Genomic DNA, 60,948 nt, shown 5'->3' with positions numbered 1-60,948 from the left:
GTAAGACATAATAATCTAGCAAGAGGTCGATATGCTGCCCTCAGATGACGTGAGTTCCATAGAAAACGAACCACCCAAGTAAGACATAATAATCTAGCACGAGGTTGATATGCTGCATTCAGATTATGTGAGTTCCATAAGGAACTCACCACCTAAGTAAGACATAATAATCTAGCACGAACTCAATACGCTGCACTCAGACAACAAGAGTTCCATAAAGAACTAACCACCCAGAAAATGCTACCCACAGATGACATGAGTTTAATAATCTACCACGAGCTATGCCGTCAGATAATATGAGTTCCATAAGGAACTCACCACCCAAATTAGACATGATAAAGTAGCACGGGATTGATATGCTGCCCGCTGATGACATGAGTTCCATAAGGAACTCACCACCAACGTAAGACAATAATCTAGCACGAGGTCGAAATGTTGCCCTCAGATGACATAAGTTCCAGTAGGAACTCACCACCCAAGTAAAACATAATAATCTAGCACGAGGGTGATAGGATGCCCTCAGATGACATGAGTTTCATAAGGAACACACCACCCCAAATAAGACGTAATAATCTACCACTAGCTCTGCCCGCAGATAATATGAGTTCCATAAGGAACTCACCACCCAAGTTAGACATAAGAACCTCAAACGAGGTTAATATGCTGCCCTCAGATGACATGAGTTCCATAAGAAACTCACCACCCACGTAAGACATAAGAACCTCAAACGAGGTTAATATGCTGTCCTCTGATGACATGAAATTTTATAAGCAACTCACCAGCCAAGTGAGACTAAAGATCTAGCACGAGGTCAATATGCTGCACTCAGACAACAAGAGTTCCATAAGGAGCTCATCACCCAGGTAAGACATAATACTCTAGCACGAAGTTGATATGCTGCCCTCAGATGACATGAGTTCCATAAGGACCTCACCTCCCAAGTACGATATAATCTGAGTTCCATAAGGAACTCACTACCCAAGTTAGACTTGCACGAGGTTAATATGCTGTCTTAATAAAATATGAGTCCTATAAGGAACTCACCACCCATGTAAGACATAATAATCTAGCACGAGGTCAATATGCTGCTCTCAGACAACAAGAGTTCCATAAGGAACTACCACCCAAGTAAGACGTAATAATCTAGCACGAGGTCGATATTTTTTTTTATTATTTTTTTTTATTTTTTTTTATTTTATTTTATTTTTTATTTTTTTTAATACTATATTGACACTCAAAATAATACAAACAGAGTATATAACAGTTTTAAATAACATCAATGTTAGCAAAAATTAACTTAAATACACATAGAACAAGGAAAAAAAAGATACAACATAGGAAACGATTGAAAAGCGGTAATTTTAAATATATCTTAATGTATCGGCTAAAAGGAAAAGGAAAAAAAAAAAAAAAAAAACAAGGAAAAAAAAAAAGAAAACGAGATTCAAGGATATCTAAACGTAAATACTTAAAAGTTAAAGGAAATTCTTCCACTGCTTATTAAATTCTTCGAGTTGTTTATTTTTTATGGCAATTTGCCTAATGGTATCAATCCTGATACCGAAGAAAGGGGGAAAGCTGTCAAAATTTATATTAGTTTCGTCTTGAAAGCAGCAGAATATAAAGTATTTAGCGACAAGTGTAGCGTAATTTAGGAGATCTTTGTACTTAGTGTTGTTGTGCCAACCGTATAGTATATTACGTTCATTGAGTTCGAAAGTCTGATTAGTTTTTTCAAACCACCAAACTTTGAAAGCATTCCAGAAAGCGGAGACTACATTACACAGGAAGAGCATATGCGGAAGCGTTTCTGGCACAGCCTGGCAAGCGCGGCAGAGATCGGACTCAGACAACCTCGCGCGAAACAGGAATATTCTCGTTGGAAGGATGTTTTGTATAATTTTATACTGGAACATTTGTAATTTAACTTCTCGCGTTGTTAAGAAAGGCATCATATAGACATTTTTCAGGCTTTCTTTAGTAAAGCCATAACGTAAAATTTTAGTCTCAGCTGTAGGTGGTTGGAAGAAATGGTCTAGGATGGCTGCGTAAGCAGAGTGAGTAGTGATATTTTGGGTGGGGGGTTCAAGCATGTCAACTGGATTATGGTTGGGGGGAGCACGAGGTCGATATGCTGCCCTTAGATGACATGACTTTTATAAGGAACTACCTCCTTAGTAAAACATAATCTAGCACGAGGTCAATATGCTGCACTTAGGTCCACTTAGACAACAAGAGTTCCATAAGGAACTCACCAGACATAGCAATCTAGCAGGAGTTGTATACGCTGCACTCAGACATAAAGAACTCGCCACCCAAGTAAGAGATAATAATCTAGCACGAGGGCGATGTGCTGCCTTTGGATAACATGAGTTCCATAAGGAACTCACCACCCAAGTAAGACATAATAATCTAGCACGAGGTCAATATGCTGCCCTCAAACAATATGAGTTCCATAAGGAACTCACCACCCAAGTTAGACATAATAATCTAGCACGAGGTCAATATGCTGCCCTCAAACAATATGAGTTCCATAAGGAACTCACCACCCAAGTAAGACATAATAATCTAGCACGAAGTTAATATGCTGCCCTGAGATAACATTAGTTCCATAAGGAACTCACCACCTATGTAAGACATAATAATCTAGCACGAGGTCAATATGCTGCCCTGAGATAACATTAGTTCCATAAGGAACTCACCACCTATGTAAGACATAATAATCTAGCACGAGGTCAATATGCTGCCCTGAGATAACATAAGTTCCATAAGGAACTCACCACCTATGTAAGACATAATAATCTAGCACGAGGTCAATATGCTGCCTTCAGATGACATAAGTTCCATAAGGAACTCACCACCTATGTAAGACATAATAATCTAGCACGAGGTCGACATAAACTATAAAAGTGCCAAAAAAAAAAACAGGCGCGGTTAATACTTCTTGGCTATTTTTTTTTTGTAACGTGGTTTTCACTGGGCATAAAACGGTTTCCACTTAAGTGTCGAAAGTAATTCGCATTTGCATAGTGATTGGTTTAAAACTCTCCCGCCACTTTCTCAGCCAATCACAACTAAAACAAAAACCAACCGCGACTCGCTCGTGCACGTTTTTCCACGCTTCGTGCCGGCTACGTGTACTTTATTGTTTGGTTTACTGGATTATGTGTCCTTTGTGATTGGCTAGAGTGATTACTTTGGTTTTGGTTTTACGACACTCAATTGAAAACTGCTCTTAGCACAAGCATAACTCTAGCCTTAAGCCCACGAGTAGAACATTCATTCTTCACACACATTCTTATGCTGTCATCACGTGGCATAAGAAGGCGCATCAGTTACGCTGACTCACCAGATAAATCACTATCTAGGACCATCTAGTAGATGGCGTAGTTATAACTATGGTTTTGTGAACACAGCTGAATTGTGATTTATCCGGTGGATAGCTTAGTATATGTTTTGGTTTAAAAATTATAGCAATGATTTAGGAAAGATGCCGCACCCCCACCCCCTTCCACCCGATATTTTGACGAGTAATGGTATCTGTATATGTTATCAGGCTAAAGACCTCATTGCTTACTTTCTTCGCTACTTATGGGAATAAAACTGGTAAACAAATAAAAAGAATCCATTTTGCCATTGTCTGTTTACTTATAGATGCACAGATAATGCCAAAATGTGACACACTTCACGAAGTCAGGTCACTGATGCTCTCACCGGCATGTCTCCGTCATATTAACTAGCTCTCCTATCCCACAGCCGCTGAGGAAAAACGTTTATCCTAAAGGTGGTTTCTACAACTACAGTAACAACCCGGGAGTAAGAACCTAGGGATTTAAGAACCTTCTGGCAGAAATTTGCTTTTTTAATACCCCAAAATATAAGAACCTGTTTAGCCAAACAAATACCAATAGGTTCTTATATGTGGGGTTTGACTATTTAATTATATATATATATTTTTTTACCAAAAAACAATATAAACAGTACTGTATCACTGATCAATTAATGTTGTTGGACTTTTGGCAACATGGGTACATTATGAAAGTGATAAATGATCATCGCAGTGAATTTCCAATTTAAGCAATTGGAATAAAGAAGCCTGAAAAAAATTCAGGGCTTCGACGGGATTCGAACCCGTAGGTAGAGCATCGCACCGGTATCGCGGAGGTCACGGGTTCGAATCCCGTTGAAGCCCTGAATTTTTTTCAGGCTTCTTTATTCCAATTGCTTAAATTGGAAATTCACTGCGATGATCATTTATCACTTTCATGTCCATCCGCAGTTCATATATGAATCATTTCATATACATTACATCATGGGTACATTAATACAACAATGTCTACTCTGTAGAAATTAAGAACAACCTACTTAGCCTAAACTGTCAGTAAGTACCCCATAATACAAGAACCTGTTTTGCCAAACTCTGAAAAAAGTAGGTTCTTACACGCGGGTTTTACCGTACATGTAGGCTAAGAGTTGGCCAGTTATAATTTTACAATGGATAGCAGATGGCTCCGGTTGTTCTTTTTTTAAATCTTTATTATATATACCTTGATCGATTAAATTTATTACACGCTGAAGACCAATTGTAATAAGGGTGGTAAAAAAAGAAAATCATTTATCTACAAGCCGTTTATCATTTCAAAGTTTAAAAGTGGATCACTGAATTACAAAAAATCAACCCCTGCCTAGACCGGGGTCAACCCGAAAAATTATCATACCGATGACGTAGTCGCCATATCTCTGGTTATAACTTGCATTTGAAAATTCAAAACTGAGCGACAACAAAATCAGAGACCTAAGCAGCAGGGCTACGCATCATCACATAATTCTTTTCAGACTAACGATTCTAATTGTAAGACAGCATCTCAAAATCACAGCCTTTAGTTTCCGGATCTGTAAAAGCTTGCTACATGGTATACCAAAGTAACTAATATTCATTTACTCCTCTTTTGAACCTCAGTTTGGCTCTACCTGCGCCAGTATTCACACTCCTGCTAAGAGCAGTACAAAAATGGTTTCTATGGAAACACAGCAAAAGACCTGATAGATCTTTGTTACAAAGCAAAAACCTGCGTACAAATGTATATCATAATATAAGGGTTTGAAATGTGGAACACTGATTCTATAAAGCACCATATTGGAACAAATGTTCAGTCTCGCTCTTTACCACTTCTGTTTGTTCCCACCCATTTCTCAAGGGAGTAATCAGCAAAAAGTAAAAGTGAGGTGCAATCTTTTTTTTATATTCCACATTTCAATGCCATTACGAGCTTCTGGTGATAAATGTATATACCATACAATAATAAATTATGCTTTGCCGAGGAAGACAAGTTGGCAAGAAAAAAAATGATCCCTGAATCAAGAGTATCATATAAAAAATTACGAAAATCTAAATAAGTAAACGTTATTTTAAAATTAGATCATGCAATAATATATCATATTTTGAGTAAAAATCGAGACTGAGGTTAAATTGTTTCTTATTGTGGCATGCAAGCTAAGTAATTCAAACCAACTTAAGATTCAGAACAAAACTATTGGCAAAAAAATCCAGCAACTACCTTTCCCCCTAAATGGATGCAAGCCCATTGCAGGTTTAGACCTAGTGGGGAGGGGGAAGTGCAAGAGTAAATTGTTTTGACAAAGAACAGAACACAAGGACTAGAACCCAGATCTCTGGATGTCGACGTGCCCATATACTGTTTTAAAACTATCAATAAAACTGTTTTTCACACCAGAAAAAAACGAAACTTCTCCAAAGCTGGACAACTGTGTGCAATTTCGAGTAAAGTGGCAAACAAAACCCAAATTTTAAACTACATGCCTTCTATGAAAATATGACCAGCAGTTTCATCGGCAATGCCTATACAGGGAACGGGGATAACTGTGACAAGATATTTACCCTTAAACTATTCACAAATAAATTAATTTGTTGTCAGTGGTAACTAATAATTATGATAAATTTATGTCAATAGTTTCAGTAAAGCTGTACACTAATTTAAATTTATTTACAAAGTTATTCATCTGTTGAGTATATGAGTTTGACAAAACCATCTTCACCCTCCAATGGCTGGGCACAGAAGGGACAAATTGCCTGGAATGCGTCACATCCGTGTGGAATGGGTACCTGCTGCCAGAACCTACATGACCAGAAAAAAATTATAAAATATTGATTCTCTTTATTGACTGGATTGACACACATACTGAAAGTTTTTAATGTTCTGTTAATTTCTCATTCTTGGCAGCTGCTTATTAGCTAAGAAAAACAGACGTTACATTTGGGGTGGCCAACTCCTCCCACCTCTGAGAGACTTCTGAACCATAACATTTCATAGTTTCAAGTGTAAATGATCAACAGTATGTACAGATTGGAATTGGAATGGATATGAATGGATTGTGATTTCAAGATGACCATTTGTATCAGTGTGACAATTTTGGACATGACTGTTTCTACTTTTGCATGAAATTCTTAAACCAATGTGAGACACCTCAGTATGGAAGTTGTTAGGTTAAGTCAAGCTAAGACTGGCTTCACCAAATCTTACCTCACTGTTTCTTCAGAACAAACATGTCCACATGGTACAAAAGCATGTGTTGCTGAAGTTTCTCCTTGGTAGAATGCTGGTTCTCTTCCAAGACTCAATGGAACATAACTGCTAGCCTGACAATGGAAATGATCAATAATTGTTAATGATCAATAATATTTATCACATTCATTGAGATAAATGAGCCACTACAGCATGGCTGTTCTTCTTGACAGTGTTATGCCACAGGCTACCCAGATACATGTAGTTTAGCTGGGTACCGTGTAAGCTAAATATTTTCAAACATTTTCTGTAATGTGTGGAAAAAAATGATGGTAAATGTATTTGTCAAGGTTGGTAGAAAGATGACACAAGGTTAAACTGTGACAAACTTTTTACACACTTCTAGGGCTGTTTCGTACATCAGTTAGGGCATGTTGAAAGAAACCAAACTAGTTATATGGCCTAGCTCCCACAAAGCTTGTAGCTCAGAAGTAGAGCATCTAACTGGTGTGAGGAGGGTCACATAGGGTTCGACATATGTTGGGGGAACTCTGAAACCTCTTAGCTTAATGGTTTTAATAAAAAAATAAAAATAAATGTTGTTATTAGTGGTCATGCACTTAGCTTCATATCTCTAGACAGATAGCTAGTTTACAGGCATGCCACTGAAACAGAGGAAACAAATATTTTAAATGAACGTGACCAAGGATTTAAACACGGGACGACCGAGAAACAAATCCAGCTAGTGGCTAGGACAAGTCTTGAACCGGGGACCTCCGGATTACAACAACAGCGCCCTTAACCACTCGGCCACGCTTGCCTCCGTTTTTTTACTGGCTGAATAACATCTTTTCCCCTTACTATACATGTAAGTTTAATTTGTGAGAAGTCAATCATGTTTTTTATACCTGCAAACACACTGGACATGTTCGTTTATCAGCGGCACTTCTATCTGGTGAATTCCATGAGTGAAGCCCATGTACATGGCCACATTTGAGGTATACATACGGCTGAGTACTGGATGCACTGCTGCCAGGCTGTTGCCAAAGATAAAGACATGTCAGCATAAAAATATTGAATGAGAGTTCGGGTAGAAAATTATTAACAGCCAAAAAACAACCTGCACTTTTCCTACAACTGTAACTGATAAAAATACATTTCATTATGTTGAGCTGCCATGTTCTGTTACTACTCTTCCCAATAGATTGTGACACCTAAGAGTGTTTTTCACCGTCTTCAAAGTGACGCACAGTCAACTCTCGCCTTGCGGACACCCGGCTATTGCGGACACACACTATTACGGACAAAATCCAGATCCCCAGCGCAAGAGGTTTGACTGGAAATGACTCCCACTTTAACGTACTCTCACTATAACAGACACTGAATGACGCCCCGAGCGTGCCGGCTATAATGAGAGTTGACTGTATCACATGATTAACTTTTTTGAATCGTTTATTTGGTAAAAAGCATTCATTTGCCTTCAAACTTTAGCACATGTCAACATGGCTAGCAATTTCCAGCTAAGACTGAATGAAACGCTGTTTGAAAAATCTGAGCTTACAAAGTTAGAATGGTGACAACCTTTTTGATAGCAATGATAACAACTTTTAACAGTAATCTCACCTCTAGCTGGCTTGGAAATTTCAATGTTGTAAGTCCTACAGGACATTGTGGTCTGGAGGCATTTAGGCCCTCCCTCATTTTATCAATGGTTTCTAAAGTCTGTAAACCAGGACAAAGCAAAAAAAGTAGAAAAGTGTCAATAATGTGGGTTACTTGCATATTAATTTGAGGTTTCAGGATTTCTAGGCATTCAAGAACATATTACAAGCTACATGTATCTAAGAGATTTCATTATTAAATATTGCTTTATAATTTCATGTGCTATAATTGTTTGATTTGCAGTTCACTCATGTTACAGACCACAAATCAAACAATCAAAGTTGCAAAAAATTACCGTAAAAACCCGCAGATAAGCCGCACCTTTTTTCCAAAAATTTTCGCTCGAAAGCGGGGGTGCGGCTTATCTGCGGAAACATTCGGAAAAGGTGCCGTAAATTTTTGTTAACTGATGCTAATTTATGGAAAATTATGTAAATAAATATAACATAAAACTACAAGAGAGTACCGGTCATTGCTTTTGCAAGTTTGACAGCTCCTATACTGTTTGCAGTGTCGACAATGGCCTATAACTTTAACAGTAATATTGATACTTTTACGAGCGAGAAAATACCACGAGTATTCACGAGTAAGATGGCCAATTGTTTCTTTCTCATTTTGCACTTTGATGGAAAATTTGTCGAACTGATTACGAAACTCTCTTTATGCAACAAGTTTATCTCCAATAGATGGCTCCCAAATCTCTTTAATTTGTCGATATGATAGCCACGAAACCCGAACGCCTCCATCTTGTTTTGATTTACGTTCCCGCCCAAGTCCCATATTTCGCGTCCGATCAAATGCCTGGTTACTAAGCCACGAACGTTCTGCAAACGCGTGTTCTTGTTGTTGTGACACAAAAATCTATGGAAAAACTGCGTTGAATGAAGAAATACCTGTCAACAAATGTCAGAAAAAGATCACCCATAATATGTCAAAATTGGTTTTCATTATATTAAAGAGCTCAAATTGTGGGTAAGACTGAAGTATTTTCTGTTTCAATGTTCATTGAGTTTACGTTCGATGAAGAAGACTTCCAAAAGACTCAACTTTGGATTTTTGACTCGACTTTGGATTTTCTTTGATTTACTTTCAAAAAACTTTTTTCCAACATTTGAGTTGTTAAACTCGGGGTGCGGCTTATCTGCGGGTGCGGCTTATACGCGGGTGTTTACGGTACTTAAAAGCCATGTAATAATTTATTGTGGCCAGTACACTTTTAATTACATTGGAGCCACAACAAGGGAATACCCACAACAATGTGCATAAACAAACCACAGTTATGTTTAAAAAGAGGTCATTAATTTTAATGCTGAACTGAAGTACAAAAATAACATACAGCCATTTCCTGAAGAGCTTCAGCAGACCGCCATAGTAAAACAGCTCCACAAAGATCAATTAATGATCCATCAAGCAAAACATTGGACTCTCCCTCCACCTAAAGAACAAAAAAATAAATAATAAATTAAATGCCTGAACATTCCATCAGTAATAGCAAATTATAATTCTTTCTTCTTTTACAGCCATCTATGAAAAATTTAACTTTTTTTCAAGTATGGATTATAAGGCTTGGTAAGTTACCCCGGTTTCTCATTGAATTTTGTCAGGGTTGGGATACTAATTCACCCAAACTATTGAAAATGAATGAACAGCTACAATAACTTGAATAACAACACAAAACAAACAAACAACAAGGACAGTCATACACTTACAGTCTTCCCTTTCTCAGTTGTGGACCGTGTTTTACGAAGTCCATATACATTGCCGCATACTGATATTTCACGCCATATTGTTGGTTGACATGATGGGCCACCCTTAGGATTCATTAGAAGGACTCCATTTGTTGTTAAGCCGTCCATCATGTTCTCTTCATTTTGCCACTTTGGTGCTTTTTCCTGACAAGGACAAAATCACAGTTAACTCCTAAAACACTAAACAAATTAATATCTTCTTCAAATTGCTTTTTTTATGTCCAACTCAACCACAGGATGGAAAAAATACCGTAGCTTGGACTTAACATGGTCAAGCCTAGTGGACCAAGAAGCTGGAGCTTATCTCGGTTTTAGTAGCATGAAGCGACTGGGAGTATTGCTTCCCCCCACCTGGGTGGGATGCTAGCCCATCACACTGGGTTACCTGGAGCGGATCCAGATTTCGAGAAGGGGGGTTCGAACAAATGGGCCGCCGAAGGCGGGCCCATCTGGGGGGGTCCGGGGGCATGCTCGCCCGGGAAATTTTGAAATTTAGGTCCTCAGAAATGTGATTTCCAGCGTTTTGAGGGATGATTGTGGACGGTTTAATACCTCAACAAACCATCTATTTTTAAAGCTATTTTATTAAACAAGGACTACGTTTAAGTCTTTACAATAATCAACTGACACCTACAAAATGAAACTAAAATCACTGTAATATATTTATCTTCGCTATTTAATGTGTTCTAAAAAGTCACGCTTAAGATTCCTCAAAAATGGGATTAACGAGTAACATTCTACGAGGTTGTTGTTCGGCTAATTTCGGCACTATAGCATCGTAATCGACAGGCTTTTCATAATGAATACTCATTAAAGTCAGGCCAAGGAGTCTCTCGGTTGTCATCGTGGTCCGAAGGTAGCGCTTGACTAGTTTTAAAGTGCTGTTTGAGCGGAATTATACATGCAATTCGCAACAACAGGTGGATGTTCAGAAAGATTTCTGGATCACGAGCATGTGGATAGACAGAAAGTGTAATAAATAAAGTTGTCATTTGTTAACCTGAGGGAAAATTTGAACAAAAACAAATTGAGTTTCTTCGAAGCTGTAAGGCAGGTTGAAGCGCGTCTGGTTTGTCCATCTCTGATTGCCATTTTCTCATCCAACGATCATATTCAATGTCGAGAGTCTGTGGGCTTGGGATATCTGACATATACATCTCGGAGACTACAGCAATATCCACATTTGTGCTCGCATCAATGGAAGGAAGCACTTATATAAAACAAATTTTAGACTGGCATTTTGTTTCGTTCACTTATGTTTTTTCGTCAGAAACCGCTGGTGTTAGAATGTTTTTTCTTTCAGTTTAGGGGGTTCGACCGAACCACCCGAACCCCCCTGGATCCGCCCCAGGTTACCCCGAGCATTTAATTTGCTGGTACCCATTTATACACCTCCAGGGGTGGAGAGAGGCACTGTAAGAGTTAAGTGTCTTGCCCAAGAACAAAACATAATAACCCTGGCCAGGGCTTGCTATGCTGTGCTCTTAGAATAATAATATTGCAGGGTGCCCAAAGGCTCTTAGGAAGAAATCCTGGGCGCCCAGCTCTTAAGAGCTTTCATGGTAGCATAGATCAACAAGTCACTCAAAGACAAATTAAAGTAAGTAGCCTGTGGCACTTGGGCACTGCTAGAGCACAGCTCTCTCTTGAACAAGGACCGCTCGATCAGGAGTCCAGTGCACTAAACATTAGGCCACTGTGCCTCCACTCATTCACATACTAAGTTTGCTAGGAAGCAAAGCTTAAGATGTTCACTTACCCCTAAAAATATATTACTAGATTTGTCAAACCCAGCAGCAAACACTCTTGCTGTGTAAGGTGGACTTCTATCAACAACAATTCGGCAGGAGTATCTGGAAATGGTGCTTTTTGGCGCATCCTGATTGGCTTCAGAACGCTTATTGCCAGGAACTGTGTCCGATACAACAAAGTCAATTTTAGAATCAGCTGAACGGCCAATCTGTCAAGAAAAAAATACAGCAAAACTATTTAGAATTACCTACATGTAATAACTATCACCCCTCTTAAATCTTGAATGGAGGCAAATGATAAAGCCCCAATCCTCTTTCTGATTCTGATGCAGCCATTTTTTACTATACGTACATGAATGTTGTAAGGGCATAGAAATCTTTCCATTTATATGCACTCCACCTAGTTTGGTCCCATAATTACATATCATTATACAGATGTGTATAATGATGATGATGATGATGTTGCATTTACATAATACATTTCCATAGCTCTAATGCGCTTTACGACACTCTGCAGGGGACTTTAAGTAGACTGAATTAAGCAGTTTACAAAGATTGAGGAAATTTTTGCAGATGCCCCAAATGCAATTTTAAAACAAGGCCAGACCACAACACCGGGAACTCAATCCCTACTCTTTGGGATAAGTGTGTGGAATCTTTTATGCCCCCTGCTGACCATAACAGTGAAGATGCAGGGGATGGGGCCTACAGCTTATCGTCCTTATCTGAGAAGACTAGGATGTCTAACCATTTGCAGATTTCATTGCAAAGGCAGCACATTTTCCTCAATTGATCCTAAGTGTTGGTCCGGTCTGGGGCTTAATTAAACCCTCGACCCTGAGCTAACTGGTCAGCAGTGCAAAGGAATCTTTGAACACCACAGTGAACAGGCTAAAGATCAAATCCTGCATAAAGTTTCATACCTGAAACATATCAGTTGTGGGATCTCTACTGTATTCAACAACAACTGCATTGCCACGGGATAAAGTGTATGATACGCTGTGGGCTTCTGAATTAACAATCTGTTTAACTTAGCCACATATTAGTATCTTAATACAAATTCAAATAAATATCCCCTCTGCCCCATGCAAACTCCTCAAAACAGTCTCATTGTGCATGCTACAACTATGAATAGGGCAGGGCAGGGATAGACCTCTCTGCTAGTGTGCTTGTGGACCATAATGTCAAACAAACATACAAACAAACCAACAAATAAACACATTAATTATTGATAATTATTCTAAAATTATTTTTACATATACTTTCAACACTCTTACAAAATTGGTTGTTACTTAGCTGTGTCACCAATGAAAAAATATCCTAAGAAATTGGCAACCCTGTGGCACCCCTCAGGATATAATTAACATTCGTTTCAATGCTTTACCTGTGACTCCAGAAAATACCCATAACTCCCGCAAAGGGGTCACACAAATACTCCATGGTAGGGAAGTTTTAGAGGCTTAAAATTTCCAGTAGATGAAAATAAGAATAAAAAATAAATAAATTTCCAGTATAGAGAAGGGTACAGTAGAGGGTTCCTGTAAAGACCATATTCCAAAGTAGCAACATTTGTCTGAAATGTCAACTGTTTCTAATCTGATACAGTAAACACCCGCGTGTAAGAACCTAGTGGTTTAAGAACCTGCTGGCAGAAATTTGCCATTTTAATACCCAAAATATAAGAACCTGTTTAGCCAAGCAAATTTCAGCAGGTTCTTATATGTGGATTATAGAAAATTTTTATGAACATTTTTAACAGAACATCCCAAACTGTATTTACAAATAAAGAAAAGACAGATTCACATAGACTGTAATTGTCTTCTTTGGACCTTGCATGAGGCTTGAAGCAATACAGTTATGAATAAATGCTGCATAATGAAGGACCAAACCCATTTTTTTTCTTATCGTACAATCAAAAACTATGGCTCCTCCTTAGAAATTAAGAACCTTATTAAGAACCTACTTAGCCTAAATTACCAATAACTACCCCCAAATACATAAACCTATTTTGCCAAACTTAGAAATTGTAGGTTCTTACACGCGGGTGTTTACTGTAATTTCATGAAACTATGACCTGTGGTGCTACTGCTTCTTGCCTTGAACTGATTTCAGCCAAGCATAATTTAAATGTTGCAGGTCATAATTTTATTGGTTCCAACCTAGGTTAATCTGATTCAAACAGAAAATAATATTTTCCAGTGACATAAAACAGTAGAATTTTATTGTAGTTACATTTCATTGTTAATGTGTCACCTTCAGGCTGAAATAGATAAAAACAAATTTAACCTGAAAACTAATTTGACCTACAACATAAACACTGTACATTACTAAAACTGTTGCATTGACCAGTTGCAAAATAATCATAAAGGGAATGAAAGCATAATTTTCATCTGAGTGGAGGTACCGGGTGAGTCACCGATAAGGAAAAACATGGGAACAGGGAGAGGGGGTGTTGATAATCATGAAATGGAAAACCCTCAGGGGTGGGGAGAGTCAAGTTACCAAAAATCAGCCTCCACGAATGATATGAGATAGGATAATATGCGAGCCAGAAATCCCAAATCCCAATAAAAGGCTAACCGCAAGCTACCTAAACTAACTGTAGGCTAACCAGAGTACTATTTAGGCTAACCGGAGTGCTATGTAGGCTTACCAATGTGTCATTTAGGCTAACCTGAATGGCTCGCATGACTTGCATGACTCCATGCGAGCCAGAAATCCCTAATCCCAATGAAAGGCTAACCGCAAGCTACCTAAACTAACTGTAGGCGAACCAGAGTGCTATTTAGGCTAACTGAAGTGCTATTTAGGCTAACCAATGTGCTATTTAGGCTAACCGAAATGGCTCGCATGGCTTGCTGGCTCGCAGATTATCCGGACCCGATGATACTGGGTATTTTCTGGAATCACACATGTGCGATTAAGCCTAATCTGCACACACCTGCATTCCAGTGTTTGAAGAAGCCAGGTGCAATTTGTAGGGTTGCACTCCTGAGGGGGATCCCTTCTTTCTCAAAATAAATGAGCTTCGGTGACGAGGCTTGAGTTCTCCTCCATCGGGCAGAGAACCATTGTAACTGACCAAGAATTACACAACCACAATTACCACAAAATGTAAACAACACAAGTAAGAAAAACATTTATTTTTAAAACACAAGACAAACATTGAATGATGAATTCCTTTTCTTAGAGACCAGGTTGATCAGACTTACCCAAGAACCACAAGCGCACCGTAAATAGTGTCTTTTTCATCCCTATCACTCGATGTCATACCTACATCTTCTATTGCTTTGCGTCGTTTAACCTTAGGTTGCCCATTTTTCCCATCCTGTATCAGAAATAAAAATGCAAAAAACATAAATTATTTTGGCTGTTTAAGTTTTGCCTGCCTAAATAAATAATTTAGGTAGGCAAAACTTATTGCACCTATCATTTGTACAATACACAGTGCTTCCATTTTAAAACCTATTTCAACAAATGTTGCTGTACAAGCCCATTGCATAAAAATTCTCAATAGAAAATTGAATAAATTAATCTAATTTAGACATGGAATACATAATAATTTAAATCGCTACTAATTTCTCACAGTTAAAGACTACAGTTAAAATATTCAAAATAATGGCAAGTTTGTATAATTTGTATTGGATAGTATGACTCACCAAACAACCAGAAAATAGCAAACTTTATGTCAAATATAATACAAGGAAATTACCTATAGACCTTGCTGATCACAAAAGCTGATAAAAATTTACAGCTTATACATATTAATGATGGGACTTTCTTCAATGGCCAATGGTGCTTGCAAATCTTTGATTAAATAACATACTGCAGATATGATTTTGCTAGTACATTTACCACTGATAACAAAATGTGAAATCATCAAACAATTTGAGTGATGATAATTGCAGATTTAAAATTCCCGAGCTTGGTTGTTTTGAAATGTTACTTTCCCTACTGTAATTTATTTCAGCACGGTGGTCTTGTGTATTTACTAACCTTTGAGAAATGTCTGACTCAGTATTATAACTGTGAGCCTAATAAGTACATTCAATGAGTAAATACACTAAATTCATCTCTTAGTCCAAATTATTGTCAGAAATGTAAGGATTAAAATTAATTTTGATTTCAAAAGAAAGTTCCTGAAACTAAATACATTTTAAATAGATAGAGATGCCAAACAAAGATAACAACATGACTGATAATTTATTTCTAGGGCAGAGGCTTAAAAAAATTGCTGTATGGCCATCCAGGACAAGTAGATTTTCTTGCTGGGCCAGCTACTTTTCATTCGCCTTTCCCAATAAACAAGGGTTCATGCAGATCTGCTGACTAAATCATTAAAAAAGTAAACTAAAAGAAGGATGCAAAATGCAACTGCCCCAGGCAAGCGAAATTTGAGAAATGCTTGTCCGAAGGGCAAACTGGAATTTAAGTTTTATTTCAAGCCCTGTACAAAGGGGTATAAAAATTAAAAAAAATCTTGTTCACATTTTACGATTTCCCACTTATTTTATGAGTTCCCGTTTATGCAAGTTGTAAGATCACCTTAGCCCTGAAGTCAATTTCTCTAAGTTAACTGATATGGGCAAAATTAAAAAAAAGGCTCTAACAGGACTAACAGATTTTTAAAAACTTCTATCCTGTAAAGAAAGTTTCAAGTCCTGGGCTTTTATGATCTAATGTGGGTCCAGAAATTTAAAACAAGAGAATATTACAACAGATAACATTTATCATAATTTGATTACATACTGTACCTAAAACACTCAGATATTAAACCTGTTTGTTTGTTATTGTTGTGATACTCCATCATTAAGTGAATGTTGTAATTTGGTTTTGAATTTTGGAACTCATAAATAAGTATGAAAGTTCAAAAGTATTAGCTACATGTAACTTAAACACAGTGTAAGCTTAATCGCTAATTTACAGCTGTTGTCAGGGTTGTGCTCTGTGCCTGGGTGCCTCAGGCGACTAACTTTTGTCTTAAGACGACCAGATAATCTTATTTCTTTCATATAAGCTTTATGCTGGGCACCCTGGATCTCATAGCTTGGAACCTTTGGGCTCCTTGTAATTTTTCTTAGAGCACAGCCTTGGTTGTTTATACAGTCAGGTAAATGAAACTAAACTGGTAATTGGAGTAAAAATGCTAGCAGAACTTGACAAGTACGGCTTTTCAAACAGTTGTTAATAATTATTGTCACAAATTTTGCAGGAATAAAATTTGCGAGTGCTTATTATTACCAATAATTAAAATCAAAAAAAAAAAAAATCACAAGAGAAGTACAATGCACAGTGCAGGTTACAACTGCATAATCAATAATGGCTAGGCCAATACAACAAGCGCAATAATCAGCTTGTAAACATTTTGGAAAGAGCATCCTTTTGTCCATTTATCATAATTGTCATAATTTGGACAGCAGATGGACTGATGTGATATTGAATAAGATAACAATCACAGGCCAATCATCCATAACAGTTCACACCAAACAATCAACAAACTTATAATTTTGCACTGAACTCTTTAGAGGTGTCTTTAATGTTCCAGCCCTTGTCTGTGGCTACAATTTGTTTTCAAGACCAAGATTAGTATCTTTATATTGCATGCATTGATATCATACACTGTTTTTTAAATCAAACATCGCTTTTTCACTCATCTTTTGTGAGACATTTTTGTTCCATTTTTGTGGTTGTTTTTGTTATCAAGATCAAGATTCTTGTTATCAAGATCAATATGTCAAAGTGCGTAAACTGCCAAATTATAAGGCATTTAACTGCAATCTAAAAATAACATTCTTTGTAGAAAAACACAGATGAAATCCACAGGGTCCTTTCTACATGTTTTCATGCTATCAATGACAGATAAGCTTCTTGGTGATCTAATATACAGCATGACAAACTAATTAAATAGTAGTCTCTTTGATCCTTGACAACACCTTAGCCTGAACTCAGATGATTGAGTGCACATTGGGAACAGTTGAGCCCGTTGAAAGGTAATCAATGACAGATGAGCTTTATCTCTTCCTGAGCTATAATAATCATGTCATCTTAAACATTTACATGAGGGTCATTCAAAATTATGATGGATAATAAATAACTAAGACAACTTAGAAATTGTGTATGCAAACACAACAAACATTGTTTTTTTTTTATACCTAATGTCGCCTTCAGCTTCTAAAACCACAATGGTTACACTGTACTACATTTTTTAACCACAAAGGAAATACAGTCTTTCAGAATGAGGTCAAACCACACGCTTATCTATTTACCATCTCAATAGGCACTTGAGATTCGGCATAAAGATAATTATACACTATCAAATAGTTCAAACCACCTACAACTATACAACAAATAACACATCACATGCTTGCCATTTCACAATAATTTACACAAATCTCATTGGTAAAATTCATGAGAAATAAAGGTGTAGAACACAAAGTGTATCTTAAAGAATTCATGGTATAATATGTTCCATAACTTGTAATAATAATTTATTTATATAACGCTATTTCCAAAAATGCCTTTTAGTCTCTTGAAGGACAAACTATTTAAAGCTAAAAACAAACGTGACAACTATAATATAAAAGCGATGACAAAAACTATTTATACAACAAGAATACAGCAACCGCATAGAAAATCAATTACGACAGTTTACTGACAACATCAGTAAGATATTTGCCAAAAAAAACAATTTCCGGATTAAAGGCAAAGGGAGTATTTTTGTAACTTAAAGTCTTCTTAAAAGTGACAGCTTTGTTTTGCTGAATGCCAGAGGAATTAACATGTCATAATAATATTGTATATACCGTGTGAACTATTGTTAAATACTGTAAAAAAAAAAGGGTCTACTGTGCCGGTCATCAGTGAGAATACTATTCTCGACCAGATTGTGAGAAATGTAAGATTTGTTATACACAAACATATTTGGTACACAGAACTTACATTTTTCTACGAAAGCACAATTGATTGTGAAATTGAAGGACTCTAATTTGCAAAAATGTTCTCTCATGGTGGATGAAAACAGATGTAATAAGAAAGTTTGTGGATGTAATTAAACAGAGTTGAAATTTTTCAACGAACGGGATGTTAGCGATGGTAGCAATGAAGTGAAATTTGTAAAATTTCTAGAAAAATGTCAACAAAAATACCACGTTTTTAGCACCGAGATAGTAAACAAATCAAAGTACATGTAGTGTTTTAGTTGTAAACCACAAAAATTCTACACAACACAAACATAATCCTTGGGCAACAATGCGACACAACTATTGCAGAAAATAATGCCATTGTTACTTGACAAAAGAAAGTAGATTAATACATCAAGCCGTGCGGTTAAAACTCAAATAAATACAGTGGAACCCCGATATAACGATCTTCGATATAACAATATAATTTTACTGCCCCCTTGGCATATCGTTATATCGGGGTTCCACTGTACCCACCAATATCAGCCAATCACAATGTTGCGCTATATGGCGTGGTATATATCATGGGTTCGTAAAAAAGGATGAAACGTTTACCAGTAATGCTATTTAAGTGTTGAACGCAAAGGCGATAACTTATAAGAGTGCACTCGTGTATTATTTGCTATGTGTATGCTTAAATAAAATGACTCGCGGAAAAGCCCCAAACATTTGTGCCAAATTTTCAGATGTCATCTGATTGGCTACGGAAGAATTCTGACGTTACGTGTTAAAGTGTTCAAACTCCTCTGTGTGGATTTTAGGTTTTTTGAACTGAAATATCTTTTAAAATGATTTAATAGTTCTTAATGTGTAAGGTTTGAAGGCTGTTGACATATCTAACATGTTTCCACTTATAAATCACCTTCAACAAATTATAGCTATGATGCAAATATGCATTTTTGAAAGTGATTTTACACACACACTGACAGAAAAAAAAACAATAAATTCTTTTTAATTTTGTGGTGTCCCATGAAAATTCTTGAGTATATCTAACGAAAGAAGAGTTTTAAATAATAACTAAAGTGCATAAAAAGCTTTTAAAATGCTAATTTGTGTCCCGATATGTTTTATGATGAAGGCACCCTGGGGAAAAAGGATTCGACGAATTTCAACTTATTACAGACCGTTTTCCTCGCTATATTACGCTCTAAACAAAATATTCAACAAGGTTACTGCAATTAAAGTAAAATTTCGACTTCAAAGACTACAAACAAAGATTATTCGGACCATTTAAAATTGCTTTTGTGTGAGGTAATTACTTATCTGGCGCAAACAACACACAACAAGCACGTTTTAGCGGCCCAAGAACAACGAAGGTCAGTTATATATATTAAGCTTAACAAATCTAACAGAGAATTCCGGCGAACTGATCCTACATATCAAAATTAAAAAAATGAAATAAAATAAAAGCTTTTACTTTGAATAAAAAACGTGTTGAATAAAAATAAGCTAATGCTGAAATCTTGCGTGTGTAAATCGAAAGCGGTTTGAATAAAAGCGCTCGTTGTGATGTCTTCCGCGTTGTATGTTGAACTAGAATGACACACAAAAAAATAATACATCTTCTTACCCCATCAAGAAACTCTTCTGCAGTTTCTGTCATAGATCCGCCAATTTACAGTCGTGTAAAGGAAATGACATGGTCTTCAACGAGACCCGAATGTATGAAAGGGACTCCCGAGGGATAAGCTTGGGCAAGTCCAGCAAGGAATTAGTTTATGTTCGTGGGGAGGGGAGGGTACAACGAGAAGGAAGTCGGTGGATTTTTACCAGGAAAAAGAATGTTCTTGTCTCTGATAGCTGGTTTATCTAAATTGTTCAACAAATCTGTGCATTGCCTCCGCCATTTTTAGATGGTCGTAAGGCAAATGTTTGATAAGTTTGAAATGTGTTTTCTACAATCCCGTCCCCACCCCACAAAGTGGATATCCGCATGCGAGCTTCCCGCTTCCCGTAGCCCACACGCTGTGACGCGTTCCGGAAGGACAAAGCTGGCCAAAAAATGCCGCCAAAATTGTGCCTGACACAACCGTAAAACTTTTAAAAACGTGTCCTGCCAATTGGATTTTCTTGTGCAAGTCTGACAGGCAATGCTAATATAAGGGATCGGTTAGGAGGGGGGTGGGGAGGGCTGGTGCGGGGAAGTGCGCTATGTTCAAATCCTCCTGACCCTTCCCTTTTATGAAGCACATTTTTTGCTGACCCTCCCTCCCCCTTACCCACTCACTCTCTGGAGTCCACCTTTTTCCCTGCATAAATATCACTGACACTCCCCATATTTGCAACAGCCCCCCCCCCCCCCCGCCCTTTAAATAATGACCGGTCCCTAACGATAAAGTTTAATTTTTTTTGAAGGCGAGGATACATATTAAACAAAGTGCGGTACTATTCGGTATTATACAACTGAACTTCCTTACAGCTTTGACATTGATTTTTCTTGATTTTTCTTCACTGTCCAGTTCAAGCGTGCGAGGAGATATGCAAACTCCTTTCTCAAAATTCTATTTTAGGGCTCTGATCCATGGGGGGTGGGGGTGGGGGACACTGGCATGAAAGGAACAGGGATGCTCATCGGATAATTTGAATTAAACCCCTAATGGAGACCAATCTGGGCGTGGCCCAAACCTTTTTTTACCCCTAAAAGAGAACACTTTAAACTTGAGAAAGGGCCAACTGACAAAGAGACCATTTGTCATGCCTGATTGATCAAACCTTAAACACAGTATTTCAAGCATGTGCAATCCAAAACAAGACCTTGGCAGGTAAAAATACTGGCCTTTTACGGAACACTCTAAGTGAGACCAAAAATCCTTCATTTACACCCCTAAGCAATCATACCCTTCATATGGGATCTTCCCAGATGGGGTGGGGCTCTGATAACCTTGGCAAAGACGAGTAGCAGTAGAAAGTTCTTTGTGCTAACAGCACAAATTTGGTTGTAGACTGTCCACAGCCTCTCGATTTTTCAACGCAAAAAAAGCAAACGAGGTCTTCCGTTTTGCGCTGGCGTCCAGTTCTCTTGCCGTTCTCACCGCGCGCTCATCGATCGAAAAAACACGAAAAAATAGAGGGCTGTCATGACGAGCTTCAGTCGGGAAAAACGCAGCAGCCCGGGCGACGCACATTTTCATGGTAACCGGTGATCGTGGTGGCGGAACGGGGGCGGCGGGGGCGGGGGGTCAAGCTAAGATGGGGGGATGCCGTGCATTCCTGGGCTGCTTCAATGTTGCGCGGTTCTTCGGTTGCGGTCCTTCTTTCGCGCGGGGGTTTCGGGCGGCGTCTCGGGGTGGCTAACTCCTCATAGCTGTAGAAGTTGCAAACGTTGATTTAGGGCTGCCTCGGATATCGTTTTATTCTGGGTGCGTCGAGATTTTCACTTTACTGTCTGGGGTAGCAATACCTGATGGTAAAAGTTTAACAACTTGCGAGAAATTGCTTAAAAGCCTTTACTGTCTGGGGTGCCTGATGGTGTTAACTTGCGAGATATTTTTTCCTTTTTCTGGGGTGCAGTCCTGTGGTGTACCGGCGAGATCTGGCCTTACTGTCTGGGGTAGCAGATACCTGATGGTAGTTAATTCGAGAATATTGCTTTTGCCTTTATCTGGGTGCGTCTGTGGTCGGCGGAGCTTTTGGCTTTCTTCTGGGGTAGCATCTGTGGTGAAATTGCGGTTCTCTGGGTGTGGGGCTGTCTGGGTGCTCTGGGTCGTGAGACTTTTTGTCTGGGGCTCGTCTGTCTGGTGGATGTCGGTGTATTCGTCCTTTTTTTTTTCCGGAAAATGGGATTGTATTTGGTGTGAGCTGTAGCAGTGGAAAGCGTTCGAGCGATAATAGTCGCCCTTAGCCTTTTCTTGTGCTGAGGGGTATCTTCCGCCATAATTCCTTTTGCGGGGCCGGCGCACTTGTGGGCGCGTGCAGGCCGTGGCGCACATTGTCCGGAGATCCATGAGCTTTTCGGCTACGTCGAGTTATTTTCTTGTGTTTCCTCCCTCGCAGCTGTTTCGTCCACTTTGGGAGCTAATCTTTCCTGTTGGTCCTCTGTCAGCAAGAATTTTTGGGGCGCACAACTAATTAAAATCACTTTGGTTTGTTCTGCGGGTGCTAAATAACTTGATCGAGTCATGAGCTGGTGTGCTGGTGCACCTCACTCATTTCATATCGGTGCTGGTCAAAGATCGTCATGACAGTCTAATTTGGTTGAGCTGTGAGCCTCTTAATTAATCACAACAACTCTCTTGGTACCTTTGTAAGAGGCTTTGATAGTGAGGAATTGACAAGCTTTTGCCCGTCTATGTAACCTGCAATATAATCAGGCACTCCTTTTCCAGACAGAGGGGAGAGCAAGCAAAATCAAAATGGGGGAGATGGCATCCTATTAGACTGCAATGACTCTTTCCTTTCCTAGCGTGCAATGCAGAAACACAAAATTATGTGAATCGAGATCCAGCAGTGAGAGCCAAGCCCCCATTCTTTCCTCCATGGCCACTCCCCTCACTTGCACAATTATTGTGTGGTTCCAGAAAATAACCATGCCAACCCCACAGAAGGTTATTGGAAATTCTGATGGGGAAGGGTGCCTCTTAACTGGAATTACAGAGGGGGTGGGGGTGGGTTCTACCCAAAAGACTTCCCATGGGGGAGGAATGGATATTTACGTTTTTTGTTCTCATCCAAGATTTTTCTTTGGAGGAGGTGCACCGCGAAGGAATGGCGTGACTGATTTTTTTTTTTTGCAGAACACTAGTTGTATTAAAAAGCCACAAGTCATCTCAGGAGGAGGGGGGTGCACAACCCATGCACCCTCCCCCTAGATCACCCCTGCCACATAGGATTTCAGGAACACAAATAAACTGCTCATAGTCTAACATCCAGCCAAAATTTTTAATGGAACACATGAAGCTAAACTGGGCTCGCAAATAATTATGCCTTAATCAAGAGTCAGCAAGAGCATTGTATTTTGACTTTTTTCCGCACCCTGGTAAACTATTGCAATTAAAACAGCATTACTGCCAGTAGTAACAGGACTTAAAAGTAAGAATGATTTGACAATCTTTGTGGGCATACTAAACATGCAAAACATGTCTCCTGCAAGAAACATGAACAGTTACTGCACCTTTAGGGTTCTGTTACATTTTTCGCTGCTGTCAATCATCTACATGTGACCAAACCTCTCAAGAAACTAAACTTCACTTCAACAGGTTTAAAAGGTCATGTCTGTCGGCTGTGAATGGTAGATTTCAATCCATTTTGTTTGTTTCTGTTTTTCAAGGTTTGTTGGCTGTTGCCATAATTTATGATTGATAGCAGAAAAAAACAGAATTGTTAGTTGGGTATTTAACTTCAGAGTTCATGTGTAATTGAAAGGCGCATTAATCCTTGTTTAAACTAAACTTTACTCCTGTTAAAATAACTTTTGTTAGCTGAAATTAACTCTCAATATACACCTAAGGTATAATTTTGCATTACTCATGCCAACTCTGACAGCATTGAATATTTCCAAAATGAATGTTTCCATGCAAGTAGATGGTACATTTAACTAAACAAATCAAATGTAGCTAACTAATTAAGCCTTGAGAACATTTGGCACCTCTTGGGGGGGGGGGGGTCCCATATGAAAGGGACGGGGATGCTTGTTGTCTCACTTTGGGGTGTTTACTCTGCATTTTGGTCTCACATCAGCCATTGGTGTTCGTGACAGAATGCCTCACTCCTCGTCCTCGCACGCTTTCATTTCCTTTCTCCCCAGGCCCCATGCACTTACTTTTCACCTCTCCCTCAGCTTGTATGAAAAAAAAGGCCTGGTTGTCAAGACCAGGCATAAAAAATAGTAATTATTTATGTGTCAAAACAGGCTTGAGCCACACCCAGTTTGATCTCCCTAAGGTATTTAGTATGAGCATTCCCATCCCTTTCATATAGGAACCCCCCACCCAGGGAACACCTTTGTGCTGTTTTCCCACTGTTAATCTAACACTATAAAACCAAGAACCGTAAGTATTTGAGATGGCGAAGTTGATGTCAATGAATTGCATGTGCAGTTGTTGGTTCTTAGATTGGTTGTTTAGGTTTATAAAGCCAACAGAAAGATGACATTACAGTTGAATCTTGATAACTCAAACCTTCAAGGGAAATTGAAAAAGGTTCGAATTATCGGGAGTTGGAGTTACCGCGAGTAAAATTAGTAAGAAAATGACCAAAGGGGAATTAAAAAAGCTTCGAGTTAGAGGGAGGTTCAAGTTATTGAGGGTTACAAATATCGAGATTCAACTGTAAGTCAAAAAAGATCAACAAAAACGTTTTTACACCCACTTTCAGTGTAAAGTGCATAGCAGCTTTTATTGACATCCATCTTTCAACATGCTAAACAAACAAGATGGATTGAAATCTGCCAATCACAGCCCACTTGTATGAACTTCTGAACTTGTGGGTTCATTTACATGAAACCAATACCGGTATGCATCAGTTTGATTGGCTCATTTCAAACAGCACGTTGAAAGATAGATGTTAAGGAAGATAGCTATGAAGATAGCTATGCACGCAGCACTGCAAGCAAGTGTAAGTGTCAAGGCCAAGGTACCGGTAATATCCAAGGGTTGTCCAACACACCCAAACCTGAAATAATTCGTCAAGGTTGGTGATTAATTGACTCACTGCAAATCAGTTCATTAGCAAGAAGGTAACCAGGGAGGTTAGAAAATGTGGATGACTTGACTTGACTGGACTGACCCAATCTTCTTGAAGTTGACCCAGCTTTTTAGAGGTTGATTCACGGTGAGACAGCAAGAAAGCATGTGATATATTTCTTTTTTCACACAAATGTTTTTTTAAAGAAGGTTCTTGTTATTTTATTTGATGACATGAACCTTCCAAAACCTTAACAAAAAGGGGGCCAAAAGTGTGACCATTTTTACTCAATTCACATTTTTCATGCAGTCATTCTCCAATCAGAAGCCGACAACAACTTCCAGTTGACTTTTGAATGGATTAAATCTGAATGAAAGAATGTGAATTGTTAATAAGTAATAAACTTTTGGAAGGAAGGTTTGTAATATAAAGATAACATGAACCTTCCTCTTTTTCAAGCAAGTCCACGAGAAAGGAAATATAATTATCATTGCTGTACTGTATTGTTGTCTTGTGCGACCTGACCTTTGGTGAGTCGAAACAGCTGTATGTGCTTAGTGATGGTGTGACCCAGTTCAGGTGTATTGGACACCCTTGTAATAACTTAGCCTTCAATTTTAATCTTGCAATGGAAAATTTCAATGCAGGTAATCAAGTGGGTTGGTGGGTGCAATTTTATGGCTTTAACATGACTTGACATTTGTGATTAATATAAAATGTCTTTTGGGAGGTCTCTCTCCTTACAATCCTTGTATAGAACTCCAGCAAAGCTGTTTAAAACAACATATCTAATACTCCGCATCTGGAGTAGTCTACTTGTTAGTCCTTCGACTTGATTACACAATATCCTATGGTTGTCTTATTCCAGTTCTCTGCTGTCCTGTTTTTTTTCCACAGGCTTGCTGTCACTATATGACGTCAACAAGCTCCACTTCAAAGATGAGTCTTGACTGCGGTGGAATACTGTGTCTATGTAAAGGAAAACTACCAACAAACTTTACATGAAAAAGTTAGTGTATTAAAATACAACATTCTTGCCATGTAAGTAGGTCAAGTCTGCATCCGAGCCTAGTGGCCCATTAGGTTGATGCTTATCCCTGGTATTCAACAGCATGAAGTGACTAGGAGTACTAAATTTCTACCCCCCCCCCTAACCCTAACCCTAACCCCCCCCCCTGGTGTGATGCTAGTCCATCCATGACAGGGTTACCCCCAGCATTAAATTTGCCGGTACCCACTTAAACACCTGGGTGGAGAGAGGCACTGTGAGAGTTAAGTGTCTTTCCCAAAAACGCAACACAAACCCCCGGGTCAGTGCACTAAGCATTAGGCCACCGTGCCTACTTTCTGGCATGAAAGTAGGAGCAGTAAAACCAAGCAACACTGATGTTACAGTGACTAATAACCCATAAGCAAACAACTAAAAAAGATTTTGTGAAACAGCCTAGTGCAACATAGTAAATCACAAATATTCAAGAGAAAATCTAACAAAGGATACTTTGCATCAATGTTTCCTTTCTTGCCGTATGCCCACTCTGGCTCAATGGTCAGCTCTGCCTTCTCACCTTTTGACATGGTCATGAGTCCTTCATCCCACTAAACACAAGGTAAAGGTAAAGTCTGTGTCCGAGCCATGAGGCCCATACAGCCGGAGCTTATCCCGGTTTCCGTAGCATTAAGCGACTGGGAGTATTGCTACTCCCCCCTGGATGGGATGCTAGCCCATCGCAGGGTTACCCCCCAGCAGTACGTAAATTTGCCGGTACCCATTTATACACCTGGGTGGAGAGAGGCACTGTGAGAGTAAAGTGTCTTGCCCAAGAACACAATGCAGCGCCCCGGCCAGGCCTCGAACCCGAGCCGTTCGACTCGGAGGCGAGCGCGCTAACCATTAGGCCACCGCGCCTCCCACTAAACACAAGACACATTACTTCAGCTTGAGAAATAGGCCTGACATTGTATAGACTGAGGGACCTTTAATTCACAGTTCTAGTACACTATGACATTCCTCTTCAACCCTCCAAGTTTATTTTTTTCCTTAGTGGCCATTTGGCCACCGACTGCTCAGGTTTGGTCGCCAGTGAAAAATTTTAGTCCCTAAATTAAGCTTACACTTTCAATCCTTCTTCTCAATTTTAGTCGCCAGGCTGGCGACTTTGATTCCAATTTAGTCGCCAGCTCCAAAATTTTAGTCGCCATGGCGACTAAAATGGTCTTAACTTGGAGGGTTGCTCTTTCAAACCAATCTCTTCACAAAGTCCTCAATCCTTTCTGTTTCCTGTTGTTGACCAGATATGTGGCATGTGATGTTGGACAGTGACACTAGGTTTGAAAGTTGCACCTGGGGCCTGGCCAGGGTACAACAGAGACGCAAGTAGATGTAAGTTTTGAACTTGCATCCAGTCTGTTTGGCCAGGGCTTGCACGCACTTGCAAGTGCTGACTTGTGTTCACTTTGGTCAAGATCAAATTTGCACGCAAGTCAACACAAATATTTTACTGTTTGGCCACCAAACGCAAGCCAGCACAAGTCTTGCTGTTTAATTGAAGTGCTGAATTGCAGCGTGTGCAGTAGAACTGAAATGGCTTACTTTGACAAGGTGCTTGCACTTGCGAGTCCATTTGGCCACCAAACACAAGTCAGTGCAAGTCTTGTTGTTTAATTCAAGTACTGAATCAGCCGAGTGCAGCACGCACAGAAGCACTGAAATGGCTTTTTTGACAACTTACATGTACTTGCGAGTCCATTTGGCCAGCCAACGCAAGTCTGCACAAAAGTTCAACTGGCGATTACTTGTATTTACTTGTTTCGTCATTTAGCCAGGGCTTTAAGTTTAAGGCATAAGGGACGGACCATTATTTTCTTGGAGGGGGGGGGGGGAATGAAAAATTTTCCTCTGCAAACTTTTTTTTTTTTAGTTTATGCACCTCTGCAAACATTTTTTTGTTTTGTTTTTGTTATACCTATCGTGTTTGAAGACAATTTATTTTGTCTTTTTAGGCCCTGCAAACAATTTTTTTCAATATTTTTCATCCCCCCCCCCCTCCCTCCAAAAAAATAATGGTCAGTCCCTAAGATGACTTGCCTGGGCCTGTGCCCACTGGGCTAGTGAGCATGAAAAGGTACTTGCCTGGGTGGGTAAGTATACTTGTCTCTATAACTGAACAGTGCCATTTTTGAACTCTTGTGTAGACTGTAATTATTACTTTCAATAAAATGAGGGCAAGAAAGAATCAAAATACAACAAACTTACCCCTCGAATGACAAGTCCTTTTCCTACACGGACAACAAATGGCTTCCCTTCACCACTGCTTTTCTTTTTATTTCCCGCTAAAACACAGTGAACAAAACAGGCTTGATCAGAAGAACAAGTAGACTAGTACTCGATACAGATAAACAGATATGTACTCAATAAGGAGTGTGGGAAGTGCGGTGGCCTAATGGTTAGAGCGGTGACTCTAAGTCGACCCACCCGGATTCAAGCCCTTGCCAGCATGCTGTTTGTGTTCTTAGGTGCAATAAACTTTACTCTCACAGTGCCTCTCTCCACCCATGTGTATAAATGGGTACCAGCGAAGTAACCCTGTGATGGACTAGCATCCCATCCAGGAGAGAGTAGCAATACTCCTAGTCACTAATGCTACAGAAACTGGGATAAGCTCCGGCTGCATGGGCCACTTGGCTTGGACACAGACTTTACCTTTTTTTCACTCAATAAAGACACCTTATAAACTTATAATTTCACCAGCAAATTATGTTGCAACCTTGCATTCTAATTCCAGCCTTTCTTTATTTCCCACTCCACCTCCCCTGTTGAATCTTGACAACACCCCCTGCATCCCCCCACAAAAAAGTGAACAAATCATATTGAGAAAATACATGTAGGCACATTTTTCAGGTGTCTTTTAATTTAACATTCAGGTATTTTTTGTCCATCATTTTTTTTTTTCAAAATTAACAGAAGTTACACATACACTACAGTGACAGCAATGCTGCTTTGTAAGCATTTTAACTTCCTACTGTCAGTGATGTGTAACATTTGCAGACTGCAGACTTGCACTTGCATTTATTATTTTATTATACCTGCTCCAGAAATGTTGCTGTCAAAGACGACACCATTTTCCAGTTTGCCAGTGTAGAAACAAGACACTCTGTCACCTTTGGATGGAAATGTTGTCTTGTCCCCATGCTTCAAGATTTTCTTGGTAAATTTTGGCTCCTAAACAGATGAAATGCTAAATAAATCAAATTCATTTGTTAAAATATACACAGATACAAATTACCCTTCAGTATTTGGTCACAATACTGCTGACGATTACAGATTTTTTCCTTTATGTATTCATAAACATGGGTGCAGGTCTTGCTGCAGCTTTTGAGGTGACCTCACACTTAAAGATATCATCGAAAGCTTTTTACGGGCCTCACTATAAAGTCGCCAGCTTACGTAAACTTAGAAATCCTCGTTGGTGCGAAGCTAGACAGAGACAGCTGTTCAACTGAAATTGTCTGTGAAAACTGTGCTCCTCGAATCTCTCGAATTTTCTTGAACCCAAGCTTAATTAAACCGCATTTTATCCTCTCTCACATTCATTTCCTTCGTACATCTTCACTTTATCTTATGTCGAGAGCATTTACAGAGCAAGTGAAGGATTCGCAAGGATCATGTTTCCTGGATAATTGACATCTAAACACATTGGATTCCCTAATTAGATATCAACGCTGTCACACCCCCGACACACATAAAAAATGACGCGCTGCAGGCAAGAAAAGTCAGTTTTCCGCCTTACGACCTAACTACCGGAAAGGGGCTTCAATGAAATCTAAAAGTTTACCTAAGTATTTGTTTTCATGTGAACAGATTTAAGTCCTCTTTTAGCCGGCAAAATTAGCTGGCAGCCAGCCCTTTGTGACATCCTTGAATTAGTTGGGTACATCTGTTTAAATATCAAGGCTCTTTAGTTATCACTTTCTTAATTCTCGCAACCTTAACTCTATGATCATAATGTTTAATATTCTAGGGAGCAAATTGATGCAAATCAATCCTGGGTTCTCACCTCTTTCTTTGAATCCTTTGATTCTGAACTCTTCCTTTCCTTTTTCTTCTCACTGACATGCATGGCTGCTGTTTTCTCAGCGGCTTCTTTCAACTGATCTTCAAGGCAGGCATCACTTTCCTTGCGGAATGCCTGGAAGACAGAAAAAAAAAACACATAACAATTGCTAATTAATTGCTTTCTGATTGGGTCCATTGCATCCCTAATTTGTTTATGTATGAGACCAAAGGTGTAAGGGATAACTAAAGAACAATGGCTTAATATCCTAGCCAAGCACTGACACTGAAATCCAGGTGACTAAGGCTCCAAGCCTTTTCAGCACTTCAAGTTTCAATCTGGGAGCACAATTCTTTTCGTTCTGGGTTGCAACCTTGTATGCAAAATCGGGATCTATCATATTTGTTAAGATGTCATCATTTGAAATGGTCAGTGTGATCTCACCAGTTTTTCTTTCTACAATACTGATTGACTCTGGTTTCTAGACTGGCTGGGATAATTTTTACTTCATAACCTTCCATGCACTTTCAGGTCTGGTGCATGCTCTTTCAGCGGAACTAAAATGGTCCACTTTTTGAAGAAGTAAATTTAAAAAGTAATAAAAACAATCTTACCTTCATTTCAAACAGTTGTTTGTAACTGTCAATCAGATGATCTTTTTTGCTGGTCTTCGCAATATTATTAAGTTTCCCATTCAGCTTGTGCTCCTTGAGAAACTAACAAAGTAATGCAGTTTCCGCAACAATTAATTAATATTACATCAAATTGCTCTAGAACCTACTCCCCATTTGTTTAACACATTCTTCTGATCATTTTTACCACTGAAATGAATGCTGTCTCCATAAAATTGAAATAATCTTTCAAAAAGTTTCAATACTTTTGTGGCTACTCTAATTGCCTAGGTTATCAGATATTTTTCTAAAGAAAGCAACATACTTTAGCATAACCTTGATTGGGCGTCTTAAGTATTTTGCTCTTTTTTCAGTTTGTATTATTTTTGGAAAAAAAGATTTCAAATTTTCAGTTTAAAATCGGTTGATGTTTCACTTCAAGGATATACAAACATGACACATATATTCATTTAGTTTTCATAAGTCTCTACAAAGCTGCAAGGATAATTTCAGTCTGACCATGAGCTCCCAAGGGGGAGATGGGTGTGGCTCCCAAAGGAGAGAGGGGTGGGGGCAAATATTATTGGAACTGGTCCTCTCTTAATTCAAACAGTAATTTCTATATATCGTATTTACTTTTCAAGTATTTAGTTTTCACAGCTTCTATGGTGAGCTACTTCCATGCTGTTTTACATCGAAACAATAAAAAGGCGTTTATTTGTCTGCACCCGAATGGTTTACCCGCGCGTTTTCACCAGGGGTGTGGTATAGGGGGTCAAAACTGCTCTTTTTTTGACACAAAAATAAACTTAACAAGCGTGCAATTTACTGGAAGAAACGTGTCAATATTTTCCACGCGATATTAAGAAGAGGCACATGAAGAACAATAAGGGCATTAAGTCTTCCAAAAGGTTAAGAGTCTTTGTTTAAAGTGCTAAAAGTGCCCATTGTTTGCAGAAAAGAAAACAGCGCCACGTTGCAAAAAACAGGTCGAAGCTGGCTAAAACACGCCCTATAAACCTCATAACTTAGTGTTTTATACCTCAAATGATGCGTGGTCGTGCAAAAACTTGATAATGTCCTTCTTGGACACTTCTTCGCTATGCAGTTGTTCGTCGCTCCAAGTCTTCTCAACGTCCACTTCCGCCATCTTGTTTGTAACTTCGAAGCGAGGTTGGTTGAGGGAGATTGGGTCAGAGATGTCCATTCAATGTGTTTTGATTGTAAATTTCATCGGTTCAAGCGAGCAGTTCGCTGTCTGTTAGTTAGTTTTCAGTGAATTAGTAGGCCTTAAATTCTTCTTAATGCAATCTACAACGAGTCCCGAATGTATACCCACGCTAGAGTTCCCAGAAATCCCAAACAAAGACGAATTAGTGGTAAGTAAGGGTTAACTAAGTAAAACTTGTTTATCTGTCAATCTATTAGCTTACAAACAATCGATTGGTATTGGTTGCCGATGGTTAATTGATGAATCAGATTTCTTTGTTTCTCTGATTATTGCTGTTACTGCTGTTGTTGTTGATGGTGTTTTTGATATACACTGTCAATCACTTGACAATAAAACTTGTCAGTCAATCCAATCTATCAACTAAAATCTGGTCATGTGGGTATTATTTGTGAATAAGTCCCTCTGCATGTACCCCCCCCCCCCGAAAAAATCCCATTAAAAAGCTTCCCCCCATTTTTAAAAAGCTGTGAGCAGTCACTCTTTTGCTATAAAAATCTGTGGGGAGAATGTGAAAATAGCCAAGGGATGGGGGGGGGGGGGGGTTACTCCCTCAAAATACCTATAATTTATGGGTATGTGCCATAAAATGAGGTCATTAATTGGGCTCACAATCTAGAACGGGGTATGATATTTTGAACACATGAAATTCACAATTTATCAGCAGCCAAAATGGGGTATTATTAATTTGAACTGTTTCTAGAATGGGGTATCATTGATTTTGGATGCAAATTCTTTCTAAAATGGGGGTGCTACTACCCACCCAAGACATACCTGAGTACCCCCCCCCCCCAAACGTTAAAAAAAGCATAGCATTCCGCGGGAAGTGCAGGTGTTAGTCTGAGCGAGTAGCGCAGGTGTCAGTCCAAGCTAAAGTGAGTAGTGCATTCATCACTCTTTTCACTCAGACTGACGCCCGTGCTTTTGGTAGCCCGTGGCTTCACCATTTGCCACTTGAATGCTGCACTTGCTATTTTCATGTTTGACGTCCCATGGATTTTAGGGCAAAAGTGGGACCACTCGCATTCTACTCTCCTCCCATCAAACTTTTTTCCATGTAAACTTACAATGTCCTCACAAAACATGTCCTTCAAAATTATAGAAATAAGCAGAGAATAAGTTTGCAAGTATATCAGTATTGCCCTAACCCAAAACCTTTTATCAGATAGACTACCGGTATTTTAAAAATAATATATCATCATCTCCCCCAGGTGTAAGCCCATCCAAAAGTCCCGAGCATATAAAGGCATATAAACCCTGGCCAGCCTTGTAACTGCATTATATGGCATCTCTCAAACAGTATCTGCAGTGCAATAGGCCATTTCCGAGTTACCCTTTGCCTCTGTTTCAAAACGAGTCTACGTGCGAAACCATTCATGTGAAAATGAGTTTCACCTACATATCCATTTTCATGCAAATCAAACTCATTTTCATTTGAATGGTTTCGCACGTAGACTCGTTTTAAAACAGAGGCAAAGGGTAACTCGGAAATGGCCTATTTGTCAATTGTATAGACTGCTTCCTGCATGCTTGATACAGTTGCTTGTTGTTTTCCTTGTTTTGTTTCCCCCCTCTGTCCTTAGCGGAAGACACATGCTCTCTTTCACCAGGTCCTGATTGTTCGAAAGCCGATTAACAATAACGCAGGATTAAAAGTTGATCGAAGGTTCAATTTCTCTGTTATAAAAGTATTTTTATTGCTTATATGTTTTGTGGTGTTTGATATTAGTCAACGCCAAAACTTGAAGACGGCTAATATAAAAAACTGAAATCAAAATTCACAGTTATCCTGGATTGGTGCTTTGGACAACAGTACTTGGCCCAGAAATACTGTATAAAATGCAGAGTATAATTATCAGTAAGGGCTTGGGCAGTTTATTGAAAAAAATATACCACTATATAGATCTGAGTATTTTATTACAAAATGTTTTTACACAGGACTGGACGTACTCCAAGAGACGAGAAATGCAGGTAGTTTGTGTTTTTGTTTTATGGTCATGGAGAAACCTGGCTATTAATTTCTTGAGAGTAAGGATTAATTAAAATTTTTCTTTTCATTTTCTTTCAAGGAAATTGTACCAGGGGTCTATCTTGGACCATACTCAGCAGCAATGAATAGTAAAGTAAGAAAGTAATAATTTGTTTATAAATTATTTTGATTTCTATTTTTCATTTTGATTACATTTTCTAAGTTCCACTGGTAGACATTCATTTTGATTAAATGGTAATTTTTACCCCCGGGGGGGGGGGGGGGGAGGGTTGGAAATACCACTACAAAAATGACAAAGATGTTCCAAAAATACCCAATTTTGCCTTCACTACACAATCAAACACACAACACCGCTATAAGGCATGGGCGTGTTGGTCAGCCAAGCCCAAGATAAGCATTTATTTAATAAGATACAGTCCTGAGTCATAATTAGAAGATATAACTGTTAGCTTACATGCACCACAGCCGGACACGTAAACCCTAAAAAAACCATTATGGGAAAAAATAATAACCATGTACACCCAACCAATGCTATGGCGCCACCTTTGGGGTTTTAAAGGGACTATGTCACGGCTAAGTTAATCTTATGTTATTAAATTTTGCCAAATATTCGCTATGAAACTAAATGTTTGCAAATAAATTAATTCTTTGATACTAAATGACAAAACCATAGCTTCCTTGCAGCTAAATGTGTCTCCCGGGCGTCATAAATTAAAGTTACAAGCAGACAAGATTAACTTTGAAAACTGTTCCGCCGGACCATATTTCAAAAGCCCACATCGCAATCCGTTTCAATCTTCGACACTTTTGGCCATCCGTACCTTCTTTTGCATTTGGTGTGTTATTTAAGTATCCCTTCACTGTTTTAAGAGGTTATTATATACATTTAAACGAATTTGATGGTCATTTCCTATGCCTAAGTTTGGCTAAAATCCGTGACACAGTCCCTTTAAGGTTTACAACAATTTTACAAAAGAAACAAAGTAACAAATAAATAAACAGATGAAATAATCTAAACAATGTTGTGTGAAGCCGAGGAAGGCTGACGGTAGAATGTCACAACTTCCTCAACGGACACTTTTCAAACCGTCTAACCATGAGGCCTCACGCACTATCCTCGCCGCAGTTTTCTGATACATGTCGGCAAAATATTTATTTATGTTAATCAGGACCAACACAAATTACATTTATTTTTAAAAGGTACCAGAATCTTAGTAAGTGGGCGTGGCCTAGATTTATTTTCACCCCTAGGAGGTACCAATTGTAAAATAACAAATTAACTGGCATTGTCAAGTTGATGACTGGATGGCTGTTGTCAAATTAACAATTCATAATAAAAGTTATGTGCACAACAAAATTTAATGCATTCCCCTTCCCATTACTTTTTAAAATCAATAATTTTAGAGGCCCCTAATAGGTAGCGTGACGAGTCTAGCAGCTGTCATTATAGGTTTTTACTTTTAGCACCCCAAGTGGTACCAATCCACAAATTTTAACCCCTAAAAGGTATGACGTGCACCCCCGCCTTTTAACTAGGGGAGTGGCGCCCAGGATTTATATCTACAATTTTGTTATTGCTCGCATACATGTATATGTTGTGGTTTAATTTTTTCTTTGGTTTAAAATTTTTCAAACCAGTTTGATTTTTATTTCCCTTTGTTTCAGATTATGATAATAAACATAAGACAATGAAAAAAAAAAATCAAACTGGTTTGAAAAATTTTAAACCAAGTGTAAAATTCAACCACAACATATATTAAGACATCACATACCATTTTTGTGTTTTAATTCACAGCTAGATGTTTTAAGGCAAGTTGGAATATCTCACATTGTCTGTATAAGACAAAACATTGAAGCCAACTTTGTCCGTCCTAACTTCCCTCAGCACTTTAAGTAAGTGAGGTTTCTCAAAAAAGCCGTTAAACTTTAGTTGCCTGCTTCTTGTTTTTGTGTTAAAGAAAATCAATCATTCAATGTTTTTTTTACAGCTATTTGGTATTAGATGTAGCAGATACACCTACAGAAAATATAATCACACATTTTTCTAAGGTATGTGGAAATATATTTTTTGTTATTAGTGGTCCTTATACAGTTGAATCCCGATAACTCGAACCTCCCCCTGACTCTAACCTTTTTTAATTCCCCTTTAGGTCATTTTCTTACTAATTTTACCCTCGATAACTTGCACTCTCGATAATTCAAACCTTTTACAATTTCCCTTGAAGGTTCAAGTTATCCGGATTCGACTGTAATAACATTCACACTAAAAAATCTTCAGTAATGAACATTTTACATGAAGATCTTTTAACTAATTAATACACAATTTCTTTTTTATCAGGTGAAAACCTTTGTTGACAGCTGTTTAAGTAGTGGAGGTCAGTCAGAAGTTTAATAAAACATATATAACCAATCACTTTATTCCATTGATAGTGTTTTAACTTGAGACTGTTGATCATGGCCCTTTCTTGGCATAATTTGATTTGATTTAAAAATGACTCTAAAGGCATGTGTAGGAGCAGTAAATTACGGTACCTAGACGTAAGTATAAGATAAGTTAAATTTATCAATGCTCAAAAATAGCTTTAATTTACAATGTGTTGGACCAGGGCTAGAATCTCACTTCACCTTACCTTACACCTTGCCTGACCTCACTTCACACTATGTCACTTATCTCACCCCATCTTTTCTCTCCTGAGCTGGCCTTATCACCTCACGTCAGCCCACCTCATTCCACCTCACCCTTGCACCCTGTCGCATCTCACCTCACTTCACCTTACTTTATTTGCCCTCCCCACCCATGGCCACCTTAGCTGACGTCACTTCACCCTACCTCACCCCATCCCACTTCATCTCACTTATCATTTTACCTCGTCTCACCTTAGGTAATTGTCCTTATACCTCAGCCCACTTCACCTTGAGCACCACACCTTAATCAGCCTCAACTTACCTCAAATCACATCACCTCATCCCAGTCAACCCCGCTTTATCTCATCCCACCCCATCTCCCCTCCCCTCTGCCCCCATGTACTCAACTCTTCTCATCTCATAGTATCTCAGGCAACATAACAGTCAGAGCTCCTAAGCTATTTGTATCTTAAGAAACATAACTTGCAAAATACTGCTCAAACAGAAAGCAATAATTGAAACTTGCAGTTGTTATGGACACAATGTTTGATATACTTTATTAGGAAAAGTACTTGTACATGGAAATGCTGGAATCTCTAGAAGGTTGGTTGGTTCTAATTTCATGAAGCGTTGACTGTGTGGTGTCTTTATAGTTTCTTGCTTTAAAAGAAGGCTTTCTTTACTCCCAATGGATTACACTAAAACTTTATATTAATTTTTGCTGTGTTTTTTTTTCTTAGTGCTGCTTTAATGATTGCTTTTATAATGGAAACATATGGATTAACATATAGGTAAACTTCTTTCTAAACTTTTGTTTATGGATTATAGTTTTCGTACATTATACCGGTATATGTTACATAGTTTAACATGAATTTCAGAATTTTAAACTACTTCTGATCAACGATTTTTAATTTGTCGTCTTTGTTCCAGATGAATTCATTGAACGGTAACCATGAGGAATACAAACCAAAATAGTTCTAAATCACTTTGACCTGAACTTCATGTTAAACTACAACATAATTTATATGTCAGACCATCCAATGTTTGTTATTTTCTTTATTACAGGGAAGCATTTCATTATGTACAACAGAGAAGATTTTGTATTAACCCAAATGAGGGTTTTGTTCAACAACTTATGGTAGGCACTCTTTTAGCCTGAGAAAGCTGATTTCACTTGTTTTTTTTTTTTATATACAAATGAGCCGTGTAATCTTTTCTGTATCTTTTGTCACATACAGGAGTATGAACCAATATATTTAGCAAATTATCAAGCAAGAACGTCAGGAGAAAGATTAAATCAAGGTAAGGGAAGTTACTTTGCCAGTATGATAGCTAAATCCCAGCACTTTCAGTGTACCGAGATGCTTTAGACTTTGAATTATGTTATCCTTCCCAGAAGAACGTTAAGCAACACTGGAAATAATGGCTTTCATTTCAGCTGATTCCAGGCTGTTTTTCTTTTTCTTTGCAAATTATTTTTCAATGTGCTCCACCACATTTTCTTCAATTGTGGACCTCTTTTTTCCAGCCCCCATTTCAGCTTTTAACCAGCCCAGAGCCAGTACTCTGGCAAAGCATTCATACATGCTAATATTAGTTTATGCGTCCTCGTTTTGGTGTACTGGGAGAGCCTCATTAGTTAAGTTATTCCTTAATCTTGTTGTCGGGAAGTAACATCAATCATGGTCAATACATGCTATATATAGCTGTCTATCAAAACACTTTTGCAATTTTGACTTTAAATTAAACTAATTTATCAAACACAAGTGAAATTGTTTCATAAGATTTCCAAACACTGACTGAAAATGGAGTTGGAAATTCAATTGACAAACTTCTAGGTGTTTGGAAAAAGGATGAAACACTCTCTCAAGACAGTGTTTAAATTATTCTTCTCAGTCAAAACTAAAACTAAGGAGTACAGAGAAATAAAATCATAAAAGTCTATGCCTATTATTAATCAGATGGCAAACCTACCTCCCACACAATTATGATTTCCTTATTTATTTAATAATTGTTTTTCAACTTAAAAGGTGATGGTCGCATGAATTGTTGATGAGATTGAGAAATTGTTATTAATAATATTATACTGTCAGATGTTCTTAATTTATGGGTTGATGCTCAAAACCATTTCCTAGCTTAAGAATTGTTATTCCTTTTGCTGGTCAGCAGGGGGAGTGAAGCGAGCTCATGACGATGAATCAAAGGATGACATGATGGACACCTGAATCTTGATACCAAGATAACAGAGTTCTTTCTCTTAGTACCAGGTAATTATATGTGACATCTTTAGTGGAATAGGGGTACCGACAAATGCTAAACAAGGCACGTAACTGAGACGGTTGACACAGAATGCCAAATAAAAAAGGGTATTAAGCACATTGGGGTATTATAAAGTACCATATAATTATAAATAATTAGAAATATGCTGTCCCTTGAATGGTTTTCTTTGAATTGCCTACCCGTAATTGTGTTGAATGTGAAAGAAACAGGTCTGAAAGCTCAAAGTTGATTTAACAGTCTGTACCATTCTGTTTCTAAGTTAAATTTTGAGTAGCTCACTCAAAATGTGACCCAATGTAAAGAAGTACTTCTTTAAAAAAATTAATTTCTTTTTTGGTTTCAGTCAGTTGACAGATGTACAGAATCAGATCAGTGTCATGTTTGACTTAACAGCAGATCAGAAATAATTGCAATGCTCTCAAGAACTGCTCTGTGAAAAGAACATGCAATAGATTAATGACAGTTTTACTCCATTGCAGTAATAATTGCAAGTTATTTAAAAATTATTTACCTAAATGGGGTTGAGGGTAGCTCAAAATAATTTAAGCAATCTCATACACAACAACTTACAGCCTTTCCTTTCCTTGCATAATTCCTGGTTTTGAGCCCTTGTTGTAAGTTTTTAAGGCTCTTAGATTTTATGGAAAATTTGATTATAATAAAGAGTCTGATATGCCTATCTATATTCACAGAACAAATGCTGGAAAAAATCAGATTACATCAGAAACGTAAAATGGGCTCAAACCCAGGATTAAAAATTTGATAGAGGGTTCAATTTCTTTTGTATAAAAGTGTTTTATTGCCTATATTTTGTGGCGTTTGAGATTTGTTGACAGCAAAACTGGAGGACTAAAAATATAAACAGAAAACCTCACTGAAACGTTAAAAACCTGAAATCAAAATTCACTCTAATCCTGGATTAGCTTAATCGTGCTTTGAACAACCTGGCCCCTGATGCCAGCAAGTCATAGATTCTCCCTGCTGGTCACCATTCATTTCTTATAGCACTAGTTGGGAAAATTTAAACTCTTTATAGCCTGATGTCATCTCTTTCCATTTTTCATTTCCTACAGTACTAAGTTGGAAATCAATCCAATTTTCTATTGATGATCAGTTTCTTATTCTCATTTATTATATGGCTACCATTGTACACGTGCTCTGATTGGCTGCTGAGCGGGCATTATTTTCTTGTAATGACCGCGTATTATGAAAAATTTTTCTCGGCTCGACGGTTTTTTGAGTTGTGAGTAAAAGCTACTTGTGAGGGGCAAAAACAACAAAAAATGCCGACAAAATATAATTATATTTTCAATAACTGAAAGAAAAATATAAGCATACCGATACTTCTTTAGTATGAGCGACGAAGAGAGCCACAGAGAGCGAGTTTTACCTCCAGTGTTTTTTCCCTTGATTATACTCTTTTTTTAATAGTGCTTAAAGGCCATATAATAAATAACTTATTAACCTCATCTGTTCGGTCATTACAGGGGAATCTCAGACCTCGACCTTGATGTATTGACCTCGCTGTCGCTCGGTCAATACATCAAGGCCTCGGTCTGAGATTCCCCTGTAATGACCTCACTCTCGGTTAATAAGTAGTATATAATGCTTGCTTGCTTGCCTTTGTATTTATATTTTGAGGAGAAATTTGTAAATGATCACTGGGCACTAGGGCTATAAGAAGCAAATTTAAAGGTTGTTACATAACTTCTCATAAAGACTGCGAGCAGTACTCACTTTTCCTCAGATGCTTCGGGTTTGTGAGAATTTAGCCTGGGCAGGCGAAGCAGTTGGAGGGAGAAGGAGAATTTTTGTACACATGTGCTCATATTCCCCTTCTCCCTTCCCTTTCTACACATGCCAAAGGTTAGTGAAAATTCAATGACTGCAAAACCTGGCTTTGCCATTCTCCTTGTGATTTTCTTCAAACTTACAAAGTGTCTTGCTCCAGACAAAAATTTAAACAAATAAAAAAGCTGCTTGTAGCTTTCTGCTACATGTTGGTACAGGAAGTCTTGAAAAGGAACATATTTATATTTCTGATGTATATAAGAGCTTGTTCTTGTTCTGGGGGAAACCCAAATGAAAGGGACAGGGATAATTGCTTGTTGGAAAATTGAAAATTAATTAAACTCTTAAGAAGACCAATCTGGGTGTGGCTCAACCTTTTTTTGACCCCTAAAAGATACCATTTTTCATGCTTGATTGATCTAGACTGCCAATACAGTATGGCAGATTTTCTTTTATTTCATGCAGACCTTGACAACTAAAACTACTGGACAGGTATTCAGTCCTGAATGCAATAAGTGAGGCCAAAATCAGTACTTAACACCCCTAAGTCAGATGGCAAGCCTCCCTGGCCCTTTCACATCGGAGTCCCCCACCCCTGGTTCTTGTATATAAAGCTGTAAACTAGGGTGCTGCTAGTCTCACCTTCCTATTATTAATAGTGCCTGTGTGTTTGTTTCCTTTGCATAAACCAATGCAAGTTATTTGAGCAAGCACTTTTGGATTTTGTTTTGTGTCACTGTTAACAGAAATGTGTTGTTTTATGCAAGGAACCCCCAATCAAACAGTTTTATAATAATATAGTAGGTAAGAGTTATATGTGAGAAAAAAATATGTAATTAATATTACAGTGGGTATGTTTATTATGACTGTAAATATTGTTTCTTAACAAGTATAATTTGGTAATTAAAAACTGTTTTGTTCTACGTAAATTGGTTTACATTAGTTTTGATGAGAAGTTGATATATACAGATTGGATAATTTTCCCTCATTCTGTCATCACTTATCCTGGGTAATAACAATATTAATAGCAGCCTTGGTTCCAGGGCCTGCTCTCTCGCCTAACAGAGCGGAAATGAAAAAGGCTTGGAACCCACTGGGGGACGGTCGAACTGGTTGTGGGGACATAACTTTGACTGCCGTAATTTTCCTTAAGAAGCCCCCTCCCCCTCACCGAAAAAACCCTGCCCTTCAGAAAATGACCCCCCCCCCCCCCCCACAGTTTCTTCACGTATGAAGCTTATCGTTAGAAACCAAAAAGAAAATGAATAAACGGAATGTAAGTACTGATGCCTGTTTCACTACCAAATCTTTACAATTTGCCGTTGGCAACCCTGCTGTAAGTCTGGGTGCCCTGTGAACACGCGCTGGTTTTGACAAAACAAACGTCACCCTTTGCGCAGGTTTGCGGGCTCAATTTTTACCTTGCTCGAGATCAGACATCTCCGATATCAGAAGAAAATGTTCCATACTAATCTTAGTAGACCTAGATCATCAGGATGGAATTTTGAACAAGATGTCAAATTAAGTGCGCGTGGGATGTTGGGACCGGCGCTGGGACGGGCCAATGAACAGTTGGAATTCTGGCAGCCTTCCCGTGATCCACTGGGGCCTAACTTAAAGGGGCAGTATCACCAGCTTTTAGCGCTACCTGAATATCTAATGAAGGTAAAAAAACACTATATACTCTAATTGGAATTAATTGGAAATCCACTATTAAAGTTGCCTGGCGTTGCTAAAATGTAGTGTACTGGACATGAAATTTTTAAACAGTAGTGGTGGTCACGGACTGTTAGGAACGTAGTGGCCTAAAACTTGAAAACGTCGGCCCGACGTTTTCAAGTTTGAAAGTTTTAATTGAACAAAATCACATAAAAACCATCGATTGCGGTTCATTTACATCTTGGACAATAAACTTATGCCTTTCTTTTGTTGTTCAAAGGCCATTCTGTTAAATAGTGAGTGCACCTTATAATTCTAGCACAGTTCAAAATACTCAGAAGATTTCTCATGATACTGTCCCGATAATGCTAAAAATAGTAACTGGAAAATCCTTAAAACTCGAGCGCAGTAAATCTTACTTTATTCGGCACAAAGCAAGTACTATTGCTTAACTTATAATTGCAACCAACCCTGTGACAGTGTAACTTTACACTTTCATCAGTAACAGCTGATACACTTGTCGTCAAAAAAGGCCAAAGTCATTCATAATAATAAAGATAGGTGGAAAACTGCAAACTAGTTCGATACAGCTCTGATCAAATCAGGCCATTTTGTCCTTTTCAATGCTAATAAACCTCTCTTGCGGCGGCGGCAATGCTTTCCTTTCGGCTTCCACCAGAAGCTTTCCCTCTTCAGTGAGACGGGACACCACCGAATTCATATTCACGTCTTTGGGCAGTACGAAGTGACGGTTGAATTGGCGAGAAGTGAAATGCCCCTCTGTCTCAGACTCGTGTTTTGCGCTGACCGATAATTCGTTTCCAACTACTTTAACTTTGATCTCTTCTGGCGCGAAATTCGTCACGTCTAGCAAAACGCTGAATTTCTTGTCATCAATTCTGGCCACTTCTCCAGCGCGCGTCTCAAATCCTCCCAGCGGGAAGTCGTTTTCGGTCTTAACCACTCTCCTTGTAGCTTCAATGGATAGATAACCATCTTGAGAAATTGTTGACGTTATGCTAGCGGGATCTGCATCTTGCGGAACGGGATAAGTTCGCTGGAATTCATTTCGTTCAAAACCAAAGTTCCCATCGGAATAGTGCTTCGCCTTCACGAGCAAGATGTTTCCCTCGACTCGAAGGCTAACCTCGTCTGGGCGATAATTTCGTACATCTATGGTAGCTATGTGAATTTTTTCATCGGAACCTGAGCGTTGACGCTGCATTTTGTTGCGTGTAATAACTTCTGTGACTGCACTTCTATAACCGAGCTTTTTAATCCCTTCATTTATAACGAAAGGTAATATCAGAAAAGTTTGCATGGGGTGAAAATTGAGTGATAGAACAAACGAAATCTCGGAACTAAAAAACTATCTTAAAAATATTGGTTTTGGGTGCCCAGTATCGATATAATTTATAAACACATTAGCTTAAAAATCGTGTAGTGTGGGAACGTGGTAAAGTCTAGATTTTTTTCGCGAATTTTCGTGGCACGACAGCGGACAAACACGATACCTAAACACCTTTTTAGTTTCGGACCGATCCCAAAATAATTCCACGAGAAAACAAGGAAAAGTAAATGAGGTTTCCTTAATTTTTTATGGTTACAATAAATGGCGAACTTTAAATAAATCTTTTCATAGCAGAAAGTGTGTTCTTTAAAGGCGGGACTTCTATATCAATCAAGGTTTCGTGATACAAGTGATAAATATCAATCCGTGCGGTTTCACAAAGTTTCTTCTGTTGGAACGGGAGTTATGATCGGGAAGTCAGTATTCACTCAACAACAAAAGTGATGTCCTACCCTTTAAAGCCTGAAACTTCTTTATAATCGACAGGCTTTGGATTTTCTGCTAAAATTTAATTTAAAAGATGCGAGGATCTCTATCTGTTTGAACGTGAATGAGACGATGTTCAGTTTTTCGTTGAGAAGACGTTTTCTGTGTGAGACTGGAAAAAGGCATGAATTTAGACAGATAGCAAGCAATATATTGGACTCACAAAGTTGGAAAACTATATAGAACTAGGATTATTCGAGAACCATATATTTGAATAAACTTTTGTCTCGATATTAGTCGTATATTAATTGTGTCTGTACTGAGGGGGAAAAAGGTGGCAAAAAAAAAGTGTTTTCGGTTCGTGAGTCATGATTATGTTTTAGGCCGTGATATGAGAAATGACTGTTATTGTTTCCCTCGCGTTCTAAATAATTATGCAATAATTATCATCTTATTTTCCGCCAGAAACATGCGCTTTGACAAAATGTTACAAGGCATTGAACAAAAAAAAATAATTGCTTCATTTTTATTGGCATTCAAGGAGAAACTTTTGTGTTCTTCCGTGAACGACAAACATTTGGGCAATCTATATATTTTCAAACCATGCAAGTCTTCCAATTAAAACCTGTAGCCTAGTACCATGTATTGGAAGGACTTTCTCTCCAAAAAGGGTCATTCCACAACCAAAGGTAGGTCCTTTGCCGACCCTGTCACGTGACCCTTTCAATCCACTGGGCAGTCTGCAGTTTTGGTGAGTGAGTGCTGACTCGTCCCCAGTCGTCTGAGTCGACTGCTGAACACGGAGGGAATCATGGGAAGGAAAAGAAGAAGCGAAGGAGACGACTGGCAGATCGTGAGTCGAAAAGTGTGTTGAAAAGTCGAAAAGTGTGCACTGGCCGTTTTTCGGATATATTTTTAGCTAGATACATTGAGGGTCCCTAATTGTCGTACCAGGCGAAATTTCAGAGGTATTTGGCGGCTAGAATGCTACTTTTAACGGCGTTTCTTTACCGCACTGAGATCGCGTCAAGCGTCCGTCACAACAAAGGCCAAGGAGTTTTCAGGACCATAGAAGGCGGCTTCAATTGATTTACGAGAAGAAATATATTGTATGGGTCAAACATCACTCAGTTTTTTTCAACAGTTGTAGCTTTTTGTGCTTATCGGCTTGTACGCGTTTGCCGCTGTCGCTGATTTGAACCGCTCTAATTGTCGCTATGTTGACTTCAACTGGATGGTAGACCAGCAGAATATTCAAAGAGAGGAAAAATCACAAGTATCATTTTGTAATCATTGCAAGGTATGGATTACTATAATTCTGGATTACAATGTGTTATCGTTTGTGAGTCAATAAAATTCTCTCTGCATGAGTTTAAAAAAGTACAACATAACTGAACATAATCATGCTGCGAATGCCGTGACCATTTATTCCCGTGTTTTATTCCATGAAAAAACCGAGTAGCTTGTTTTCAGAGTAAATTAATAATAAAGCTTTAAACGATATGTTGCAACATGATTGTAGGGATATGAAAAGAGCCAGAAGTGCGTCTTTGATCAGTCCGAGCTTTATAAATGAATAATCTGACGGCGGCACTTGAATTGTTTAGCCGTGACCCCTTGACCCAAATTATAACACTTTCAACAGGAAACCGTCAGACATTAATATTTTTCAGTTTGAGTTTGACTTTCTCACCATAAAAAGAAATGTAGACAAGTCTGTTGACGCTTACCGGTATTTCAATTAGACTGAAAGCGTTTTAGTTAAATTGAGGTCTCTATATTTCCCCGGCGGGAAAGATTAATTACACTGTAGTGATTTGTAGTTGGGCAATCGTACGGGTCGAGTTGTGTGATGGGCGAATACTAGCCGTGTGGTATGGATAAAAAAATCTTCGATTGTTAAGTATATCGCGGAAGAGCAGTTTGTGGCGTTTTAAAGCGCCCGAAAGGGTTCTAATTAATAGTGCCTATTTTTATCTCAACACCGCCATTAATCCGTCCGCCATCTTGGAAACAGGATCTGCCAGTCGTCTCTCGCCTTTCTTCCTTCCCATCATCCTTCGCGTCTTGCAATTTTCGCATAAAAGACGACTGGGGACGAGTCAGGAGTGAGTGTTTAAAACTACGGGAACGGGATGGCAAAGCTATTCAGCGTGACTCCCACTCCCTTTCTTTGTCCGTTTTATCACTCGACGCAACCCTCAAAATACTCGATGAAATATTCAGCGTTCGCTAGTCCAAAATACCTCTGCACTGGGATAGTAGGCTCCAATTTGACACTACCAATAGGCCATTTCCGATATATTAAAAAACTAACTTGGCTCCGAGGCTTGGGGGAATAAAACAAAAGATATCACGTCGAGGTTTAGGGATGAATAAATCATTTCTTTTGTGTTATTCCCCCAAGCCTCGGAGCCAAGTTAGAATATTAATATATCGGAAATGGCCTATTTATTTTCAAACTTTCAAGCCGCCAAAAAAAATTTCAGTTGTCCGAATCGGCAAAAAAATCGGCAAATAACAACGTTTCCGCCTTGTGCTACCAGCTTAAACTAAAAATTTGGTCTTGCGAGTCCTGCGAAGGCTTTGAATGCTAAAGTGAGGCCCTGTTAGGGGTTTTAGGGATAAGGGATAACTCACAAAATTATTTTAGGGATAAAGTATAAATGTTTAAAAAATGATTTGGATAAGGTATAACAACACATTAACAACTCAGTTTTACGGATAGTAAAAATCAAAACATAAGGGATAACACTGAGCTTTGGAAATTTTAGGGATAAGGAATAACTGCCCTCAAAATTATTTGGATAAGGGATAACCTAAACCCCCCTAACAGGGCCTCTGAAGTAGCTCTGGCTAAGATACCGTCGACGTAAATAAATACCAGTCGATGTATTATTACTAAATTACCCACTGTTTTTAAATGTTCTGCGCTAATAGTGTGAACAGGGTTGTCGTGGCTAATAATCAGTTTTCGGATCAGTTTTCGTTCCTTTGGACTTGAAGTATCTATTTGATCTGAGCTTAATCAAATTTGAATTCTTTGAAAGAAACGCACCCTGAATCAACTAAGTGTATGTAGATTTTTCGATGTTATAGTCTATTTTCGGATTTTGTTATTAAAAGAAACGCATATATAATTACGTGTTTGCGTGACGGGTGACTTTAATTCTAAGAAAAAGAGGAAGTTGAAGTAATCACTAATTCTATTGTGTTTATGTCGCAAGTCATTAATATTAAACGGTATGCAAATCGTTGAAATTGCGACCAGAAGTGTAATTTTGTAAAGAAAACCAGAGTTCAGTGTGTAACCAAAGTCACTATGCCATACATCTTAGTACGCTGCTCCATGTCGTCCAACAAGTGGGACGCAGGGCTTACACAACAGCAGTTTTGTCCATTTGACGGGCCAACGCTTATTGATTACCACGCTGACGTCGACTATAGAGGCGAGCATAGCGCGGAGTTCAACATCCTTCAAGCTGCAATGTCAAGCCTGTCCGCAACGCGTTATGACGCTCGACAACCCAACTCTCCTTTCTGTTCGTACAGTACCAACCAGCCCCCTTACTTAGTGCTCAATAGACTGGAAAGCCAGGCCGGCTACAAATTTGTTGCAGCAAACTCCGTTACAGATACTAGCAGGGAGCTTCGTCCACAACCTGTATGGCAAGTATGGACACTGCACAAACAAGCTTAAAGCAACACATGCAAGAGAAGACGAAGCCTGCATTAATTAAATAAATCAATCGTCAGCAACCAAAAAGGTTTTACAAGTTTTCTTCTTTTATCTTTAACTAGATGTTTAATTTTCGCCGCATTAAAATTAGACTTTCAATAAATTCCTTCATCGCTTATTCACTGTGAAAACTCGTGAGTTCGCGACCTAAAAGGCTCGCTTCGATCGCTTATTCACTGTGAAAAAAGGCTCGCTTCGCTCGCTTCGCTCGCTTATTCACTGTGAAAACTCGCGAGGTCGACTTGTGGCAAGTCATACATTAAAATACACACGAATATTCAATCTCTATTTTGGGGGAGATATCAGTCATGATTGTTTTTAGGCTCAAGAAAATTAATCTTGTATAAAAAAGAATATATTGAAGAATAGAGCCTTCAGAAAGTGCATTACTCTTTGGACAATTTTTATCCTCTCTTTATTCTAATATGAGGGTCTTGACTTAGTTATCATGAGTTAAGTTCTTGGCCGGTTTGATGTGTATTCGCAGGCCAGCGATTTCTTGAAGGCCCGGTTCAGACGCCGATCTTTTCATGAGCCGAACCTAATTCCTTGAATTAAGTACATGAAAAGATCAGCGTCTGAATCAAATGAGAACGGCTATTTCAATTTAGAACGGCTCACCTGTTCTTCCCGCCTGGCTTGGCCGAGAATTTCGCCTGTGGGACGCCTTTGGAACGGCTTTGTTTCAGACGCCATACTTTTCATGTGCCGATCCTAATTCATAAACTATTATAATGTATTTTGCCGGCAGTTTGACTGGTTTTATTGGAACTGTATTAGGAACGGCCTCGGAACTGCCAAAAAGTACGGCGTCTGAATCAAGAGGTGTACTTTTGTCAATTTGGGTCGGTCTAAATTCGAATTGAGTTCGGCTCATGAAAAGTACGGCGTCTGAACCGGGCCTTAGCCTGTAATTAAGCGACCAGAGGAAGATGTCTGAAATTCAGGCTGGCGATTTCTCAGCTATCAGTTAAAATGTCGGAAATTCCTCAGCAATCAGTTTAATTTTCAGCCCATTTCTCAGCTGACTGTCAAAGTACGCTCGCTAGATCGATTTGTATGCTATGCAACAGTACAGTGTCTTGGCAGAGTGCAGGGTGAAATGTTGAAGCAATGCGAATATGATATCACATGGTGGTGCTTGTAAATCTTCTTGTTGATTTACAACTCCATTATAAAAGGGGGACTCTACCTTTAAGGAGAATCGGACTTATCTCCTAGCACAACGTTCGTATAATATTTGTATCTGATCACCTCTATTTAGGGCACCTCTTTTGAGGAAGGAGACTGGGACAATTTTTGAGCGTCCCAAATGCTATTTCGACCTCTACAGTCTCTATCAAGGGGACAAACTGCTAATATTCCCCTACTATAACCTGGAAGGATAAGGATCTGTTCTACTCTTACCACAAGTGAAGACAGATTTCATAATTTGAGCTTTATCATTTTTTACTATTTTGAGTTTTATTATATAATAATAGTTCATTTAGAATAAATAATCATTGCTTTTTATTTATCTATAAGTCACTAATGACAAGGCTACGGTATTGAGCCTAGTTGAGGCAGAATTCACCAGGAAGTCGAGTTATATTTAGTTAAGTTGGACAAAAATCGAGTACCAGAATAATTTAAATCCGATTGCGTTATTTCCTACCCTTGATCAGTAAAAGCTAAAGATTTAAAGTAATTATCTGTGAAAACACCAACAACAATTTCTAATCAGAGTCTGAGAAAATGAATTTCAAAGTTCACAAGCTATAGGCAAATTCTCACGTGTAGCCATTTTGTAAATTCGTCTTTAAGCGATTCGGTGGAATTCAGTGGAACTTCGAAATTTGTTTTTGATGTTTGGTGTTGTTAGAAAAGATTTATTTTGATAAGATATTTGAAGCAGTAACAAAAAAGCCGGCAAGTTTGCAATAAGGTGGAAATAATTTTGGTACAACAATTTAATACAGAGTCTGAAAAAATGATATTCAAAGTTCACAAGCTATGTGCAAAAGCTCACATGCGAATTCAGTGGAACTTTAAAATTTCAAACGATTCACTACAAGAAAATGTTTTATTCTGTCTGATTCTGTCTGTATTCTTATATTGAAGTTTGAAACTGCACTCACGGTTTATATCCTTGAATTGTCGTTTCGAAGTATAATGTTATAATCTCAATGTTATTGTTCCATGCATGTTAGAGATGATTTAATCTGCAGTTCTTAGTTTAGCGGTGCGAGTGAGGATAATTGGCACAAGTGAAAATACAATCTCGAGCCTAGAGTGACCCCCGGCTCCGCGATCCGTCAGCGGTTGGTCAGCGGTAGGGTCGCCGGGACTCGTCCGTCCCGTACCGCTGACCGACATAGACGGACTCTGGGCTCAAGATTGGTGAAAATAAAATATAGGTATAATATGGAGGTCATTCATAAGAATAGTTTTAGCAATAGTGTTGCAATTCTCTGGAAAAGGTTGATTTGATTGGCTTATTTTGAAACTCCCTTTGTTGAAACCTAGCCAATCAAAACATGTGTCCCCAGAGCCACTTGTTTCTTGTACACAGGCTTCACCCGCTAAGAAGCCTGCGCAGAAACTGCGTATGAGTTTTTGAATTGTAGAAAAAAGTACCATTATGAAAACAAAGGATGGTATACTTTAAACTTGAAGAAAAACAATGAGAAAGATCATCCTTTATTTCCATACATATCTCACTCTTCGACAATACTATTCCTAGCAGTACGCGGGAAGTTTGTCACATTTGAACACATATTAGCTCCCACGAGTCGCCTGTAGTTCAGTGGTAGAGCGTTCGACTCCTGTTGGGGGAACTCGCAATTTTTTCCGAGTGGCTTGTGTCACTGACAAAATGATATTTTTTTCAAGGTACCACCGTGTTGCTCAGCGCAAGAAAGTCTGAGGCAGTTCTACTTGATTTTTTACAATCAGGCACAAATCAGATCGGATACGTGCCTCTTATGAAAGGTATTTGTGTGCGGTCCGCTTTCCTTGAGTGCCATCCGTTTTATCAATTATTCATCTTGAGATTGCGTAGGTGACGGTAGTTGACCATAGAGCCCGTGGACTCCTGTAACGAGACTGAAAATTGGCCAAAGACCGCGTTCTTGGAGCTGACTAAAAAAAGGGGGGCTCTGGAGACGAGATTGACTTCCAATTGGTCAAGGAGCTTCAAGGAAAACAAAGACTTTGTGTTCAATTCTGAGTTTGCGTGACTAGCAACTGCAATTCTAAGAAAAACAGGAAGTATTTAGGATACTTCGTCTTACTCTATTGTGCCGAGGTCGCAAGTCATTGTGTTTAATAAACAACCTTCAAAACGTTGAAAGCGCAACCAGAAGTCTTATTCAAAGTCGAATAAGGTGTCTAAGTCGCCATGCCATATATCTTTGTACGCAGCAACATGAGTCGACTACCACACAATCCGCAGTGGCAGCAGGAGCGGCAGAAGCAGCAGCAACAGCAGCAGTGGCAGTGGCCGCAGCAGGCCCCGCAGTATTTTGATGTCACAGTAGATCAGCCGGAGTTTCAGTGGACAACGTACATTGAATGGACAAGACAGAAGAACCATAAAGGTCTTGAATCTTTCATATCACGGCAGCTGTCAGCAGTCCGTCTTGGCGATCACGATAAACACCTCTCGTACCGTACCAACGAGCCTCCTTGTGTAGTGCTCGACTGTTTGGAAGAACAAGGCTACAAAGATATTCAAGCAAACGCTTCTGGAGATGTTTACACCTGGACACTGCACAAGAACCCTTGAAGCAACACAAGCATGGGAAATGAGTATGCGCAAACGGCAGCAACCGAAAAATGAAGTCCAAAGGCAGCAGTAACTGTTCTATGTACATCCGTAAATTCTGGGATTAAAGCAAACTACCTAGCGTAGATTAAAGCGTAGTATGCTCTGGAGGAGTATTCTCCATTTTTGGGGCGAGATTCACGTTCTTCCACAAGTCTTTATTCAGTATTATAGCGGCGAGAAAGAATGTTGTCAGTTGTTCTTATGTTTTAGTTTGAATCCACACAAATTTGTCACAGAACGCTCACGAGATCATTGTACATGCATATACTTAAATTTGAGTGAACCTTAAGTTATCTTTTTAATGCCTTGTTTCATGTATGTTGTAAACGTTAAAATATTATGTAGTTCTTTCGATGTGCATTTGATTGTTATAATTCTTTATTACTTAGTTTAGCAATTTAATTGAAACTAATAAAAATCTACATATGTTGTATTGCAGGAGATGTTTGTTATTTCATCCTTGATCGATAGACCTTGAAAACTGTCGCATGCTTTGCATCTGTTTGTATAAAATTCAAATTGTCGGCATGTCTAAAAAGTATAAAACAAAAGTTGCAGCTTGAAAGCTCGTGTGGCGTAGCTCAGTTAAATTTTTTTAAAGACAAATGTCAGTTATGGCGTGCATCTCATTTTGCCAGTGCTATATAATGTATTTTGGGTATACACGACTTTGTTCATCGGTCGTTTTCGCGCCATTGGAAGCACAAGGCCTCAACATACCCTGATCAGAATTTGCTCATAACTTTTCTGAAAGCAGTTTATGATTAAGTGTACTCTCGCGACAAAAGATCTAAACTTAAAAGAGTCTTAAAAGATCAGCTATGAAAAATAATAATTATGCATTTATAAAGGTAACTGATTAGACCAGATGGTAGTGTAAGTATTTTTTATTTTACACGTGATGCATTTGCTTTCATCTTCGTGATTTGGAAAATTCTTTTTAATTTGTATTTGCGTTATGCAATGTTTCATCTTTTTGTAAATTCTCTTTAACTTATTTGGCTAAAGCTAATTTGCTTTTTCGGAATAAGGAAACGTTAAAAGTGTTTTTCATGCAATTTCATCTTAGGGAACATTCATTATTTATGCCAGGGGGTGGGCCAGCAAGAATTGATGGGAGGTCATGAAAAAACCAGGATGTTCCGAGGGAGGGGGGGGGGGGGGAGTCACCTTCAAATGTTGCAGACAAAAAGGTTGGGCTATCTGTTTTCTTATTAACACCTCTATTCAATTATGATGTGTGTAAGTAAAGGTAAAGTCTGTGTCCGAGCCATGAGGCTCATACAGCCGGAGCTTATCCCGGTTTCCGTAGCATTAAGCGACTAGGAGTATTGCTACTCCCCCCTGGATGGGATGCTAGACCATCGCAGGGTTACCCCCAGCAGTAAATTCGCCGGTACCCATTTGTACACCCGGTCGGTATAAAACGCAGACCATGCAGACTGCAGACCGTGCAGACCGTGCAGACTGAGTAATTTTTTTTCTTCTTATTTTACATTGTGTTTCACAAAACTTTTCACGAACGGTTTCCGAAGTTCGTTTGAAATTCGCGAAGTTCGCTACAAACTTTAGGGGGGAATTTCATTAAGTAGTTGTCAATCAAATTACGAACTTCGAAACGAAATTGTGAATTTCACGTGCAGCGAAGTTGAAAGGTTGAGGAGTTCGCAAGTTGAGAAGAAGTTCGTCCAGTTTGTTTAATTTGGTGAAATGAATCCGTTCCCAGTACAGCAAAAAGCAATCCCAAGTCCAGTAAGGCAGGACATCAACGGACTAAAAAGCAAGGCTGCCCTGAAAATGGTTTGTGAATGTTACAACTGAGTTTTCCCAATGTCACCGGACACCCGACTAAAAACAGATTACTTCTGCCGTGTGCAGTTTCGAAGGAAAAATTTTTTTCAACAGATGAACCGGTTTACATATAAAAATACTGTTTGTGTGTGCCGTAAAAATCTTCTAAAGAAAAAAAAAACGTTTTCCTTTTTGAATACACATCAGTTTGGAAAATCTGCGGAAAACCAGAACTTTTCAATTCCGTGTTGTTATACTTCTGTGTTTACAAAACACGCAAGTCACGCCATCTGTCTGTTCGTGATAAACTCTGTTCCTCTGAAATAATTTATATTTGCAAAAAAACAAGCTTTGGTTAAATTTTTTTTTTACTAATAAACAAAACTTGCTTTCGAACAATTGAAATGTGTATTTATTTACGAATTACTTATATTTTATTATTAAGGACAGTAAAAAATTTTGGGAGATTTCTCAAGAAAACCCTGTATTCCCAAAGCATAACTACCAACCGAAGTATTTGTTTACGTTATAAAATTGAACTAGAAACCTGAACTTAACAAATAAACTGCTATATCCGACCAGTTCGTTTTACCTATAACTTAAAATGTTCCAATGTTTACTCTGACAGTAGAAGAAAACTCAACAAGCTGGAAGCTAAATAAAATAATCCTTGACCTTGAAGCCAACTTTAGATGATTTCCTGCCTTCCTGGACTTGAAATTACCTTTCCTTGTACCGTGAACGGATTCATTTTACCAAATTAAACAAACTGGACGAACTTCTTCTCAATTTGCGAACTCCTCAACCTTTCAACTTTGCTGCACGTGAAATTCACAATTTCGTTTCGAAGTTCGTAATTTGATTGACAAATACATAATGAAATTCCCCGTAAAGTTCGTAGCGAACTTCGCGAATTTCAAACGAACTTCGGAAACCGTTCGTGAAAAGTTTTGTGAAACACAATGTAAAAAAAGAAGAAAAAAAATTACTCAGTCTGCACGGTCTGCACAGTCTGCACGATCTGCAGTCTGCATGGTCTGCGTTTTATACCGACCGTTGTACACCTGGGTAGAGAGAGGCACTGTGTGAGAGTAAAGTGTCTTGCCCAAGAACACAACGCAGCGCCCCGGCCAGGCCTCGAACCCGGGCCGTTCGACTCGGAGGCGAGCGCGCTAACCATTAGGCCACCGCGCCTCCCATCGTGTGTATTACAGTATTAATGTCAATACCAAAAACAGTCTTTATTTTGTAAAAATGATGTTGCAATGTTGTGTCCAGATCATGTTTGGCGGAATATAACTGGCACCAGGGGAGTTTTCTCCATATTGTTTTCACTCTCCGAGGACACAGAGCTACTGTTGTGCACAAGAACGATGTCCTTTCTCCTTCACTAGTGTTTTCGTCACTAGTTTGTTTTTGGATGCAAACCTGCTACGCGGCTATCTTGTTACAAAATAAACACTGGTTGTTAGTAGGCTTGTTCCTGATTTTTTTTTTTGTTTTTGTTTTTTTTTTTTTGGGGGGGGGGGGAGGGCATAATGCTTTTCTTTTGTTTGGAAGGGGGTCGACATGTTTTGGTTTTGTCTATAATGAATCTTGCTAGCCCACTCCCTAGCATAAATAATGAATGGTCCCTTATTAGCATTCAAACCGTGCTCCACGCGTTTTCTTCTTTTACCCATTCTATCTACGCGTACGCTTTTACGCTTCCAGTCTTTTTCCGGTTTTTTCTAAAATTTTAAATCTATAGTATTTCTTGGTATTGTGGCGTTCACTTCCCGTTCGGTGACAACAATAATGTTGACCGCGGTGAAACTCAAGAAGCCTAGGAACTAGGCAACTTGATTTGATTTTGAGTTTGCGTAGTAGGTGACTGTAATTCTGAGAAAAATGAAGACGATTAACAAGCTCATACACGAAACAATCTTCCATGCGTTTAATTCTAAGACAAATATAAGACACCATGCCTTATATCATAGTACGCGGCAAAATAAGCCCGGCAGCACAAATGGCATTTCAGGGATCAACAACGTACTGATTGAGTTCTATGTAGATACTATGTACAGTGATGGTGGTGGACATTGCCGCCATGTTGACTTTGTAACCATGTCTTCTTGTTTCCAGGCTCCACGGACATTATGCTGAGGTACCGGGCCTCCTAGTTCCAGACTCCTTATCCACTTTTTTTTTTTAATTCCGACCGACCGACCCAAAATCAGAAAACACATACGACGATAAACGAAAAAAAAAGGGGGATGGCCTAATGATATTACATGACAACTCGGTGCTTCCCAACCTTCCTTGCTCGTACTCCATCGCTCAACCCCCTTATTTAGTCCTCAACAGATTGGAAAACCAGGCCGGCTACAAAGTTGTTGCATCAAACTCCGTTACAAATCCTCCTGATGTATCAGTAATGTGAGTTCACATTGCCAGATTGGACACTGCACAAACAAGCTTAAAACCCAAGAAAGCAACACAAGCAGTGTTTAAAACGGTAAAACCAACCAAAACGGATACTGTGTTGTTTATCTTCTAGATTAGAGTTGCAAAACGGTGCATCCGACACTTTAGAAAAAATTGCGTATTCTGTAACAGTAGTTGTTCTTGTTTCGTACCTTTTGGTCGCGTTGCGAACGTTTATCGTGTTTTATATGTAAGTATTCACATTTTATAGTCGTAAATGTGTAGTTCGTGGTGCTGGTTCCAACGAAACTAATAAAACCCATCGACCGGATGCATTGAAGTAGGATTTTAAATTTTATTTTTGAACACTATCGTAAGTTTTGCACATATATGCAAATTTTAAGTGTATATACAGCTATTTCAATAAACGTTGTCGGGTCAAAGCTTAAAGCTAAAAGGCAATACCGTATGGCGTTCTGGGTATTCACTACAAATTTGCATATAAGCTTCATTAAATGTTCAAATTTGTATTTCGCACGTGAAGAATTCACGAGTTTGTTTTTCTTCTCAGAAGCCCTTTCTGTAGCTTTACTTTCACTGTCGCTTAGCTCTGACTTTTGAAAATTCTTCTAAAATTCAGTGTGGCTAAACGCACCTTGTTTCACATGTCTGAAGGGAAACAAAACGTGCACATTCGCGTTTGTCATGTCACTATATATTTTAGTATTCAGCACGTGCAGTTGCTCTCCTCTTCTACCCATACTGCCTTTCAGTCTTGTCTTTTAGCTTTGATCCGGACAACGTTAACTGAAATAGCTGTATCTTTAAAATATAAAACGTTATAACAGTCTGAAATCACATGGGGCAGAAATGTAATTTAGTGTTTTGGCGCATCGAAATTATGGAAAAGTAGACTGCGAGCTCTTTTGCGCTAAAAGCAAACGAGAGATCACATGCTCGCAGTTTATAAATCGAAACGCGGCATGACAGCGACTTGCAATGCAAGGTCAGGCGATCGCAAACGCAAAAAAAATAAAATTAAATAATAGTATAATAATTAAATAATAATAGAAATAAACACGGCATAACGTTATGTCTTTAGTGTGAACCAGGCTTGTTCCAAAATCTTCGCTTGATAATAAGCCTTTCCCGAGTTTTGCCTCCGAAGGACCGGTGAATAACGTGCTTATTTTTTTACTTTGGTGAGCCTTCATGAAATTAAGAAATGGTGAATATTTCTGGGAGTAGCAACATTCTGTTCATTTCATTTTTCATATGCAAACGAGCCGAATCCCGCATGCTCAGTGGGATTTCAACATGGCGAAGCAAGAAGAGCCTAAGAAGGGTAAACATGTTTTTCTTTTTCCAAATTTGCATTAGACTCCGAAGCTAAATCGTACGGTTCCAACGAAAAAAAAAAAATTAAAACTGGCCATGGTATATTTCAATTATGATTGGTTTCCAGAACATGGCATATGATCTCATATACCATGGGCCACAAATATGGTAGGTATACGCGTCAGCGAGAAAAGCTTGGGAGCTCAAAATTTACAAATCTTTTTTTTTTTTTTTTTTTTTTTAACAAAACAGTTATTCCACTCGCGCTTGCTGGATATGGATCGTTGAAGTGGGCGGGTGGGCAACGGTTTTGAGAATGATTTGTTTCTCATCCTTCCTTGCTAGATGTTATCTGCAAATTTTTTGTACTTTCGGCCAGCGACAATAAATTTTTTTTAATAAATTTGAAAAATGCAGCTTTTATTTGACTTATAAAAGATGTTAAAAATATTCATTCAATTTTTTGTTCGATATTAAGCGACTTTTTGCCAAGAACGGATGAACCGCATCGAAAATCCGAAAGTTCGAGAAACTTGGCAATCGAGCCCACTATACGTTCCCCTTGACTAGCGGACGGGAAACTCGACGGCTCTGGACGAATCAAAACCTTCCCCAGAAGCCGCGGTCTGCGCCAGGGATTGGGACTTCTGGGCTATTCTGAAAAGCCGCCACAAAGGCGTCTAAATCTGATTGGCTGTTGAAAACTTGTTCATTTCTGGTTCCGGTTTGGATTCGCCCAGGGCCGTCGAGTTTCCCGACCGCTGAATCAAGGGGGAACGCAGGCTCTGGGAACGTGATTGGGAAACTTGCCAACAGGTCTTGATACTGAGCTTGCGTAGTAGGGGGTTGTAATTCTTAGAAAAAGCGGAAGTTTATGTAGACAGGGAGTTGGTCTTAAGGCCATTGTGTTAAATAAAGTCGCAAGTCATTATAGCAAACAATCTACTATCCGTTGAGACGAATAAGAGTGTGTAAAACAACATGCCGTATATTACAGTACGCAGCGAAATGGCCTTAACAGCAAAACAGGCTTTTCAGGGATCTATGACGTACATTGAGTTTAATCGCAAAAAAGACACTTCAGACGGATGTCTTTCAGCTGCAATCAAGAGTTTTTCCGCCTTGCCTGTGGGTGACACTAAGAACCACGGCGATTCTTCTTCCTGCTCGTACCGTACCGATACGTCCGCTCATTTAGTGCTCGACACTTTGGAAATCCAGGCTGACTACAAAGTTGTTGCTTCAAACATCGCAGAGTGCCAGAATCATGATAAAACGCATTGGCAGATATGGACACTGCACCAGCAAGCTTAAAGCCCATCAACCGAAACGCAAAGATACAATGCATCAAAAGTATGAAACTGCAGCAACCACGAACAAGCACTCAGTGATACATCAGTTAGTTCGGACAATTTTCATCCTAGCTGTATTCATTTATTGTAGATTCAAGTTGAGCTGGTTCGTAAACGCTGGTTTTCAATGGACAATTTTTATTCAATAGACAATTTTTATTCTCCGTACGTACAACAGGGTATTGAAAAGGACGATCGTATCTTTCCTAGACGATAATGCAAGAGTATTCAACTTCTATGTTTGAGTCTGCATTTATTATTGTTTTGTTTTATTGTGACATTGAAGTTATCTTTCTGAATAGAGCTGTGAAACGGTGCATTACACTTTGGTGTTGTGAATTCGCGAACGTTTATATAAAAGCATTTTACCCTGTCAAATCAGAAATCTGTAGTTCGTGGTACGTTCTAATCGAGACAAATAAAAAGTCCATTGATGTATTACAGTATAATTTTGTTGTTTAATCTTTGATTGATAGACCTTAAACACTGTCGCAAGTTTTGCATATGTATGCAAATTTAAAGTATTTATAAAGCGTTACCAGTAAGACGGAAACGGCGTTACGTGTTTCAGCGCGCGCCTCAATGAGCGAGGGACATAAGATCACACCGATCACACCTCACTTTCCTCGTTGAAAATCTAAGTCACTGTTATGGTTGTACTTTATACCAAGAATGACCGGCCTTTCCAGATACGTACATAATGTTAATATTTGTAATTTTTAGCTAAGTAAATAGTTTAAATGGATAGTTTTAAGTTTAAAGTAGTTTTGTAATAAATGTGTCATCAAATAGTAGAGGGGACTTTTTTCCCCTCAGCTTCTGTATTTGACACAGAAATAAAGTAATTGTTAGAACAATATTGTGATTAAGTATGGGAAAATAATCCACAGTTGAACAAGATTGACTTTTCAGAAGAAATACCTTGTAAAACAAATAATAGCGTTAGTGTATCTAGATTTCAAAATTCGCGGTTCGCGTCATCGAACTTGCCTCGTCTGTGCCAAACGTTTGGTTACGGCCCTGTAGTTAGTATTATTGGGAGGCGCGGTGGCCTCATGGTTGGTGCGCCGGACTCTGGATCAAGTGGTCCGGGTTCGAGCTCTGGCTGGGATCACTATCTTGTGTTCTTGGGCAAGAAACTTTACTGTCACAGTGCCTCTCTCCACCCAGGTGTATAAATGGGTACCGGCGTTAGGACTTGCTATGGACTAGCATCCCATTTAGGGGGAAAAGGAACTGGATATTCCTAGCCGATTAACGCTACAGAATTCGGGATAAGCTCCGGCAAGTATGGGCCACTTAGCTCGAGGCTTCCCTTATAAATATCTGGCGAGTTTTGTGAAGCTGTAGCTCGCTAGAATAGCTTTGAGAGCGCCCCAAAAGGCCACGCAAACACAAGTAACACAGAAGAGAGAAAGAAGTAAAACGTTTTTATTTAATTTTTTGTTTCGAAATAGCACTACTATAAATTATGGAGGGTCACATTATACGATCGTAACATTCCAATACAATCTGCACATGATGTTAAAAATTCGAGTACTATATATTTATTTAATCATTCTCGTCCCAGCCGACGAACAAGGGGCTCTTGGGACACATAGTTTGATAAGATAAAAGAGAATTCAAATCTTCAACCGTAGTAAATTCCCGTACAACATAGAGATTTTGAAACTGTTGATTTAATTTGCCAAATTCAAATTTTATTTTTTAAAGATCTAGCTAATCAAATCATGTCTCAGAACCACTTGTTAATCGTGCCCCAGGCTCTGCCGGCTAAAAGGGACAAGCGGCTCTGGAGACGAGAATGATATTTAATCGCATGTATGGCGACAATTTATGCAATATTCAAGAAGCCTAGGAACTAGTCAACTTGAATTGATTTTGAGTTTGCGTAATAGGTGACTGTAATTCTGAGAAAAAAGAAAGACGATTAACAAGCTCATACACGAATCAATCTTTCATCCGTTTAATTCTTATTCTAAGACAAATATAAAGAGTGTGTAAGACACCATGCCTTATATCATAGTACGCAGTCAAATGAACCCAGCAGCCCTAGAGGCATTTCAGGGATCGACAACGTACATTGAGCACACAAACAAGCTTAAGCCCAATAAAGCAACATAAGCGATGATTAAAGCAGCAAAAACAATCAAGACGGCAGCAACCAAGAACGCTTTACAAGTTTTTTCTTCTCCTCATATTAGGAGATTAGCGAGCAATACTTTATTTATATCTCT

At 38.8% G+C, this 60,948-nt stretch overlaps 4 protein-coding genes across 6 annotated transcripts; 1 reads left to right on the top strand and 3 right to left on the bottom strand.

The window, feature by feature from the left end:
- Positions 1 to 4,515: 4,515 nt before the first annotated feature.
- Positions 4,516 to 20,362, bottom strand: LOC144636153 (E3 ubiquitin-protein ligase pellino homolog 1-like). Its single transcript, XM_078495297.1, has 11 exons — positions 20,215 to 20,362; positions 14,898 to 15,013; positions 14,627 to 14,762; positions 12,609 to 12,707; positions 11,694 to 11,894; positions 9,896 to 10,078; positions 9,523 to 9,621; positions 8,148 to 8,246; positions 7,433 to 7,561; positions 6,543 to 6,658; positions 4,516 to 6,137 (listed from the first exon to the last, which is right to left on the bottom strand). The coding sequence occupies exons 1-11, from the start codon at positions 20,245 to 20,247 to the stop codon at positions 6,014 to 6,016; spliced, it is 1,335 nt and encodes a 444-aa protein (XP_078351423.1). The 5' UTR covers positions 20,248 to 20,362; the 3' UTR covers positions 4,516 to 6,013.
- Positions 20,363 to 23,508: 3,146 nt separating this feature from the next.
- Positions 23,509 to 32,115, bottom strand: LOC144636166 (peptidyl-prolyl cis-trans isomerase FKBP3-like). The gene is made up of 7 exons (XM_078495326.1): positions 31,970 to 32,115; positions 30,931 to 31,032; positions 30,320 to 30,451; positions 29,349 to 29,484; positions 28,519 to 28,595; positions 26,764 to 26,861; positions 23,509 to 26,228 (listed from the first exon to the last, which is right to left on the bottom strand). The coding sequence occupies exons 1-7, from the start codon at positions 32,075 to 32,077 to the stop codon at positions 26,174 to 26,176; spliced, it is 708 nt and encodes a 235-aa protein (XP_078351452.1). The 5' UTR covers positions 32,078 to 32,115; the 3' UTR covers positions 23,509 to 26,173.
- Positions 32,111 to 41,823, top strand: LOC144636174 (serine/threonine/tyrosine-interacting protein B-like). Of its 3 annotated transcripts, none has more exons than XM_078495338.1 (12): positions 32,111 to 32,306; positions 34,094 to 34,126; positions 34,225 to 34,278; positions 35,941 to 36,038; positions 36,134 to 36,194; positions 36,484 to 36,520; positions 37,334 to 37,373; positions 37,511 to 37,561; positions 37,836 to 37,908; positions 38,009 to 38,072; positions 38,940 to 39,037; positions 39,394 to 41,823. In XM_078495338.1, exons 1-11 carry the CDS (start codon positions 32,232 to 32,234, stop codon positions 38,993 to 38,995), a joined length of 642 nt encoding a protein of 213 aa, XP_078351464.1. In that variant the 5' UTR covers positions 32,111 to 32,231; the 3' UTR covers positions 38,996 to 39,037; positions 39,394 to 41,823. The 3 variants fall into 3 exon arrangements, with proteins under 3 accessions (XP_078351464.1, XP_078351465.1, XP_078351463.1); XM_078495337.1 differs by having other exon boundaries at positions 32,112 to 32,306; positions 38,937 to 39,037; positions 39,394 to 41,821; XM_078495339.1 differs by lacking the exon at positions 39,394 to 41,823 and having other exon boundaries at positions 38,940 to 39,120.
- An 807-nt stretch (positions 41,824 to 42,630) lies between these two features.
- Positions 42,631 to 43,771, bottom strand: LOC144635265 (protein lethal(2)essential for life-like). Its single transcript, XM_078494369.1, has one exon. The coding sequence runs from the start codon at positions 43,723 to 43,725 to the stop codon at positions 43,102 to 43,104; it is 624 nt and encodes a 207-aa protein (XP_078350495.1). The 5' UTR covers positions 43,726 to 43,771; the 3' UTR covers positions 42,631 to 43,101.
- Between the last annotated feature and the right edge of the window lie 17,177 nt (positions 43,772 to 60,948).

Source organism: Oculina patagonica, chromosome 13 (genome assembly GCF_052425735.1).
Source record: "Oculina patagonica isolate OP01 chromosome 13, crgOcupat, whole genome shotgun sequence".
NCBI classification, from domain to species: Eukaryota; Metazoa; Cnidaria; class Anthozoa; order Scleractinia; family Oculinidae; genus Oculina; species Oculina patagonica.
Note: the sequence above shows the minus strand (reverse complement) of the source record. Positions and strands in the feature narration are given on the sequence as shown.

What these genes read in the sequence shown, in the direction of transcription:
- LOC144636174 (XM_078495337.1), top strand. Translation starts at nt 32,232, where the DNA reads ATGCAATCTACAACGAGTCCCGAATGTATACCCACGCTAGAGTTCCCA. An exon ending in AATGCTGGAATCTCTAGAAG is followed by an intron (nt 37,374 to 37,510) that starts GTTGGTTGGTTC and finishes TTTTTTTCTTAG; the next exon opens with TGCTGCTTTAATGATTGCTT. An exon ending in GTTTTGTTCAACAACTTATG is followed by an intron (nt 37,909 to 38,008) that starts GTAGGCACTCTT and finishes TGTCACATACAG; the next exon opens with GAGTATGAACCAATATATTT.
- LOC144636166 (XM_078495326.1), bottom strand. Translation starts at nt 32,077, where the DNA reads ATGGCGGAAGTGGACGTTGAGAAGACTTGGAGCGACGAACAACTGCAT. An exon ending in AACAACTGTTTGAAATGAAG is followed by an intron (nt 30,452 to 30,930) that starts GTAAGATTGTTT and finishes TCTGTCTTCCAG; the next exon opens with GCATTCCGCAAGGAAAGTGA. An exon ending in CAAAGGATTCAAAGAAAGAG is followed by an intron (nt 29,485 to 30,319) that starts GTGAGAACCCAG and finishes TCATCTGTTTAG; the next exon opens with GAGCCAAAATTTACCAAGAA.
- LOC144636153 (XM_078495297.1), bottom strand. Translation starts at nt 20,247, where the DNA reads ATGACAGAAACTGCAGAAGAGTTTCTTGATGGG. An exon ending in CAGAAGAGTTTCTTGATGGG is followed by an intron (nt 15,014 to 20,214) that starts GTAAGAAGATGT and finishes TTTCTGATACAG; the next exon opens with GATGGGAAAAATGGGCAACC. An exon ending in AATTTCCAAGCCAGCTAGAG is followed by an intron (nt 7,562 to 8,147) that starts GTGAGATTACTG and finishes CTTTGGCAACAG; the next exon opens with CCTGGCAGCAGTGCATCCAG.
- LOC144635265 (XM_078494369.1), bottom strand. Translation starts at nt 43,725, where the DNA reads ATGCAGCGTCAACGCTCAGGTTCCGATGAAAAAATTCACATAGCTACC.